Genomic DNA, 72,089 nt, shown 5'->3' with positions numbered 1-72,089 from the left:
CAAGAACGCGCACGAACTAGGTTAAAATTCCGCCCGGGTGTGAAGAAACACAGTCCTAAAGCCTCTTGAAATGAAAGTGCCATTTTTAAAAATAATTACGTTTCCGTCAGATTACTGCCAGTAATACTTTTTACATACAAAAGTATTCAAAATCATCAGAGTTAATGGATAGTCTATAAATGTTAACATCCGAGTTCAACGACAGCACTAGCGGCCGTTTTCGACAGTCTTTTTTTTCCGACCATGCCTATTTTACGGCTAATATACTTTTTAAGGAATAACGTAGAACACGGAAACTTTACACAGGTGTTCCGAAAGGACACATCTTTAAACCAGATGATAAAAGTTTTCACAGGTTGTTCATAAACAAAACAATTTGCGCAAGCCTTTGGATTTTTGCTCGATTTTTTTCAAACTGAAGAAATTGTTAGCAAATATCTCAAAACGTAACGATCGCATTTGGCCCAGAAATTGTAAATGTAAGCCATGGTCATTCCTTGACAAAACTGTCAAGTTGATTTGCAAGAATTGGCTTCGTTTTAATAGAAATAAATGAAAACCTTCACCAACCGATTTACAGCTGGGTTACATTTCCAGCTGGGTTACATTTCCAGCGGGCGTCAGGATAGCCGGTTATCCAGTGTGAAGCTGTTTTTTCTCTTTTTGTCTAATTGCCTATTTATTGTATGTATTTCATGCACGTGATGTTATATTCTTGTATTTATGTGTTGAGACGATGTACTTCGTACACGTCTACAATAAAATACCTGTTCTGTTCTGTCAAATGGTAGATTCGATTTTACATATTTCCCGTTTTCCTTATCGAAACTAGTCTAGTATGGTATTACTGGTCCCGTATTCATCAAAGTTTTAGATCCGAAATTTAGACTTAATACTTCAAAATGCAGAATTTTCTTTTCGCCCCGTATAAATTGTGACTGACGAAACTCTGCACGAATGTGCATTTCGAACCTTCAGATATCACAGCAAACTTTTATCAGTATAAATAAACCATACACAAAGTTATGACAAACTGAATACTTGCCATCCTAAATTTCGAACCTTGAAACGTTGACGCACTGGTCATATAAAGCGTACGACTTTACATGTAGAAAACTTCTCCGTAAGAAAAGACTAGTTTCAACACCGGAATACTCCAGTAGCTAGGGACGAATTTTAGTAGCTCCTGATTCATGTATTATCCTTTTTCGGTCGAATTTGCAAGTTCAGAACAAAAAATAATGTAGCTCACTTTCCTAAAAGTATGCAGCCTTGAAGAATGCCTTAAATTGATAGACGGAGCGGTTATATTATACTGCGTATAACTGTAATAAAAAAAAGCCTTAGAAATGCCTTAGAAAATGTCTCACTCAAATATTTTTGATTCCATTTCCTTGTACATGTGACATAAATATGACACTTCTTTCCTGTACAATCTTATTGCTTTTTCTCATATCTGGCGCGGTTTTGTACATGTCGTTAACATGTCTAACACGTCAATAACATTCTAGGGATTGTTCCATTTCGCTTTCTTGTTGCGATCTTTAAGCAGCGCAATCAACACAATCTAAATCATGATAATATAGTACGTGTCTTATAATGGTGGCTAATTTCTGCAAACTGCGTTCTGTCGCGCGCGCAAAAACATGATATTAAAAACAACAACAACAACAACAAAAGCATAAAAAACAACAACAAAAAAACAACAATAACAACAAGCAAACAAACAAACAAACAAAACAGCACGAAAAGACGATAGAAGTCGTACCGGTGCGTGTGGAAGGCACTAAGCGAAAAGGCGGCAATTGTCGTTTTCGTTCTTTCGCCCGTGACAGAATGAAATGGCGCCGAACGAAATCTGTTGTCTGTTGGTTCTTTCATGGGCAGCTGACCAAAAGAACATATTTGGCAAACATTACCACTATAGTATAAAGACGTCCTTTATAGTCGCCGGTAGGGACCGGCGACTATATTTGATACGCTTTGAGATTTTGCCACTGGTATAGAGAAGTTATTAAAATGTGACAATGAAAAAATGATATTGTAAATAAAAGAAATATAAGGCATTTAGCATAGATCTGTCATGTGATTTTAGCAAAAACAAGAAAATAAGGAAAATAGCTCTACAGAGCAAAAAAACTGAGGACTATTTGTATCCGCTATAATGCGACTACCATTTTTTCGCGCCATTTTTCTATTTAGTGTCTGTATGCCATAATTTGTCTCTTGAGTGGCAGGGGTCAGTTACGCATTTGGGCCGGGTACGTATTTTAAATAAGATAGAAAGATGTACATATAATATTCAACTGGTTATTTATGATGTTTGTAGAACTATGGATTCCTGCTGCGTACGAGTAATTATTGTGTAAAATAAATATGTACTTAAATCGATTTTCCTAGCTCCGTGTAGACGGCCGGGTCTAAAATCTTACCTGAGGTAACGGAAGTCAGACGAAATGGAAACGGTCATCTATCAATCCAGATTCAGCTCAAATTCAAAAAGTAAACGGTTATGAGACACTTTTCTTCACATCATTATTATTTTCTGGTCACATGCTTTAAAAATATACATGTGTTTTAGGTCAGTCATTTGCAGTTAATACGGTACAGGTCGCACAAGGTGTGCATTTTGAGCCATTTTTGCCTCAAAATTTAGTGTCCTGAAATGCGTTTTACTCGTTTTTTTTATCACAGAAACAACAGAATCGACAGGCTGAAAATGTCACTTAATCAAAAAATGCTAAGTATATGCAATACATCCGCTCAACACTTGTAGACCGAGTGCTTAAATTACACTTTTTCACTGCTTGAATACATTTTGCATGAAATGAGATGTTGATGAAATGTTTTCATGTTTAAACACCCCACATGGCAAATGCAGATCGAAACCAAAAGTAAGTGTTTATTGTGCGGACAAGAGCAAATATGCACCATTTTTATGGAAGCAGACCACAGCTGACTGGCATTTCACTAGGAACTATTCAACCCTCTACTTTCTTTTCATTTTTGTCGTTAATTTATGATAGAACTTTCATGAAAAATAGGAGTAGGAAAAAGTGATGTTCTATAAAGTTACGTAAAGACGACCTGAAGTTGTCGTTTTTTATATGAGACAAAATTACTGACCTTCAACCTGTAAGAGAAGTCTATAAATTTCGTGATTCTTTTTTACTTTATTGTCAAACTATGGGCCTTTCATTAGAAGATATATAATATAATTTGTAATCTTTTGCGTTCATTGTTTGAAAATGTTAAAAATATTTGCCGTTCTTATTCGTGAGAATGCTGGCACGTGGGTTTCAGAACGAGGTTTAGCGCGGGTTTTGTAAACGAAGAAAAAAGATTAAGATGGTAAGAGGGTAACGGTTTTAGGGTATATTTCACTGAGGGTGTGACGTTTTTCAGCCTATCAACGGCATGCAATGCACCGCAATAGCAGTTATAGCTTTATTAGCCTTTTTTCCAATCCAAACTTCAAAATATTAGCCGACAGCTTAGTTTAGTTTAATCATATTTTATTGCTCTCTGTTTCAATATTACACACAATATTACATACATTTTTAACACACAACAAAAACAAAAGGGTTGGGCTACGAGTTATTTCAACATCAGCATACAGCCCTTCCCATAGAAAAAGATCTTATAATATTCTATTCAACAGACTAAATGTGAGCAAGTTACTTGAGAGAGAAATAAACAACAGAAAGATTACAATAATCAAGAGAGAGAGAGAGAGAGAGAGAGAGAGAGAGAGAGAGAGAGAGAGAGAGAGAGAGAGAGAAGAAAAACATCAAAGAACATCAAAGAATACATTTCTGTAATGGAGCTATTATTTTGATTCATGAAGCTGCCTCCGCATCCCGACCGTACCCCCCCCCCCCCCCCAAAAAAAAAAACCATGCTTGATACAAATCCATATTTTGTTCAAACAAAGAAAAACATAAATGGACAGTTTCATTCATAACAAAATGTATATAAATTTTCACGTTATTGAATTTATTGTACTTACGTAAACCGATTTGATTGTTGAATAAAAGTTTGTACTGCTAAAAAAATAATAATACCATTTTCTTCTTCAGTTAGTTCTACTTTTCCAAAGTGTAATATATTTGTGTTTAAAGGATGGAATTGTCTTGTTGATTGAAATAAACGAAGTCTTTCCTCAGAGTATCTTTTACATATAAAAAAATAATGTTCTGCATTTTCTTCTCCACACCCACATTCGCAAAAAGGGTCATTTCGTAAGTGATTGTTGTATAGATCGTAGTTAAGAAAGCTACATTTATTTCTTAAGCGAGCATGATAAACTGCATATTCTCTTTCTCCAATAAGATAATACTTTGGTACGGTGTGAGGCTTAAATAATTCTTTCAATTTTGCTTTAAAAATGTTTAAAGAGGATGATTCTCTAACTGAAGGTTCTAGTTCATTCCATAACTTAACTGATGATGGTATTACAGATTTTGAAAATATTTCTGTTCGACGTGCTACAGTCACAAAGTTGTCATTATTGCGAAAACTATATGGCGCTGTTTCGTTAACTAAAGGTGGGATAAGGTCATTTAAGTAGATTGGTAGTGTTCCGTGCCTTCCTTTATACATTAAAATCAGTTTCTGTATTTTACGCCGATCGGATAAAGAGACCCAGCCTATTTCTTTTAATAAATTGTGTATTGAAACTGAGCGAGTTAAACCGGTCACTATTCTGGCCGCCTCATATTGTAGTTTTTCAAGTGTTTCTTGTTCATAATATGTGCAGCTATCCCAAACAACTGATGCATATTCAAGTATTGGTCTCATATAGGAAATGTATATTTGCTGAAGAGTTTTTCTGGTTACTTTAAATTTTAATGCTCTCATTGATCCTAATACTTTAGATGCAGATTTAACAATATTTGATATGTGGGTATGCCACGTTCCGTCTTGACTAAAGGTTACGCCAAGATGCTTGTGGTTTTCAACAATATCTAATGGTACGTCATTAAATACTAACTTAGGAGGGTTATTATTTATCAGTGATAAAAAAAGAACTTCCGTTTTATTGGGATTAAACTGAACCAACCACTGTTTCGCCCAATCGTTTATTGTTTTTAAATCATTGTTAAGGATACTTTCAATTATGTTTACATTACAGTTTGAGACGGCGAGAGAACTATCGTCTGCAAATAACCTTGATACACTTAATAAGTTGTCGGCTATATCATTAACGTAAATAAGAAAAAGTAAAAGACCAAGCACTGACCCTTGAGGTACTCCAGCATTTAGGTATCTAATACTAGAATAAAACGTATTAACAAATACTTTTTGATTTCTGTCTTTAAGGTAATCTGAAAACCAAGCCAACAAAGAACCAGTAATGCCATTTTGTTTAAGTTTAAAAAGAACATCTTTGTGCCAAACTTTATCAAACGCCTTCGAGATGTCACAAAAGACAATACAAGTAGACTGTTTTTCGTCGAATGCTTTACATATTTGATTGTAGATATCTATTAACTGATAAACTGTACTATGTCCAGGTAAAAAACCGGCTTGATTTTTTATATTAACTCATTAAAGTATAAATGATTGTAGACGTGTTTAAAGATTATTCTTTCCATGACCTTTCCAACACAACTGATTAATGAAATAGGTCTGTAGTTTGATGGCAAATCGCGGTCCCCCTTTTTAAAAAGAGGCATAACATTAGCGGTTTTCCAAGAGTTTGGATAAATATTCTCATGAAGTGATCTGTTAAAAATAATAGATAGTGGCATACAAATGGTTTTTGCGGTTCTTTTAAGCATATGATGACTTATACCATCAGGACCGTTGGCCTTTTTGATATCTAGATTAAGAAGAATGTCTGTTATTTCTTGTTCATTTATATCAAAAGTATCTATAGTTTCGTTTGTCTTCATTGTAAAATTAGGTAAATTTGTATTCGAGTCATCTACTGTAGAAACTGAGACAAAGAAATCATTCAAATTATTAGCTTTATCAGAATCAGATATAGCGTAAGTATTATCTTGATTCTTTAATGGAGGTATTTTTTTCTGACGCTACAGTGTTCTCCTTAATTAAAGTTTTAACTATATGCCAGTATTTTCGAGGATTTGAAGCATTTCATGTCACTTAGGTTAAATTCTAAGTTATTATAAAAGATTTCTTTGGCATACTTTTTCATATTATTTACTTTGTTTCTTAATTGTTTGTAGAGGTTCCAGTCGGACGATTTTTTTGAATTTAGAGCAATGCGTTTTTGTCTATCGCGTTGACGGGACTTGTGTCTGATTTCTGAGTTATACCACAGCCTGTCATTTGGACGAATGGTCACTAAACTTGTTGGAATACACCTTTGGGCAAGATCAAGAAAAATACGTGTAAATGTTTCGCTGGCATTACAAACCGTATCATTATAAAGTATGGACCAGTCGTACGTTCGAATAAGATTATTAAGCTGTTCGAAATTTGCGTATTTGTAGTTCCAAACTTTTCGTTTAAAAGGAATGGCAGAATTGATATCAAAGTCTATGTAAATAAATGTGCCAAAGTGGTCACTTATATCAGCCGGGGTTTTGAAAATCCCAGAATCAAAAACTGTAATCCCTTCGGATATTGCTATTGGATCGATAAGTGTTTGAGAATTTTCGGTACGCGAGTAGGTTCGTTTATGACATTATTCATACTATTAAGATACAACAGTTCTTTGAATTTTCTGGCTGATGGATTAAGCTGGTCTTCGTTTACATCACCAATAACGATGAGTTGAGATGCAATTTCGGCTGCCCTTTCTAGGCATATATTTAATCTGTCCCAGAATTCATTTGTATAGTGCGGAGGCCTGTATCCCGTTCATATAAGATATGTTTTTGATTTGTCTCTTACTTCGATCCAAAATGACTCTGGGAGGTAGTCTTCAAGTATTGCTACACGTTTAGAATATAAAGATGATGATACATATACAAGAAATCCACCGGAATGAGCTGTATTATCTTTACGAAAACAATTACTGTACTCTTGTAGCGCTAAGTAACTATTATCAACTACATTAGTAAGGTGAGTTTCAGTAAAGCAAATAATGTCGAAATCAGTAAAATTATTTTTGATATACTCTAGCTTGTTACGAACACTACGGATGTTTTGATGAAATATGGACAGACTTCCGGTCGGACCAGGATTTTTTTCTACGTCGCCAGCTAGTAGGAGCAATTTTAATAAGATAAAGTGAAACTGAATGTTATAAATAAGAGACATGTTAACACTCGCTATACCAGTTGTTGGATAGTGGCTAAAACTGAAGGAATTGAACGTCATTAACGTGATAACTAATGCAAATTGTAGATTCATAAGACTAGTCATGATGAATAAAAATATTGTTCGTAATAAGTAAAAAATGTTGTTTTTACGACACATTAAAATTTTGAGTGCCTTAATAAGCGGGTAACTTATCAAAGAAAAAGACTTCGGTAAGCATTGCTTGACATTATAATAAAGTCCAATTGCCGCCCTCCAAGATATTAGATCATTATCTATTTGGGTATAACATTAGACAAGACTGCGTAGTCATGGCGGTCGGCAATTGAGCTTGATCAATATAAACAAAGGTTTTTGTTCGGGTGCTAAACTTCGGTACTGGACAGCAGCTGGGCAGAAAACATGAAAGCAGAAGAAAAATGAAACATAAATAATAAAAACCTAACATCAGCGAAAACGTGAATTTCCCCGGTTCGGCAGATGTTGAAAATGTAATAAATTAAGAGTTTGAAATAGTACTTTATAATACCAACATAGTTGACTTAGATTTAGGCAATCATAAGTTGCATTTTTCGGCAGCGGAACAGTAGTAGCATACACCTTTCTAAATTAGTATACAGGAAAAAATATAACATTATATACATCTTAATATCTGCAGTAAAAATATACAAAATTCTACACACATATGCAGGGAACGAAACCAACATTATAAACATCTTAATGTCTACATTATAATGAAAAACACACAAATTATCATTTTCTGCAGACAAAGAAAAAAACAATAACAACAACAGGACACAATAGTATATACATCTTAAGATCTGCAGTAGTTATATACAAGTTTCTATACACTTGAGCAGAAAAAAAGTATGTACATGTACATTTAAATGTCTGCATTATAATGAAAACATAGTTAATAGTTTTTCTGCAACACTTAATTAAGCAGAACAAAATGTTATATACATCTAAATGTCTGCATTATAATGAAAAACAAAGTTATAATTTTGCTGCATCACTTAAAATAAGTGTGTTGTGATGTCGGTGCTGAGAAACGAACTGTATTTATTTCACATTGATTTATGTTTAGTGTTATCTGCGACTACGCACCTGTTTCAGTATAAGTAGATGCACGAAAAACACATGCTAATGTTGGTCAAGTGAGCCGTAATACACAAAGCCGTGAAATATTATAAATTAAGAGTGTCTGACCCACAGGCACTTGGTTGCACTGATAGTATTTTTCTTATATTGGCCTGTACCTACTGTTTGTTGGTTTTAATACGTGCACCAGTGCTCCCTGTATTCAAAAACATTATTTACTGTAATTGAATCCCTTTTATTAAAAAAGTTAAAATTTTAGGTTTTGGTATATTATTACATATAAGGTATATATCTGACGAGGCAACGGAAGTGTATGACCGGTGTATGACGGGTAATGAAAAGGTTTTGAACCACTAAATTATTTCCGGCTTTTGAGAGTTGATCAAGACTGTTGTCTTTTTTTTTAAACTATGTAATAAAAATGTTACACAAGGTCAAAAACAAGCTCACAACATTAAATTATAGAAAAAGAACTTATTCACAATGCACATGTCAGATATTTAATTTATAAAAATTGAAAATGTATTTCTGTATGAAAGGTAGGTATATACTTCATAAGTGGCTGCAGGCAGGTATTAAAAATCTCTCTCTCTCTCTCCCCCCCCCCCTCCCTCTCTCTCTCTCTCTCTCTCTCTCTCTCTCTCTCATAATGTCAAGTCATCTCTCGACTGATAGAGACATGGGATACACGTCGACTTGCTAGTTATGTTGAAAAAGAGTTCTAAAAGACTGTTGGGTCCGACATCAGCTAAAATGAAAAGGCTAAAGGAATGTTAGCATGGTAAGTGTGATTAAAAAAGAATAAGCATTAAAAGATAAAAAAACCCATAGCACTCTGGTCTAGTACATATACTTTATGGTTGCTACAACCACTTTGAAAGCTGCAAGGTCAGGGTGGTCAAGATTATTCCACAGTACAGCTGAAACTTTGTGGTCAGGTTATTCTACAAGGTCAAGGTTATTCCATAGTATTACTTAGGGACAAGATGGTATATGCATATTCTAGCTGTGGACGGACAAGTATTTGTATGCTTATGTTTTGACGTTTTCGTTTGTTGTTGCGATGATTATGAAATTAAGCGTTTATTAGCATTTAAAGATATTTAAGTGATATTTTACATCTGTCACACTATTTTGCACTGACAATTAACTATAAAATATAGCCATGGAGTAAATATTTGGTTTTGATGACAGTTTTGATTTTTGTGACATGTAGTGCCTAATTTAGAAGGATTAAACTCCATGTCCCACTTATTTTCCCATTGTTCTAGCTTGTTAAGATTTTCCTGGAGGATTTTGTTTCCATCCACAGAATTGATATCATAATAAGGTATATGTATACTACATTATCGTCGGCAAAATGTCGGATTTGAGACTTGATTGAAAATGGGAGATCGCTAATATAAAATAGAAAATACTGAGGTGTAAGGATGGAACCTTGTGGAAACCCAGATGCCATTGGTACTTCTTTGGAATTTCGCCCTCAAAAACTACAAATTGACTTTCTATCAAGTAGAAATGCATAATACCGCTTGATAACTTGTGGACAGACAACATGATCTTAACAAAAGTCTTACTGAAGTCGAGTACAATTAAGTCAGTTTGTTTAAGACTGGAAGTGCTGTTAATCAGCTCACCTATTAACTCAGTTGGTTGAGTTTTACAATATCTCCTTCAGAAACGCCATGTTGGAGGTCATAAAGAATGTTACGTTTAGAAAGATGGACAGAGACATCGGATGCATAGATGTGTTCTAGTGTTTTACACAGTGAATGATATAACAGATAATTTGCCAAGTCATGTGGGTCCCCCTTCTTGAATAGAGGACAAACAAAATCTTATCTCTATTTTGTGGGAACAGTGCCTGAGAAGAAAAAATGTGGAAGATTACCAGTAGAACATCAACAATTTCATCATTAAGTTCCTGGAGGCAACTGGACAAAAATGGTCTGGTCCTGCAGCTTTGTCTGGTTTTAGGTTAGCTAGCAATTTGAGAATATCCATTTTATCGATGGAAATTTCAGATATTATGGAGGCAATGTTCAGAAGGCTATAGAATTTTAAGTTTTTGAAGTCAGTTTTTTTTTAAGATAAAGTGCTGATTTGTTTAAATACGGATTTATAATTTTAAATTTGAAAATGAAATAGATTATTATTGTGTTTGTGGTCTTAAACCAGTGAAATGTCAAAAAGGTTATTCCATAACCCTACATATTGCTGGTAAGTAAATATTTACACAGACTATCATCATAACTGAGGAGTTACATTTACATGCTCTTCACCAGTGTGGATTATAAGTCCTGCTTTGGTGTAGAAATCTTTCGCTTGAAAAATTTATCCTGGTACATGGAAGGTTGGTGGTTCTACCCAGGTGTCTAATGAAGTTATACCTGCAGGCACACCTTATGTATTCCTCCAACAACATCAGATGTTTGAAAAATACCATGTCAAGAGACAGGAAAAAATAACTGTACAGCAATAGACCAAATCAGTTATTACCATTCATAATTTTATCATGTCCAAAACATTGCGCAATGATAATTATTTCCACTTTGGTGATTATTACATTTCACTCGGACTTTATCGTAGACCCCTTTGTAAAATCTCAAACTTTAAACTAAAATAAAGGTATTAAATCCATATAATATTTGAACAAAATTTCAAAGTTTTGTTGTTTGTAGCATCGTCTGAAGCATGTGCATTGAAAAATCTTAATTTGATATCTAAAATAGTGTGATATTTATTTCTAGTCACTTTATTTTCATTGTAAATATACTTCGTTATACCCAAGTAGAAACTGGCATGTACTCGAAAATGCAGCTCTCTGATTGGTCAGTTAGAATCCCTAACGTACGGTGATGTCATGTTAAATTATAAATTTCTGGAGGTCCATCATGAATTCTGTGAAAAATTGTAATGATAATTCTTGTACAATCTTTGTCGACGTGTCTGTGTTATGGTTCTGGCTCTGTAGGCAAAAATCGACATGTACTCCAGTTCGTTTTACAGTCTTTTCCATTGATCTGTTTTAGTAATACAGAGTTAATATGTAATATTAACGCATGAAATAAGTTAGGTAGTTCTAGTTACCACGCCACGATAAATTAGTGGCTTACTACCGTTTGCAAAACCAGTCGACCGTAGTTCCGTTGCCGATAATGGCCGATAATGGCGGAGTGCAATACCTTATCTTTATATCTATCCTGAGACCAAATTTTTAAGATTCTTTAAAAAGCGAATTTTCAACATACCATCAGTGCAACCAAGTGCCTGTGGTCTGACCTAATAGTAAACAATTGTCAGATCGAAAGTGTGGATTACTATTCATGCTATAAGGTAGGAAGTATCATATTGCAGAATTTATGTTAATTATTTTGGATATGAAAATAATGTATTCAAAAAGCGGGTTATATAATATTTTTTATCAAAAAGAAAAAGAAAATTCTATTGTCATAGAGTATTAAAAAGGAAAAAGAATGCGTGAGCGAGCACTTTTTGACACAGTCTTTAAGGGGCGGAGCCACGTGTGTGTGTGTGTGTGTGCGCGCGCGCGTGCCTGTACAATGTAAATATATTTCTTTTAAATATAAAAGGATTTTACATTCTAAATTTTCTTTATTGAGTAGTTTGTATAAATGAGTATGTTTTATATAAAGGCAAGGAATTTAACCTGGTTGTAAATGTGTAATCTCAGTGAATGCAGCAAAGTTATAACATAATCATTTTAAATGTCACCTGACATGTAACGCAGTACAACTTCATGCATACATTATATTATGTATGATTATCAACACTGCTATGCCAAAAGATTCAGAACATATTCATTTTAAATGTCACTTGACAGGTTACTCAGTACAACTTAATGCATATGTTATATTATGAATGGTTATCATCTATGATATGCCAAAAGTTTCAGAACATATTCATTTTAAATGTCACTTTACAGGTTACTCAGTACAATTTTATGCATATTTTATATTATGAATGATTATCAACTATGCTAAAAGTTTCAGAACATATTCATTTTAAATCTCGCTTTACAGGTTACTCAGTACAGCTTAATGCATGTATTATTTTATAAATGATTATCAACTATGCCAAAAGTTTCAGAAGATGTTCATTTTAAATGTCACTTGACAGGTTACTCAATACAACTTAATGCATATATTATATGATGTATGATTATCAACTATGCCCAGTTTCAGAACATGTTCATTTTAAATGTCACTTGACAGGTTACTCAATACAACTTAATGCATATATTATATGATGTATGATTATCAACTATGCCCAGTTTCAGAACATGTTCATCAAATAAATATTAGGAAATGCTCAGTTATTCATTTCATTGTACAGACTGAAATAAAAGAATTCTGTTGAAGATAACATACACTTTCTGACATTGATAGCAGTTTACAAACTATGTATACATTGCATGTTGATTTACTTTTTGTTCCATGGATTTAGGAGCATTTCATCTGTTGGGTCTGGGAGCATATGTTCAATGTCTTCAATGGATTTGACCATGATTTTGTAACCCCTTTCACTGGTTTTGTAAAATAGTCTACCATCATTTGACCAGAAAGAATGAACTTTTCCAGACCTTTTCAACATGCTGAATTGCTGAACTATAGCCTGCCTCTTCTTAGTCAGGTCCTCAGTTACAAAGACATTGTATGAGTCAGACCTGTGCTGTTTAAAGGTAGCTTTTTGCCTGAAGACCCTATTTTTGGTGTTCCAGGAGTCAAATTTGCATATAATTTGGACTTTTCCTTCCTTGGGTTTACCCATCACATGAGATCTGTCTATATTTCTTTCTGTGATTGGTGGGACCACCTTCAGTTTATCATTGCAAATTTTTAGAATGATAGAGTCAGTGTTTATATTTGCTGCTGTTCCATCCTCCTTTGTATTTATTGGTACATTGTGGAATCGGAGGATTGGGCGTCTACTGTATTGTTCCAATTCATCGAACTGATCTTTCAGGTTTTCTCTATTTTCATTTGCATGAATGAGGCTATCTTTTAATTGCTGGTTCTCCTTTTTAATGTCATTTATTTGTTTATCTTGATCTTGTATTTGGCTATTTAAGATTTTTATCTGGTTATTTTGTACACCAATTTTGTCCAAAAGTGGCTGGAACGTTTTTTTCAATTTGTGCACTCATACATGGTATTAGACTCGACGAAATAGCTTCTATGACTTAGTGCTCATGACTGCTGTTTTCGTCAACTCGACAATATTATATGTCTTGCCTTGGTGAAATAGCATAGCACCTGGGTGTGCAGCTGTAGATGTACCGGACCCAGACGAAGCGACATGAAGATCTGGACATGAGGACTTCCTACGAAGTGGGTGGGGGGAATTTACATGTCGACCCTCCTCGATCTTAGAAGGACTTATTGTTTCTTCTATCGAACGTTTAAACCCCCCCCCCTTCTGGTTCACGAGCTGATACACTACTGTCAGTCATTGCCCTCGATTTAACTGATAAATGTTTGTAAATGTTTGTAAATATTGGTAGACAGGTAAACAGGTCAATCACGAGAAAAATGACGACTGGACAGACAAAGGACTCAATGGCGCGCTCTATTGTTCTACATAAAAGTCAGTATTTATCAATACACAATCAGTGTAATGCGACGATACACATTTCAGAATAAAGCCTAAACACTTTCCTTCTGTCCAGACTACTTTTCAAAACTCTGTCTCTTGAATATTTATATTATTTCAACAATTTCTGTCCGCCGGAAAAAATAGTCTACTTGGCCGCCATTACAGGAAGTTAAATTTATTTTTCCGACAGCTCTTCGGCGACTTCATGCTCTGCATCAAAATTTTACTTGTTTACTTTGAGAAGCTTTTCCGAAGTACATTACTTGTCACAGCATGTTTGAACGTGTTGCCATCATACGAAGTTCAGATCTTACAAGCTTTTGGAGCTTGCGGTCTGATTCTTGTCGAAAATCATCTCAATAGCGGAGCTAAATGTCGAATACTTAAAAAGAACTATTTTGTTTGCGGAGCTTGGTATGGAATTCTTCTTGGTGAACAATATTGTTTGTGGAATGTCGATGGTACTACGACAGTGCCCACACATATTGAAATCAGCAACGTCCAAAGAAGCAGTGTATGTGTGAGCTATAATTCAAAAACTACCGAAGATAATTCCGTGAAGTTTTCAGGACTGTTAAAGGAATATTAGACATTGTTTGATGATAAACTGACAATAAACATTTAAGTAATTTGAAGATTTTGTATTTTATTTGAGGTAGCCTCGCAAAATTTATCCAGTAAATAAAAATAATAATGACATGAAAGTCAACGTTCCCAATTTTGAAAATTCCATTTGATTGCTATCAATATAATTCTCAGTAGATTTAATAAACATTTAAATTCTTATCATCATATTTGAACAATGTATATGTAAAATATTCAACCACATGACGCGTGATATTCTGACGTAAGAAATGATACAACACGCCGCCTGTCGTGCATTTTTGTTTTTGTCGTGTTGAGCGACCTGTGGAGTTTCCACTTTTCCTATTTTATTACACAATAAACTAAATTTAGTACGTCTACTGAAATTTTCAACTTTAAGGCTTGTTTGAAGTTCGACTATGCATAGAAAATATCCAGTATTTCAATCACGTACTATCAGGATTAATTTAACTGTAATTCTTGGTATGGCCACCGTTTGCTTGGATGACCGCCCTGCATCTGCTGTGCACGGACAAGACGTAATTTCGACAAATAACATGAGAAACACGGTTCCACTCCTGAAAGACAACCTGTTGCAGTGGCTTCGGATTTTGTGGAGCTCTTCTTCCGACAGCCTTAGATATGCTCAATCGGATTTAGGTCAGGTGAGCGAAATGGCATTGGCAGAACATTTACCCTATTTGCAGCTAGAACAGCTACTGTGCAACGTACGATGTGGCAAAGTGTCCGATCCTGCCTCAATCGCATGCCCCTGTTATTCCGTAGATGAGGAATACAAACGGAAAGCAATATCCCATTTGTGTACCTGTCAGCATTTGAATTACCGCAACAGCAAATTACCGTAATTTAACTGCTTTCTGGTAGTAACAAATCCTCTGGGTTGGCGTGGTAGGTCACAGACAGAGCCTGTCGTTCTGTATTTACGCAGCAGACGTATAACTGAGGTGCGGTGCGCGTTCAGCATTCTTACAACCTAAAAGAGTACAAAATATACACATTTCTGAAAACAGTCTTTATTAGATATTAAATTTTGAAATATTCAAACAAAAACGAAATAATCATTACCGAGAAAGTAAATGAACACTTAAAACATTGTAACTCGCACAATCTTCAATTAGACCAATCGCTCTTTCCTGGATTGACTTCGCCATTTTATAATATCAAGGAACTTTTCTAATAATTGCTTCAAATGTTCACGAATTTAACCGTTTATATTTTTTATCTTAAAAAATACATGCATTACTTACCAGTCAGCACAAGATTCACGTGCACCGCGCCTTACCTAAAAGCGATTTCTCGGAAAAATAAAGCAATGCTTACATGAGCAATTAAACAGTTATTTATCGGTTTTTGGAAGCGTGCATATAAACTTACATGAAAATATAATAATGACAGCGATTATAAAAAGAAGTCCGAAATTCAATTCATTATAAATTTGCAAGAGTATTTCTAATGAAAATCGTTAACTTTCGCGTTAGCATAATTATTGACTAAATTTGTGACTTTGCAAAACAGGGATTTCGTCGGATTAGTAATTCAATCTGTTATTTTTAGACTTATTTCATTGTTTATTTTGCATCAAACGATGTCTTATATATTGTTCTTTATTTCCTGAAAAAAATATTCAGTTCTTTTTGGTAGTTTTAATGCCATTGCGTAAACGCTACTGGTAGCGTTAGAAAAGTTGTTGTATGAAATGCTGTATTTAAGGCACATCGTTAAACATACAGAAAGCAATTTCGTCTGGAACTTTCCCACATGGCGGACTTGTTTCAGGATATTTTATTTTGGGCAAACCCGAAATATATTGCTATAGGAACAACATGGTCTTCGGATGTTCCGTTCAGACAGGTTTTACTGTTTCTGAATGTTACATTGAAAGAAGTTGGACCTGAAACTGTATATTTGCTGCAAGCATTGTATAACCTTTTATTCAATTTTACTATACTGTATTGAATATATTCTTTATTCTTTTTTTGCTAGCAAATCTGAGGTTATTGAAAGACAATTGACAAACCTTGTAATGAAACTGAAAACGCTTGATTTTCTTGAATTGCATGTCTTACTTGAGATAACTTTGAATTTTGAAGTTCTTTGAAATAGTCATAAAAGGAGGTTCGAAGTGCTTGGTTATCGCCTTTAATAAAGGAATTTATTCATATACTAGATTTATACGACATGCTTGATTCATAATGTTTAATTCATTCTTTTTCATTTCGAAACCTAACCGTAATAATAACTCTCTCTGCAATCGTCTATATTATATTGCCAATACAGAAAAAATATGGACAAGCTAGCCAAGTAAGGCCCGATCGATTGAGCCTGAGTTCATGGCCAGGTCAGCAGATTTGTAAACGGAAAATGTTACGTATTGGGTCAAAAATACAAAGCAACATTTCCCAAAGGAAGAAAATTCAATGAATGAATAACAAGTTCATTGACAAAAATGTACATTGATATGTGCGTGTCATATTGCGGACATTCTTGAGTGACTACATAGTGTTTTTCATTGTAAACTACGAAAAGTTAAAACTTGTCTTTGAAATTGCCTGTAAAGCGGTACCTTTAAACTTTTAATCACTCTCCGGTGTCAAAACTATTGAAGGAAAGTAATCAGATTTTCCAAATTTTTATTAGTTTTGAAATTTTGAAAGCAAGCACAGACATATATAAACATGAGCAAAGACAAAAGAATGTAACTGTAAGTTAACTCATTTCCATAAACTCATTTGTGTTGCGTATTTAAAACACGTCAGTTCGAGCCAAGTGTTCTGAACAATAACAAGTTATTTTTATTTGCCATATTTCTCTATTATTATACATTTCTTTTAGATTGAGTAAATACTTACATTGTTTTACCGCCCTTCAGATTTTACCATGTTCATAGGTTAAAAAGTGGTCATCTAGGCTATAATGAGTGGTTGATAAAAGAAATAAGCTATAGGATTTGATAGTGACCCTTCACAGAAATGTGTGGGTTAGTTTGATAAATATTGGGATTCGGCTAACGCCTCGCCGCCCCATCCCCCCCACCCCCGGCCCCATTTACTATACTGACCCCACATATTTCATCGAAAGGTCACTACCAAACCCTATAATTAATCTTGTTATATCATATGTCAACATTGAATGTTATTGATGTTGTTATATTATGTAGACGTAGCTATTTTTTTTTATTTAATTTGATGTAATAATTCTTCATATGTTTTCACTTTAGTTGCTTCTGTATATTTTTTTCTTTTTCATACAATTTGATAAAAGCAGCCTACATATCTTTTTTTAAAAGTTTTTTACCCCTTTATCCGTCACAAAAGTAAAAATAAAAACACAAGACTTGTTTATATTATTGATTTTGAGGAGAAATTTAACTGCAAAGTAAATTGCAGCATAGTTGTATCCTCAGTGATGAATTAAACATTTTAATCGAATAAGGAAGTAAGAAAATATTCAAATTTTTACCTGGGGCATTTTAAATTGTTACACAAAAACAAAATCCAAGCTGTCTGCATCTATATAATTAAATGTAAATTACTAATTCATGAAAACAATCGAAGCGTCAAGGTCACTTTAAGCGGAGTAGTATCATTTATCTTCGCAAAGTGCAGGACACACGATCGTACCTTTTCGTATAATGCTAGTACTGATTTTTACAAAAAAAAAAAACATCTCGGGAGTGTTTCAGTTTAGCTTCAATTTACAATAGTCTATACTATACTCTGATATTAACACTCTGAGGCAATTGGGAATGTTATTCGTTATAACCAAATATAACCAAATAAAGCGAAAACAAAAAAAACTTGATAATCTCTTGTGCTATCATCTAGCTATAAGGACACAACTACTACAAACTTTTTATAAAAGACTTGTCATTTTTATTTCCCATTATTCTTTTTAGGTTGGTTGATTGCTGTTGTTAAGACAAATATGCCCATCTTTCATTAAAATATTTGAGCCGTGCCATGAGAAAACCAACATAGTGGGTTTGCGACCAGCATGGATCCAGACCAGCCTGCGCATCCGCGCAGTCTGGTCAGGATACATGCTGTTCGCTTTCAAAGCCTATTGTAATTAGAGAAACCGTAAGCGAACAGCATGGATCCTGACCAGACTGCGCGGATGCGCAGGCTGGTCTAGATCCATGCTGGTCGCAAAGCCACTATGTTGGTTTTCCCATGGCACGGCTCATTTTATCTTTAGTTATTCACTTAAAAATTCAAAAATATAGAAAATCCTCATTTAATTTAATTGTATTAAACTTAATTGAATATATAAAGTAATTACGAACATAAAGCTACACCCATAAATAAATGAGCCGCGCCAATATAGTGCGTTTGCGACCAGCATGGATCCAGACCAGCCTGCGCATCTGGGCAGTCTGGTCAGGATCCATGCTGTTCGCTTTCAAAGCCTATTGCAATTAGAGAAACTGTTAGCAAACAGCATGGATCCTGACCAGACTGCACAGATGCGCAGGCTGGTCTGGATCCATGCTGGTCGCAAACGCACTATGTTGGTTTTCTCATGGCGCGACTCAAATGTCATGCAGTGCTAGTCGATTGTTTAAAAACTTCCAGATTTTTTTTTCAGTAGCAGTATCCTGTGAAAATGCTGTGTTTTGCTGTGCATGTATTACGTGTAAATATCTTTTAAAAGTCAAAACCCTATGAAGAGTACTGTAAATACACATGAACATGTTAACTTTTATGTTAATATAAACTATTTGTACACTTGTACATATTTAGAAACATGAACTTTGAGTCTAGAATACCTTAAAAAGTTGTTCGTTCATTATTTTTATCAAACATAACAAAAGTACTGCGCACAATGTTACTAAACGTATTAAAACTGGTCTATTATGTAGATATTGTACAGATCAAATGATAGAATATTGATCACTGACTCCCGTTTAAGATGTTTGAAATATCGTTAATTGAAATTCCTCTAAAGTGTAAAATTATGTTGTCAAAATTGTTGAAGTTTAAAAAATATACTTTTAAAATATTCCTTTTCAGCTGTTATCTTATCAAATGTTTTCTTGTTATGTTTTTGTCTTATTCACCAAACACGAGCAAATATTCCACATCTATTGAGAAGCTACTTGCTCTTTTATCATGGTACGACGGTTTGGTGGAAACCAGCCTCGTGGTTTGTCCAAAAACAACCAATCAGATGCCGGAGTTTTGTCTCTCCAAGTTTTTGCGTATATATTAAGCATGTTGTTTTGGCTAATGGAAAATTCAAAATCAAACGCTTGTCGTTATACAAACAACTATATTTTTGGGAAAATACTGAATGGATATTGCACGTAGGTTAATATTCATTTTCTGGCACGCAGAAGATACGCCGGCGTTATTTAAGGTATGGTGGCCTTACAATAGGTCCTAGCCTAAATTAATGGAACTATAAAATAAACCAGACACTTGGGATGGGGACTGACTCCCAGGTATCTGTGAAAACAACAACAACAACAACAACAACACAAAATACATTCATTCTATAAAGGTCAACAAGCTTCTGTCATTTCAAATATGGGACAAAGTAAATATAAGAAAGTACATTCAGTTAAACATTTATTTTTTTTCATAATTTTATGGCATATTTTCTATCACATCAATTGATTGTATGTATGCATAAGGAATCTTGTCCAACCTTGTGTCATTTACCTGATGTCAGGGTTTTTCCTGAATGGTACTACTTGTTCACATATTTATACTACAAATATACCTTAGAAAATAAAAACGCTTGGTATTTGCAGACATAATCAATTAATTGTAGGTTTTGTTTCCAGTTATGAAGGCCCTGAACCTACTGATTCACTTACTTGAATAATCGGTACAAGAAGAACATGAAAAATTCTGTACGCAAATACAAAATAGTTTTCTACATAGCAGAGTAGTTGAGATTTCATTTCGCTGTAAAACAAAAGTGTCTGTTTAAACCAATTGGCACGTAAATCACGGGCAACGTATGTATACAATGTTTTAAACAGCCAAGATTCAAGACTAGTGAAGTTTCTTACGACATTTAAAAAAAATTTCATTAGAAAGTAAAATCAAAATAATTGTGCGAGTTTTTTTTAGATACACTCACATAGTCTGTAAAATATGTAGGAGTGATATCTTGTGTGTTAGTCTCGCAGTAAAAATTTTGACACCAAAGACTTTAGTTTTTGGTATTTCAAAGCGTTGCTGTCTGTTTAAAGTTTTTGATATCGTGTCAAGCTCCTTTAAACTTTAAGAACATTATGAGCAAATACTATATCAATGTTAATATTTTAAATTTTATGATTTGCAGAAGGACGTCATTCTTTCCAACGTTTTTGGTGATAAATCTTTCATTTTTTCTTGAAAACAAATCCCACAAGTACCCATAATGCTGTGTATTTCATTCTTTCAGAATTCTGCAAAATCCACATGCAAACTATTAAAGGGAAAGACAATGCTGTTCCTATGTTAATTCCGTCTATTGGGGTGTCTCACATCATTTAAAGAGGTGAAAGAAGTTTTCAGAATCGGCTTAAAAATGAGAAGGTTATGAGCATTTGAATATTTGACCAAATGGCGGCCATTTTGTTTCCATGGCAACAAAAAACAAACTGGCAGATTTACTAAATTTCTAGATGCATATTTGAACTGTATTTACTTATTTCTGTAAAATAATTTCTTAACTTATTCTAGCTATAAATGAAAGAAATCACCATTTTTTTACATCTTACACTCAAGAAACATGAAATTAATCTATTTCAAAAGTTATTTTCTAAAGAAAGAATCCAGCAGTCTGTAAATGACTTCATAAACACACTTAAATGGCTGCCTACATGATCAGCTATTTTCTTAAATTTCAAACTGCTATATCTTTTTCAATATTGGTCGGATCTTATAAATTCTCTCCGCGTTTTGAAAGACTTGAGGATGGCTTTCATATAAAATTAACTTATTGTCAGGAATTCCTTGCCCTTTGATATAGATGAATCATTTTTACGTCTCGTTGACCAATCCAAAACAGTTCAACGTTTTCGTAGTATTTTCCGCGAATTTCTGTCTCATTTCGGACATTAAATTGACATGTTTCCAGATGCGTGACACAATATCAAATCTTTATAACAGGTAATAACGGCTCTGGATTATAAATAATTATAAAAGATGACTACTTCAGTTGATATTACATCGGTACAATATAAAGTCCAGCTCTTGGGTCAGAATTTTATTGCGTGACTTACACAGTAAAAATAATTTCCTTACGGCATTATTGACACTAGTCAAGCCAGGCCGTTTGTTCAGCTTTATTGACAATCTGACAGACAGCCGTATATAGTAACGGAGGTGAGTACTCGTAACTCACCGGAAATGATAGGTCAAGGGCGGGACTAACTTAACACAGTCTACACTAGTATTTAAAAAAATATTATCCAGAACTCGCTGAATCATTTTTTTTCCTTTCTACTTTAAATTTACTAAGAAATGAAAGAAATTCTTTACGTATTGTTTGCTATATTAGAATATTTCATTTTTTTTTCAATTTCAAAAATAAAACCGATATTGTTTTTATACTCAAAAAGGGTACTTAACAAATTTTTAACATTTGAAGAAATACGGAAACAATATTCTATTTTTTTATATTTTAGTGCATGTTAGACGTTGCCATTAACATTATGGATTTCTGTAGGTTACAGATAAGAAGTACGTCTAACGTACATAAAGATTTAAATTTTTAAGTAGCAGTGAAATTGAAGTTTGGTAGTAAACTAGAGGAAAAAATGGAAACATAAAACCTTTGAAATAGTTCACAATATATAGTTCTTTTCGAAGCTTTGAAAAAAGTGTTATAATTTTCTCCTTGAAGAACCATAAATATTTTTATTAACTTATTTTCTTTAAAAGTTTACAACCGATTTTCTGTAAATGAAAGCAATAAATTATATTATGACTACAGAAAATCGGTCATATCAAATAATTCTACATCTTTTTGTTTGATTTTCTCATCATGTTTTACGTATAATCTTTTTCTTATTTCTCTTTTCCTAGTGAATTCCATGGCCGCCAATACTGCCTATTCCTGATCCACTGATTCCACTTCCGGTACTTCCGATTTGAGCGCCACCTTGTGCCAATCCACCAGTTGTGAAAACTCGTCTACCATTGTTATCGTCCCATCTGTTGTTGTTGTCCCATCCATTGTTGTTGTCCCATCCGTTGTTGTTATCCCATCCATTGTTGTTATCCCATCCATTGTTATCATCCCATCCATTGTTGTTGTTCCATGCGTTATTGTTATCCCATCCGTTGTTGTCGTCCCATCTGTTGTTATTATCCCATCCGTTATTGTTATCCCAACCGTTATTGTTATCCCATCCGTTGTTGTTATCAAAACTGTAATGATAATCAAATGCAAATGAAAACCATGCTTAGCATAAAAACGAAAACGAAACAATTCAAAATGACTTTGACTTTTACAGGTAGGTACACTTACAATGCTTAGTGAATGTTCAGCATTTTAAAACGAGATGAACTATTCTAACCCATTTTAAGCTGTTTTTCACATATACAGGTACGTATATTGAATAAAATAAACTGGTACAATATTCAGCTTTATTTCAGCCTGTTCAGACCTACAGCACTTTGATTTAAAAAACAACGATAACTCTACAAGTCGGCGGTATCTATTCATCGCTTCTGTATATATCTTGACAGCGAAAGTAAATGTACGATTTTTATTGTTAAGAGAGGACTAAACCATAGCAGTTACTGAATGAAATGGTTCATATTCTGAAAAACTTGTGTTGCATCAAAATAGGTACTTACTTAATGTAGTTGCCATACGGTCCAGCTAGTCCTAAGTCTCCAAACTGACTACCACCGACCCCTCCAAATCCGATTCCTTGTTGCATCCCTCCAAAATGGAAACCATGTCTTCTACATTTGATCATTCCACCTTTTGTAGAAAGAAAAAAAAATAAACATACACATTTTTGTATGACGGGATTGCCGTCTTTAAGTCTTTAATGTAAACAGTCTAAAAAGCAGTTTGAAAACTGTTTGACGCCACCTATATTTTCAATTTATACAAGTAATTTATCATTGTGTAAATTTTATAGCAATGTTTTCAAATTTGAATTTTTTCTGACGCTGAACTATAAAACTTTGAAGTGCATTAAGGAAAACCCCATCCTCTAAATTATCTGTAGGAAATTATATTATAGTGTGCACTTACCCTTCATAGGCATTATGGGTATGGCGCTGGCAAGGGCGACAACTCCAAGTAACAACACTGCTATCGTTTTCATGATTCTGAAGTAAATAGATAAATTACGTCAATCTCAAATAATTGTGTATGAATTTCTACAAACAGACAGAATGGTTTGCATGTATTTCACATTACAAACGAAACAATGCAGTGAATATTTCGAGCAGTCAAAACGAAACAAAATATATCTGATTTGATGTATAGAGAACATTAAACAAACCCTGCAATTTCTTACAAATCTTGGTTTTCAGTTCGAACTATAAACTGAAAATATGCGACATTTTTATAGAACACAGACCGTCAATGCATTTTTTTTAACGGAAAGTGATAAACAGTTCACGTCACAGTAATCATTTTAAACAGTTAAATTACATTTAAGGTTGCAATCAAGTAAACACAATATATAGTATAGACATTTCTACAAATAATAAAAAATTCAAATATTAAAAAATGATTACAACACCGTGCTAAAATATGACATGTGTATATTCTTTCTGATGCATAAAAATAAACTGTTGAAAAATAAACAATTTAACGTTTTATAATTAAAAGTTTCGAAATAATTTATATTAAATAACTTGATAAATTTTGTTAGGTATATCAACAAAACTGTAAGGGTACTCTTCTTGGTGAATAAAAATTGAAATATATATGATTAAATGGTAATAACATGTTTTTCTTTTTTTTTAAATGATAACCCCTTCACAAAAAAAGAAGAAGAAAAAACGGAAGAAAAAAGAACCACACACAGAATTAAAAATTGTACAAATGTTTTTACATTCCTTGGTCCATGCTGCACAAAAATATGACAATGTGCTGACTTTATGTTTACCCTATTTAAAAATGGGAATATCCCTTCATATAAAACTAGCCCAAAATACCAAAATATACGAGTTTAACTGATAACTTACATGTGCTTGATCCAAAGTTCCAAGTGACTACAAGGGTGTTGAAGTATGCCTTAAATAACTGTCGTCTGAAGTAGCCAGTCGCATAAATCATTTATCTACCCGGAAACGTCATCTCCGTTCAGTAACGTATCGGTATAATGTTAGATCACCGTAATTACCGTTACGTAAAATATTTGTCGACTATTGCACTTAATGTGTAATATTTGTTTTAAAGCTATGATCGTGTCTTAAGATATATGTAGCATGAAAAGTCAAAGTAATGAGTAAAGTGTCTGGTCAATTACTTCAATTTCTCCTCTGAAGTGATAATAAAGATGTTATTTGCATTCATATGATATTGTGTGGGGTATCATGCCACGTGTCTACGGCGTGATATTCCAGTGAGGCAGCACTATAAAGTTGGGCATTGTGCTCACTGCTACAAGTAGACACCGTCGTTTATATGACTGAAAAATTGTTGAGAAAGACGTTAAACCCGAACACACACACACATATGATACTGTATACATGTAAGAAATGAATTTTTCCCGGTGTTCATGCGAAATGAACGACGGAATAGGATGGGCAAATCATCATGTTTAAATCTTATTACATGGCTTAGCTTTAATGCATAATGTGACCCCCGTTCAGAGCGTGCTACGGAGTTTTATCATGAGATTTATTTATTTATATATTGTATATATTATTAACTACTTTCTTCATGCGTCCAGCTTGCACCCAAGCCCCATGGTGTAAAACTTTCCACGAAATTTATTTGGACATGTACAAGGTGTAAAACAAGTGTTAATGGCAGTTTGCTACATATTTTATGTGACTGTCTCTAGAGAGAACAGCTGTACAAACGTATGATGTTCAGTTCTTTCGGAATGCATATTCACATCTGTCATGATAAATCCTGAGATGTTTAACATTTGTGAAAAGCTGTAAGTAATGATGGTTTCATCATTTTAAAGGCATCTCACACCTTTAACTTCTTTCAGGTTGAGCCCCGTGTGGTTCTGGGACGATCTGTGTATGAAAAGAATTGGAACCATTGCCTTACCCTTGCATGATCGTAAGAGGCGACTAATAGGGTCTTAACAGTTGGTTTTGCAGTAACTCTGTGTATGCACATTTTGATTCCATACTTATGTTTTTATTTCGATGTAAATGAGATGTGGAACCAAAATTTGTAGTCCTGTTTGGCGCCATATAACCTATACTGTGTTGGTACGCCATAAAACACAAATAAATAAATATATAAAATCTTTCAGGTTGCATTCATGATATGATACCGGATACCTACAGGAACTTGTCGAACATCTTTAGATAAGGATGTCGGCATATCATCTTTTGTTCTTATGTAATACAAGTGACAGGTATATAACGCATACAACCGGTTATGACGCTTTGAAGAATAAAGATTAAAGATTTTTGCATTTCTTTCTGCATTAACGCAACGTATATCTTCATTTTTAAACAATAGCAACAGTAAATTTTTTTTTATATTTATTATGAATTATACGTTATGCGAGATAAGTTTTCAATTGATATATTCATGATGTAGGTATTTTCATTAAGGGGCGGGATTTTGTTGAAATTCCGGAGATTTCTGACGTAAAATTGTGTTAATATGACTAATTTCTAGTTAGTATAGACATCTAAAAATGTTATTTCACAACCTTCTGTGAATACTTATATAAAATTAACTTTTCAATTATATGCCCTTAGGTGGGACAGGTGACAGGTGATATACATCAAGTGTAGTCATATATACACTACATAACCAAATCACAAAAATGTTAATGTATATTTGCGGATTCAAAATATATACATTTTGTAAACTGAAACTGAAACTGAAACTCAATAATTTGATTAAACGCCTATTTTTATACAATGATTTATTCAATGGCGTTGTACATAATAATAATAATAATTATTATAACAATATTAATAATGACAATAATAACAGCCTTATTGTATATAGTTCCCAGGTTATTACTAGTAATGTGATTGACTGAAATATTTTTGTTGCATAAACCATGGCCTACACTTATGTTTTATTCTTATTTAGCGTTGACACTCTTCTCTGAAAACCGTTTAAAAGGGTCAAGGTGCAATGTGTAGCCCTTCGAAGTTTGCCAGTTTTGTATTGAATGGAGAAGACATGATTTTAGTGTGTTAAAACCTGACTGAATCAACGTCCAGTATGTTCTTTTTGCCCAGTTTTCCTAGTAGAAACTACTAGGGCCCCTGCTTACTTGTGAAACTTGTGATTTAATTTTAATGAACATTTAATGGAGACCAAATGCAAGTGGTATTAGAAAACTTATTTTTCCTTGAAAGATCAAATACCCAAAATGTTTATGCCGCTTCTTCAAGCCACGTCCTTTAATAAGCGCATGTACTTATTTCACATCTGCCAAATAAGTAGTGTATCTAATGTGAAACCCCTTATCTAATGCATTGTTATATAAGAAGACTTATAATATTTTCTACATGTTCACAAGCACATACAGTAATTGTGGTCTAAGCTGAAGTAAAACTCTTAAAAAGAAACCTTGAAAAATTAAACAAATCCTTGAAAAACAGTACAAACTATTATCTGATGAATTGTTCTTCCACCGCTATAAACCATTTATCTACCTGGTATTAACAGTTTTTAACCGATATTGCGCTAAGTTCAGTGATTTGAATATTACTTTCTTTTCTTTAAAACAATGCAAAAAAGCACTTACATATCTTAAAGATGATTATCTCTAAGTGAACTGAAAAAATAAGGCAATTAATTTGGATGGCAAGATATGGGAACCACAAAACGTGGTTTGAAATGAAATGGTACGGCCTGAAATACCGTACATAGTTTGACGTGATATGCGTTCTAACTCCAGTTAGACCTCAGACTTTTCTGTTATTTCTCTTTTTTATGTTCTGTTACATTTTTGTATTTTTGGATATTTTGTTTTTTGGTTAGAACACGACAGATACGCTATGTTCATTTATAATACTTTTAAGCAATGAATATAAAAGATAATAGGTAAGGGTAGATTTCTTGGAAGCACAGCACCACAAACACAGCCTCAAAGCCACGCATTTGCAAAGTGGGCCCACAAAAAAAAAGAGAAGCTGTAACGGAAAAAATATTACAGACAGGTTTCTTCAAAAATCCAACAAGTAAAAAATGTTTAATGAGTTTAAATAAAAGTCTACAATATATATTAAAAAATAAATATATTTTTTTAAACACGAATATCATTTAGTGCTGGTTTGTGACGCATTTACAGTTTTGACAAAGCAGTATATACCGTCATATTTTACGCGGATGCCAAACATGTTCAAGCTAATAGAACTGTTTTGAAGCACTTATAAGACATTATTACATCGTCTATTAAAGCAAATCTTTTAACCCTTACACTGCTAAATTTCTATAATGAACTTGTCCATCTTTCAATTAGAACAGTACTATTAACTGTTAAAATGAATGTTTACCAAAAATATACTGGCTGAATGGAGAACAGTGCAGATCATGATTAGACAGCACGAATATGCATGCTGATCATGATCTACACTGGTCGCAAAGGCAGAATTAATCGTGTCCAGCCTTGTACATGGCCGGGCAAGTTTGAGCACTTGAACAAATTTGGACTGTACATTATTTCTCTGAACAATTATTAAGTTATATATAAATATTTATTGGTACATCTCAATATCAAAACTTTCAAAACAGCAACATCTAAATTAAAGATACATGTTTTTCTTCAAAATCATGTAAACTACGTAAATGATGTGAATCATAAGGATATTTTTTCTTATTTTTAACAGAATTCGCTCATCTGACTTTGACTGTTTGACCCTAATTGTGTGTGACACGTTAGATCATAAATGGTTAGATCTGTAGGCTAGTGCCTTTAATACTTTTTCAATAAATGAGCCTGAAACACTGTTAAAACTAAATCGCTTTCTCAAAGGGACTGGACTCCAGATTTTGGCTAAAAATGATTTTCTATTAAAACTGAAGGTTTTGTCATATTACGACTTTTGTAACATGAATGTTTATTTCCATATTTTTTAAATCCACATGATGCTGTATACATTTGATCTTGGTCATGCAGTTTAATTAGGAAATAGAATATGGAAATTCATGTAAATAGTACTCTTTATAATATTATTTTCAGATAATATAGAATATCAAACTCGGGGCTTAATTAGATAATACAAAATGCTTAAGATATATAATAATTTTACTTGACGTTTTCATTTGCCACAATTGTAAACAAACACATCTTTTTGAAATAAATTTCACAATATTGAATTACTAGTAAATAACACAGACTTCCTTTTGTAATAGATTCAAGCTATAACAATACATGTACAAATCAAAATGATCCAGATACAAATACACCACAATAAATCACTATTGTGATGACCTGTTGTCCCATAACTCTACATGGGCCAGGAATTTTACTGCTATAGTGATAAGGTTAATTGCTTCACAAGTAAGCAGGGGCCCTAGTAGTTTCTACTAGGAAAACTGGGCAAAAAGAACATACTGCATAACATTGACAGGAAAATGTGTCATTTGATGATTTTCCAGCCTTTCTGGTACTAGAGGAAGAATCCAGGTGCCCGTCAGGCACGTAGGAAGCAGTTTTAGATTTGGGGCGGCAGGGCGGCACACGTTTTGAAAGTCAGCAGACCTATAACAAACCCAGTTCCATGAAATGTAAAACGGTTTTTTTTTTTTTGATGTTAAAACATCAAAAAGAACTACAAAACTGCAGGGCACAGCTAAAATTGACTCTTGTTGAAAGATTGCTAAGAGAATTAACTTAATTCGTCAAATTATTGGTGCCCCCCCCCCCCCCCCCCACGTTCCCTGTTCCTACGGCCCTGTCCCTCCATGCATGGTACAAGAGGAAAACACAAGATGCCCCTCCATGCATGGTACTAGAGAAACACCTCAGGTGCCCCTCCATGCATGGTACCAGAGGAAGACCCCAGGTGCCCCTCCATGCATGGTACTAAAGGAAGACCACAGGTGCCCCACAATTCATGGTACTAAAAGAAGACCCCAGGTGCCCCTCCATGCATGGTACTAAAGGAAGAACCAAGGTGTCCCTCCATGCATGGTATTTCCATGCATGGTATTAGAGGAAGACCCCAGGTGCCCCTCCATGCATGGTACTAGAGGAAGACCCCAGATGCCTCTGCATGCATGGTATTAAAGGAAGACTCCAGGTGCCCCAACATGCATGGTACTAAAGGAGGACCCCAGGTGCCCCTCCATGCATGGTACCAGAGGAAGACCCCAGGTGCCTCTCCATGCATGGTATTAAAGGAAGACTCCAGGTGCCCCAACATGCATGGTACTAAAGGAGGACCCCAGGTGCCCCTCCATACATGGTTCTAAAGGAAGATCCCAGGTGCCCCTCCATGCATGGTACTAAAGGAAGACCCCAGGTGCCCCTCCATACATGGTTCTAAAGGAAGATCCCAGGTGCCCCTCCATGCATTGTTTCAAGCACAACCATCCAGCTAGATAGCTTCCTCACCCGAGAGTTCTGCACCACAAGCAAGGTTTCCAACCCACAGGGGTGAGTTTAAAATTTAACTCGAAACTCACTTTTCTAACTCGAAACTCACTTTTCTTACTCGAAACTCACTTTTTTAACTCAAAACTCACTACTCAAAAAAAAAAGAAAAAAAAAAAGAAATCCTCAAATTTATTCGAGCCATAGGTAGTTCGAACCAACTGAATTTCAAATATAATTAGGTAAGACTTACTAGAGAAACATGATGTACTGCATATCTTACTAAGCAATTGACTAAAGAAAGTATGGAAATGCTATGAATTACAGTTTTATGCTTATTAAAAAAAAAATCATATTAATTGTATACCGTATGAAGATAGAGGTTTTATAAGGACCATAGGTCAAGAGTATAGCAGGCCGAGTTTGTGCGAATGAAGTTGAATGTACCATTAACCTTTATACCATGCACTCAACGCTTTTTATCCATAAAACCTTTTTTATATTTACTACAGCTATAATTCCAGTAACTTTATGCTGCCTTCAGATAAATTTATGATTTTATGATTACTTTTAAAAACAGTGCTGTGTTCATAAAGAATAAAACAAAATCAAGAACTGTTAAATTCAAGTATTTTTTCATGCATTTGGCTTAACATTCTGTACTCAGACAGATGGAAAACAAAAGTGTATTATTGTTGGAATCTCTCAACCAATGAATAGATAAATTATAAAATCATGTATCTGGTCAGTCTTACTTCTGCAGATAGGATGGCAGCCTGGAAAACCTGGGATGGGCTCATGGGATGGGATGGGATGGGATGGGCTGAAGGTCATGGGATGGTGGGCCCAAGGTCAAAGAAATATATAGTGAGGAACATGAATTAAAAGTTCAACCGGGCAATTAAGAGGTCAGCTAAGGATAACAGGGACACAACCTGTAATTACAATTCCCAGAGTGAGACTGTATTCGCTGCCAAGAAGGGAAACAAAGAAAAAAAATACCAACACTTAGTCCTCTAACTTGTTAGAATGTACTTCTATGGTTCCAAAATAAGTAATGAAAAAATTATGGACTGTATTTTTTATCATAAGTAAGGCAAAAAAGCAATTATTTTGAACAAAATATAATCATTTATTATCCACTTGGTGTTAATGTAAACATCATTTTTTATCATAAGTAAAGCAAAAAAGGGCAATTGTTTTGAACAAAATATAATCATTTATTGTCCACTTGGTGTTAATGTAAACATCTTTTTAATGATAAGTAGAACTAAAAAGCAATTATCTGGAACAAAATATGGTCATTTATTGTCCATTTTGTGTTATTGTAAACATCAAAATTTATTTATTTTATCTATAATCAATAAATTGAAAATTGTCGTATGTTTGAGAATCCACTTTGTCATATGTTATAATATGTCTAATATATTAAATTCATTTCTGTCATCTTTTTATATTGAAATTTGTCAATTAATGTTTTCTTTTTATTTTCAGTAACTTTTTTTCAGAATTAACTATTTTCCATTCCATATTTTCTCTCAAAATTAATTTTCATCTAACAAATTAATGTTGTAGGTTCGTTCTCTGACTTGTTAGAGGTCAACTGCTAAATTCATCATTTTTCTCCATGTGACATATATACATGTAATTCTAACCTTTATCTTCATAATTCTTCATTATCCCGAAATGTTTTGTTTTGATATTCAAATACATTTTTTCCGCTATATAATTTACTTTTATTTCATAAAGGTATCACTTATAAATACATATGAAAGAAGTATATATTTTTTAGTTTTCATAATATTACTTTAAAATTATTACTGTTCTACATGTTTTTATTTTTCATAATTATTATATTACTTTAAAATTATTGCTGTTTTATTAAGTGTACTACTGACTGGATCAAGAGAATTAACAATAATAATGACAACAATAATAAGAAAATGTAGTTACTGTTATTTGCCTATAGAATAAGACATTAACACATTTTGTTACTCTCGACCAGATCTTATTGGCAGTATGGAATGAATTCACAGGAGTACCATTTATTTTATAGAGAACTGTTCACCTTAAGAAACCCTCGAGAATCTGAGAAAAATTTAGGGGCAAATAAGTTCAGCCCATGTCCTTGAGCCCATCCCATCCCATCCCATGAGCCCATCCCAGGTTTTCCAGGATCCCAGATAGGATAGCCATGCAGTGGTTTCTTAAACCATAGTTAGGTGAGGCATTACCACTGATCATATCAATTTGCACCTTGTCTGAATAAACAGCTTTTGATTAACTAATGTCCATTAAACGGTCATAAAATTAAATGCATGGATTAGGGGAAAGCAGAGAAATTATCTGAGATCTGGGCAAAAAGTACAAACTGCGTCTGAATTATGTTTAATCTGAGGAGATCATCAATGAAATAAACAAAATAGCGTCTGTATCTATTTCATGGAACACTAGAGAAGTTAATAACAGAAATTAGAGACATATTTTCTGCATGGCTGTCTGTCTGACTGACTGACTGACTGCCTGCCTGCCTACAAATATGTGCTTTAATGTGGATCTTTCATCAATATTTCATCTGTTTAAGTCCTCACTCGAAAAGATGACTTGATTTCAATTAGTAATTATCCAAGGAAAGATAAAAAACACGACTGGAGAATTTTAAGTACTGTAAATACGTTCCGCTTAAACCGACGCTGATTTGCCTAATTACTTCCCTTTGTCCGATTACTGCTGCCATCCACCGCCACGAGGATTCGTTCTGCTGAAAAAGAAATAACGTCCATTTTGCTTGAACCGTGAAAGGAAAGGCTCCGAAGTAAGATGATGCCGCTTTGTGATAACGATCCAGAGTTACATTTCGACATTTTAGAAAACTTAGGAAAACATATGTATAATTAAGAATTATGAACACCTAAACCTATTTACAATAAAATAAAACATTATACTAGTTGTTCCCTTCATGACTAATATTATGAATCAAAATTTAACAGACGATTAGTTTAACAGCCGGTTAAAGTTTCGAACAACTGGACCGTTAACGAGCCGCTGTTTTGACGACGCTTGTTTACAAATTGAAAAGGAAATTATAATGTTAATAACAGAAATCAGAGATATATTTTATGAATTCATATTAAATGAGTTTATACCTAACTTTAGTGCTTAGTGCAGAAAGATGAGAAACTTTATACCTCACTTAAAGTTTAAGTTTTAGATTTGAGTTGAGACCTTACTTAAGGTTTACTTTTAGATTTGAGTTTAGACCTAATTTTAGATTTGAGTTTATACCTAATTTAAGTTTAGGTGAGGATTTGAGTTTATACCTAACTTTAGTGCTTAGTGCAGAAAGCTGAGCTGACACCTTATTTGAGTTTAGCTTAAGATTTGAGTTTAGACCTAATTTTAGTGCTCAGGGCAGAAAGGTGAAGAGTTATCGCCCGCGGGTGCGTACGTACGTTAGACGGTCGCGCGCGTATCCCACCAGCCATTTACCCCTGCTGCGGCCAACCGAAGCGCTTATACCTAACTTTAGTGCTTAGTGCAGAAAGATGAGAAACTTTATACCTCACTTAAAGTTTAAGTTTTAGATTTGAGTTGAGACCTTACTTAAGGTTTACTTTCAGATTTGAGTTTAGAGCTAATTTTAGATTTGAGTTTATACCTAATTTAAGTTTAGGTGAGGATTTGAGTTTATACCTAACTTTAGTGCTTAGTGCAGAAAGATGAGAAACTTTATACCTCACTTAAAGTTTAAGTTTTAGATTTGTGTTGAGACCTTACTTAAGGTTTACTTTTATATTTGAGTTTAGACCTAATTTTAGATTTTATAACCTCATAACCTCATACGAAATGAGCGACAGGATATGACGTTTGACGCTATGACGTAATAACTAACGTACGTACAGTGAATATGTTGCACAATATTCTTTATTCAACAAGAAAATTAATCGGGTTGTGTTAAAATCGTTCGTTAATTAAGCCGTCAAGCCAACACTGATATGGTCTCATGTCTCCTGATGTCAAGTCTTTGCAAAATGCTAATAAACTTTACACAATTTATAGGACAGATATTATTCATTCTTCAAGACCATATAGAAATTACACCTTGTTTATTCTTTGTTGATTTTGTTTATTACCGGATTTGTTTAAAAAAAAAATGTTGCTTTTCTAGCGTTTTACAGCATTTCCCATAATGTCAAAATGTGTCAAAAAACCCTGTTCTGTTAACCAAATCTGATTAAACAACTCGTGATTGCAGTAATTTAAAGGTACAATAGTACTAAACATAGGTACATAGGTAATCAAGCAGCACTTCCGGGCTAAGATAATGGCGGAAAGAAATAAATCCTCAATTTTTCCCAGTTAAAGTAGTATTTTCATGTTTTATGTAAGCCAGTTCCTGTTTTTATTTCATTGTGGACCTATACTTGACATTTTGGTAGCATTTTCAAGGAGTTTTTTTGCATTTATAGAAATGTAAAACAACCTTATTACTCATGTGTTCATACCCACACTTTAGCTGTCAGTTTGGAAGCTATTCCATAGAGTTGACCTGTCAGACAAAAAAATCTCTCTCAGAAGATAAATGACCTCTACTTTGTTGGTGTTTTTGGTGGTTTATAGGTCATTTAAAAACATAAGTCTAGTAATTCTTTTTAAAATGGGCCTGCACATGTGTTACAGCTGTCAGAAGATTGTTAATTTTATATAAAACATTATAGCAAATTTATTTACTACAGTATAGCCTTAATGTACCGTAAGAGGAAGTAATCGTTGCGAGGAGTTTGGAGGAAAATCTGGCAAAACTAAATTGTACGTTGAAACTGTAAACTGATTCAAATGATAAGGAATTCATATGTACTTTTCATTAAAAAACAAGTTCTTGATTTATATCACGTACTAAAGAAACTCATCTTGTATGTTCGTCATCTTCATGTCTTCATTATCTCCGGTGCATTGATTTTTAATTTTATTATTTTGTGTCTTGTCTTTGATTATTTTAATCAGTCTTACGTTTGACTTACTCCGCTTTTAACCTATAATTCTACAAATGAGCCATGACATGGGAAAACCAACATAGTGGGTTTGCGACCAGCATGGATCCAGACCAGCCTGCGCATCCGCGCAGTCTGGTCAGGCTCCATGCTGTTCGCTAACAGTTTCTCCAATTCCAATAGGCTTTAAAAGCGAACAGCATGGAGCCTGACCAGACTGCGCGGATGCGCAGGCTGGTCTGGATCCATGCTGGTCGCAAACCCACTATGTTGGTTTTCTCATGGCACGGCTCAAATGTTGTTTCATTTTATTGTTTTACAATAGCGACGCGTATTAAATTACATAAGCATTTAGTAAATTTTTTCACAAAATCTACCTTTTTCACAGGATCTAGGCATATTTTAATGGAAGAAAAATCATGTATAAGAAAGAAATTTCACGTGCTGTTAATACATGCTTATCTATTTTTAAAATACTGTGCAAGGGCCGAATATTTACTCTTGCGCAGATGATCATATGGTATAAGATCTATGTCCATTTTTTTTCTTCAAAATACCGTAGTCTGTTTTGTGGCATAAATGTTGCAATCCAATCTATATAGAATGTTTTCTGCATTAGCTACCGGCCCCAACTCAGACAAAGCCGTCCCAGCTATGAGCTTACCCACCCCCCCCCCCCCCACTTACTCTCTTTCGAGTTCGGCGTTAGAAATAAAGAAGAAATTTGCTAATTTGTTGATAACCGTGAATGTATTGAATCGCGCGTTACTTGTGCAATCGAACCATATCAACGATGCTAGGAAGTATTAAGTGGTATGAAATCATAAAGTCTAATTTCTCAAAACATATGCATTAGTAGAAAGTCAGCCCGATGTCGTAATCAAAATAAATCGAAAAAAAAATCATTATTTGTGAAATTGTGGTCCTGTTTACAAAATTTTCAGACGATATGCAAAAGTATCGTTTATGTCGTGGTTGTAATAAAGAGAACTAAAATATCGTTTAAACCATTGGATACTGGCTTTGGAAGTGTCGTTGATTTATTCGCCCGGGTTATGGGTACTTAAATATGCTGACCGTTTTCAAACGAACAACCAAAATTGCAAATAAAAATTGTAATGGAATCGTATAGTCTGCACCTATAAAACGACAGATTTAGTCTTTATGTGGTGTGACGTTTGTATACAAGAATGGCGACATTACTTGTTGTTGTGTGTATTTACGGCTTCAGAAGCCCTTTGGATATGTTGATGACCTCGACCAAAGGTAAATGAAATCATAAAGTCATCACCTATAAAAAGCATACATTTAGTCTTTTAGTCTTTGTGCAATATTTGTATGCCAGAATGGCGACATTACACGACATTGTAATATTGTCATTTTTGCATAAAAACATTACACGTTTGGTTTGTGTAAAGTGATCACCTATAAAAACAATACATTTAGTCCTTTTGTGATATTCTATTAACGAATAGCTGCATTATACGTATGATCAGTGTATTGATGTCTGCAGAATTTCTTGGGAATATGCTGGTGGCCTTGGCCGAAGTCACCGACAAATCCCATGGGCTTTTGCAGACATTTATACGGACACCAAGTGTATCATCCCTGTTTGAATCATCTTCGCTTTGTTGCAGTCAAGTTTATGACAATTGAAACTATATTGTTTTCCAACTTTAGAAGCAAAATAACGAATCCATTAATACACTGGTAAATGTTAAGACTTCATGTGGGGAAGTTGGCAGTTACTTGCGAGAACAGGTTTGTACTGGTACAGAATCCAGGAACACTGGTTAGGTTAACTGCCCGCCGTTACATGACTGAAATACTGTTGAAAAACGGCGTTAAAACCAAAACGAAACGAAAAAATGTTAAGACATTAATTATTAGAATGTGAATAAAAACAGGTATCACAATGTCAGCATTTTGGTTTATGCGCGACAAGAAAATTAGTTTAAAATTACATTCGGATAAACTTTAGTATTTCACGTGCCACGGGTTATCGGACTTCATTAAAACGACATCAAGGTCTTAATAAATATAAACTTTATTACATTTATTCAATGTTTGCATACACGGTATACAAAAGATTTGTATATCAAACCTTATCTATGGTTCAATCTTCGGTCGATATATTTAACGTTACAAAAATCGGAACACATATTCTGAATGAATGACGTTACTGTATGCGGAAACAATACAGTCGTTGTGTACCTGATGTGTATAACTGCCAGAACAACATATGATATGTAATCTTACAAAAACAAAATAATTTAAAAGATATCAATATCACAAAGTATTTTAATTGCATTCAAAATGTGAAGCTACTCTTTAATAATCTTCACCATTTTAATTCTCATTTTTGCAAAGACTTATTTATATAAGTAAGGTTATAAGAAGAAGTAAATTTAACAAGATCTATTAAACTGTATTGAGTAATATGGGTAAGTTCTTTAATAAATTCAAAATTTTGAGTGAACTATTACCAAAACCTAAATTGCATATATAACACTTTTATTATATTTTAACAAAGGTAATTCCAAGTTAACTTTAGAAACCCATTATTCTTTAAAAATATACAACACTGATGAAAAGTGTTGAGAATTTTCATGTAAAAAGTATCAGTCTTGAACAAACAAAGTGCTACTTCTATTGCACTAAATTCATTATGATTTTCTTTTTGTTGTGACTTTTCCACCTGCACTCTTCTTGCCTCCTTGTTTTGTTGAATATCTTCCAGCGGGACTTGGAGATTTTCCTGTCCTTGATTTTGATTTCAGAGGCTTTTGTATTTCTGCAGATCTGATGTTGAAATTTGGAAAGTGGTCATCATATTTTTCCAATAGAGGAATATAGGTATACTGTGGTGGAAGTGGAGTTGAATTAGGGTCGAGGCTGTCTTCCCGCATAATCTCTTTCTGAACGAGAACATACGTGGCGTGTGACGTCAGGTGTTTATTGGCATGATCGAACTTATGGGTGTCAAGCTCCTTCACAAGACCTTCAATTAAAAGTAAAATCTTACTTTAGTTCTTATCGCATAGTGCGGCAATTTTCCTTTGATCTTTGCAGCATGTTATACATAGTAACACACATTATTACTACAAAACTGTGCTGATATCTTACAAAACTGTTGCGATATATATCAACACGGAAATCTCTATGGAGTTTCATAAGAAAAAAAGTGTTCCGATATATATCAGCACAGTAAAACTGTTCCGATATATATCGGAACACTTTTTCTCTAGTGAGGTCCTATCAAGGGAGTATAATTTTTTCCTTTCAAAGAAAAGATGATTTTAGCTCCAATTTACAGTTCACAGAGAAAGAATTGTCACAAACACCTACATTTATAAAGTAAAAGAATAAATAAACTAGAATATTTCAAAAACTTGATAGTTATTGCCAAATTCAGAAATACATGAAATATATGAAATTCTTAGATTTCTCAAATGTTTCTTTTTCTTTGATTTTTTTTTACAAACAAAACAACAAGTTTTACAATATGTCTGGCCAATGAAATTCAAATAGGCCTATTTAAAACCAATGCAGAAATTTGTTGGGTACTTTTATCTGGGGAACACATTTTCTAAAACAGAAGTTTTAGTGTTTCAGTCAGCGAGGCGCAGAAAGGGAATCAAAATAGTAAAAATAATAATAAACAAATTTAAATGAAAATAATATATAAATTTTAATGATAAACTATGCGATAAAACAGTTATAATATGTAGTGCTCGTGTGTTACCAGGATATATCAGAGCTAGGGGTACATCTCGTTATTTTTCTCTTCACATATCTGTCTCGGCCTACCGGCCTCGACGATATGTGCAGAGAAAAATACCCTCGATGTACCCCTAGCTCTGATATATCCTGGTAACACACTCTCACACATACTATAACTATTACTTATCGTACATATTATTACGTCACGAGAATACACGTATAATCTAAAATTAATGATAAAGTCACAAGTGAAAGATATTTATCACATGTTTGGCATTGTAGAAAAGATGGCGTCTTATGACGACATATGCGTTGTTAAGCTATTATACGAAAATGCAGATTATAGAATCTATATCATTGGTTGATGTTGCTACGAAATGAAGTCAGTTAATATTTACTATTATTATGCCGTACATATAATTTTGCTAAATAAAGTTCCTATATTGTAGCGATTAAAAATTCTTAATGTTTCGCATGTAACATCATGGTGGCAAACCCTAAAAATAACACAGAAATCTAAACATAGAGATTCGAAAATGTGACCCCTGTAACATCAGTACGGTGCAATTCTTAACATAGCAAATAACTCTGACATAGATAAATGTTATCATCATGAAGTCACACCCCTTAAAAACAGCACTTGAGTCTAACATTAAATTTGAAGTTTTTTGCTTAACATATTTTTGATTATTATACCTCACTTTTGTCTAAAATGATAAATCCCATTACGCGAGAAAGAGAAATTTTGACTATCAAAAAAATTTCCAACCTTTTTGACACGTGACCAAGTGAAAGTGACTGTCAGGTCATGTGACCGCGCTGATATTTTTGATTATTATACCTCACTTTTATCTACAATGATAAAATCCCATTACCCGAGAAAGAGATATTTTGACTATCAAAACATTTTCCATACCATGAATTCCCAGTCCAATATTACCACTTTATATTTTCGCAGTAGCGAACTGTGACAAGTCTATATCTGCACGTAGTTCTCGTGTGGCTATCGGTGTGTAACATTATCGTATTCGCATTAACCGTTAACTGTATGCTATAGCATTTATTTTTATCCATCGCTATTCAAGGAATAATAACTGTCTTACACTGTAGAAACAAAGTGTGGTCTAAACTTACCTTAATACATGAAGTACTGTACATACTGCTGCATTAATTGAATAATATATTTAGACATTAAATACATTGTTACTGTCAAATTGTAACTAGATACTTCTCCATACAAAAAATGTATACTGAATAACCATCATGGAAATACAAAAGATGGCAGTTATTTTGTGATGTATCTTTAAGGTAACTTGAAAACAGCCACTACTGACCTTGATATTTTATAAGGGAAAATACAAGTATATGTAACTCAAAAAATATACAAAATAAATTATTTTGAACTGAAGCTCAAACAAGAGCTGGCACTATTAGTGAAAAACGCCCCCGAAGTGCGGCCAAGAGTTGTCTGCGCAAAATATGCCAGAATAGTTTAGGTATGCATCATTTTACGACCAGATTAAAAAAGTTCTCCGAAGGTAACCTTGACCTTGGAGCTAGGGTCTGGGTCTTGAGCATGACATAACATCCCATCATAGGGAAGAATTGTGACAAGTATTTTTTTATGAATGGCAGAGTTATTGACCGGACAAGAAACATATATTGTAAACTTTTGACTTCTAAATGTGACTATGACCTTGAAGCTAGGGGCCTTGGGCTTGTGTCTGACACGTCATCTCAATATAGGAACTTTTATGGCATGAAATTTTAAAAACTCTTTATCGATGGAACAGTTTTTGAACGGACAAGAAACACACAGTGTAAACCGATACATCTAAATGTGATCTTGACCTTAGAGCTAGTGGTCTGGTTGTTATGCGTGACACGTTTTCTCGTTATGGAAAATATTTATGCCAAGTAATTTTGAAATTCCTTGATGAATGACAGAGTTACGAACCGGACATGAAACAGACCCTATTAACCTTTGACTTGGCTTCTAAGTGTAAACTTGATCATGGAGCTACAGCTCGTTTAAATGGGTAAGCCGTGTTGATGTACTTATAAAATAGTTATTTACTTATTTATTTTGTTGGGTTTAACGTCGCACCGACACAATTAAAGGTCATATGGCGACTTTCCAGCTTTGATGGTGGAGGAAGACCCCAGGTGCCCCTCCGTGCATTATTTCATCACGAGCGGGCACCTGGGTAGAACCACCGACCTTCCGTAAGCCAGCTGTATGGCTTCCTCACATGAAGAATTCAACGCCCCGAGTGAGGCTTGAACCCACATCGATGAGGGGCAAGTGACTTGAAGTAAGCGACCTTAACCACTCGGCCACGGAGGCCCCACTTATAAAATAGACTTGCCCGGTTTATAGGTTGGTCAGTGCTACGGATTTGTATTGCATATTGCCATCGGAATATTTCTATAAAATGCTTCTTCCCCTTCCGTTTGGATCCGCCCATGGTAACACGTTTGTTTATTTTATGGACTGTAGAGATCTGGGTCTTGCGCGTAACACATTGCCTCATTATGGTAAACATTCATGCCAAGTTGTTTCAAAATCCTTCATGGATAACAAAGTTATATACCGGACACGAAAAAGATCCTATTAACCTATGACATCTAAATATGACCTTGTCCTTGGAGCAAAGGATCTGGGTCTTGCGCATGAAACATTGTCTGATTATGGTTACCACTTATGCCAAGATATTTCAAAATGCCTTCATGGATGGCAGAAATATGGACCTGACACAAATAAAGACCCTGTTAACATTTGAACCTTGGAGCTAGGGGTCTGGGTCTTGCTCATGACACGTCGTCTTTTTAAGACAAATATTGATGCTAAGTAATTTCAAAACCTCTTGATGAATGGCAAAGTTACGAACCGGACACGAAACAGACCCTATTAATGTTTGACTTCTAAGTGTGACCTTGACCTTGTAGCTAGGGGTCTGAGTATTAAACTTGAAACGTCGTCTCATTAAGGTTAATATTTATGCCAAATTATTTCAAATTCCTTCAAGGAGGGCAGAGTTACAACCCAGACAAGAATTGACAAAGTAAGGTCGGATGGACGGACGGACAATGCGATTTAATATGCCCAATTCGGGGCATAAAAATCAAAGAACATACTGTAGTGTAAATAAAAAGTTATTTGCTGAAACATCGTTAAAAAATGTAAGGATATTATTGCTAAAGAAAACCTAAAATTATCAGCTGCTTTTGTAAAATTCTTAAAATAGATATATTCTTAATAACTTAATAAAAACATATTATTATAAATATATTAACAAAATCTGAAAAGTACATCCCTCGGAAGCACCGAGAACAAGGCTAATAGTGAATATTGCAGACTCGACTTCATTGAGACCGCATTAGCCTTAGTTGGTTTAATTTGTACACTAGTCAGCAGTGTACATGTATTTAGATAAATTACAACCATGCATTGCACGGAATTTACGGATCAGAGGGATAGACTGGCTATATTCATCACTACAACCCGGCAAACTGTAGGGAAGCTAAAGTGGTAGTATATTCATGGCATGCAACTTTTTTGACACGTGACCAAGCGAAAGTGACTGTCAGATCAAGTATCCGCGCTGATATTTTGAATGTCAAGTAAGAGCAAATAACTAATTAATTTTTTAGCCAAATAGTAAAATGATTGCCTCCCTGGTGCAAATATAGTAGTGACGTCATTATTCAATGTGTACACATACGATTCAGATGAGAGTAACTTGACGTCACTATTCAATGTGATAGTTTGTTTACCTTGTTTAACTTGTTCACGAGGATTGTTGAATTAAATGAATTATAAACATTTTTTAACTTTTTATGTACTTATTTTTGTTCTGTATAATAAAATAAATATAGTATGGCAGCGTGTGTGAAATTGATATTGTCAACGCTTCGGGTGACACTCTGCCCTCGGTTTGACAATATTAATATCACGCACATTAATATTGTCAAGTATCATACGGCATATTAACCTTAATGAGACGACGTTTCAAGTGTAATACTCAGACCCCTAGCTACAAGGTCAAGGTCACACTTAAAAGTCAAACATTAATAGGGTCTGTTTCGTATCCGGTTCGTAACTTTGCCAGAATGTCACCCGAGGCGAAAGCCGATTGGTGATATTCTGTTTCGAGGGTTGACAATATTAATGTCACACACGCTGCCATATGATATTTATAATATTTTTCCGAACAAAAATAAGTGCATAAAAAGTTTAAAAGGTGTTTTTAATTCATTTAATTCAACAATCCTCCTGAACACGTTAACAAGGTAAACAAAATATCACATTGAATAGTGACGTCACTACTATATGTGTACAAGGGAGGCAGTTATTCATGCGTTGGCTAATATGTTAAAGCAGTTATCTGCCCTTATATGACATTAAAAAAATATCAGCGTGGTCACATGACCGGACAGTCACTTTCACTTGTTCAAATGTCAAAAAGGTTGAAAACGTTTTTGATAGTCAAAATTTATCTTTCTCACGTAATGGGATTTATCATTGTAGACAAAGTGTGGTATAATAATTATATGATATAATTAAAACACTTTTTTAAGTTTTGCCATTGGTATATTTTCCTAATATTGAAACACGTATACCACATCCAGTTGATAGTGTCAGCTTAATTAAGAACCTTTGACAAATGCTGTCTTGCCTTAAATTTCTCGGGTTCATTTCTTGGGTTTAAGAATCTGTCAACATACTCAAATTCATGTGACATTTATATTATACTCTCAAAGATGGTTATACAGAGCAATTGTAAAAATCTAAAGTAAGTACATATTTTTAAAACATTTGTGATAATATAACTACATAAGTTAATTTCTGTAATGATATAAGTTACATTTCTGTAATGATACACCTATTTTTTTCAAAAATCAGAATATTCAAATGAGCTTCAACGTTCGTTAGGAATTATTTAATCACTTAAATTCATAAAGGGAAGTAATTTGATTTAAGATGTCAGTAAAAGAACTCATAATTTAGTACTGATAAATCACCGATCCAGAAATTCCTGAACGTTGATTTAAAGAAATTGAGCTTCCTCCAGTTTTAAAATAGATTCTGATTAACAAAATTTGTTATTGTTTGGTTTGGTTACGGGGGTGTACCCCCACAGAATGTGTGCCGTGATGGAATTCGTGTGTTATTATTTTTTTCTGGTTCCTTGTGAGACCATGGAATCAAAGTCCTTGTGTAATAAGAGTTTCGTTTAAACTCGGGTGTTAGTTTGCGTGAAGGTGTTACATTTGTTAACCCTCAGTCAAACCACTATTTTTCTTGCTTGTATTCTATACTTTCAGAAGATCTTCCTACTGATTTGAAAGTAACAAGAAGAAATATGAAAGGAAAACAAATTAAGATGTCACAATTTACTGATAAGACTAAAATATGCATAGTTTATGTATTATGCAATATGCTATAATTAGACGATGCCTCCTGTGAGGATTTTTCTATGGCAACTTCGCATTGGTCTCCTATCAGATTGAAATAATTTATGTATCTTCAATTTACCCTAAATATAGACGAACAGACAGAAAATAAATGCTTAACCAGTGGTTCTGAGTTACAACAAAGAACATTCGTTTTGAATAAGAGCAGCCATCATTTGCCTTTAAAGGTCAATTACATCTGAGCAACATTTTATGACATTTTTTCCAGTTTTCATATATTCTGTTAGAGATTTTTTCAAAGAATAAAAAGACTTATTACATAGAGTTAGATTCCTATTGGAAATGTATGTCATTACTTTTTATGAAACTTGGTCTATATCTTTCGATTTCAATATAACTTTTAGTTTTACATTTGCATTAGATAAACTTTGGGATATTTCAATTACCTGAAACAAAAGGCATGCCAAGTTTTAAAACAGCGCGTAGCTTCGGAATTCATGTATTTTCTATCTATCTTAGTTGTGCAACCAACACAGATAAAGGAAGGTAATAATAATTTTATAAACTTGCATTTCCAGTTAATGTTGGCAAAATATGTAGAGTAAGTGTACCCGGTTTCGTACAGTTCGCGGGGTCGCACACCAAAGAATTTTCCGTTTCTTCTAATGAAATACTTGCCAAGAGAAATTTAAACTGGTGAAATTAAGGGACCTGTTTTCATTTTGAATGTTCCTATAGTTTTCTAAACGACAAGCAGGCATTCTCTACTGTAAAAATGCAAATTTTTGACAACTTTTATGCAGTATTGCCATTCATATTATTCCTTAGGCAAAATATGTTTATTTAATTTGTACTTATGCGTATACCAGGATAGGAAAATCAAATTTCGAAAATACTTTCAATGAAAATCTGACGAACAATAAGTACTCGGTGAACACAAATAAGTGTAAATGATCAGTTGGTTAAGTTTAGAACAAGTCCATTAGTTGACAAAAATCTGATTAACCACCTTTAATTACAGAATTATCTGAACCTTACAATGGTTGCCGTGGAAAACAATCACTTTGAAGGTTGCAGAAGTTTTTTTTTTTTGTTACAGTTTCTTCGACAGAGAAAAGATGTACAACTACTTATGACTAGTGTTTACCTGTTTCGTCGGCAATGTCAACTATGACGTTTGTATTTTCATACCCCGCCCTTCTTTTAATACTGGTTAACAAGTTAACAACGGCACAGCTAGGATTACACAATAGTGTCTCGTTGTTCCCATATTTTACAAGAATAAACATGGCGTCTATATACTCAATTTCACAAAACTATCCAACTTTACACAAATCTAATTTAAATTCAAATCCTAATTGAAGTTACATAATCCTCGAAAGAATATCACGCTGTATATATTAATGACGCGGTATAGCTATAACTTAAATTAGAATTTAATTCCTATATAACACTTTAAGCTTGATTAATAACACAGTTTTATTCGTTGAAAAGAACGGTCAAAAACGTGTAATCCTATTTTATTTTTCTCGCCTCCCGAAGTCTTAATATCCAGTGATATATAAATACTATGTTTACATTTGAATATATTAGTTCAGTTAATTCACTTTTCTTAAATAACCGCAACTAATTCTCCTTCGAGTCATTCAAAAATGTTCCCCAATACAATTATACAAACTGTCAAAATTCCCGATCGTTTGTTTAGTGACTTTAATGTAACTGGGACTTTAGAAAAATCTATAAAGTCAGCCATCGCTTAAGATTTCCAATAGATAGGTTGAATAAATACTGATATATTTGGGTAAATAAATACTGTCCTTACAACCGCAAAAGATAAGCTTCTGAAATGTTCTCATTTTATCTATTGAATGTCAATAGGACATCAAATGAAGACATTCTTCAATATCCGATATCTTTCAATATCAGAAAGACGGGCTACTTAAAGCTGATCAAAATATGACTTGAAATATTAATTTGAAGCTATTTATAGTTAGTTCATAAGGATTTTAATATTCATTTTAATCTCCCGACATTTTAATTTGGTATTGTTTCAAAATAACACTATAATACCCATACCGTCATCATAAACATTATCGTAATAGCAGTCATTAACATCATTATCATCACCATCATCATCATCATCATCATATTACCAGCAGAATCTTTGACGTCACCATTATCATCATCATCTTAAACCATCATGTAGGCCCAAGCGTTTTTTTTTTCGGTCTTTACTACACTGTCGGCGACGATGTAGAAACATTACTAGGACAACAGTACATGCAACGACGTGAAAAATCTTAAAATCTCTCCGTAAAAAATTGTTGTATTACATAGGACACAGTTTATGGACTAAACGGGTGATAACATAGTTCTGTTACTAGAATTAAATGTTTGCTAAAATAACAATAACATTGTAAAATATAAAAAATCAATCAGTGCAAATACAATATACATTAAAAAATAAACAAAAAAGCTACGATCAATGACACGCGTTCCTGAATTTATAAGACACATACCTGTACATGCATATACGAAATGCACAGGAGGAGATCTTTTTACAAAATGGACATGCCCGTAGGCTTATATTCATTTATGTAAAGAAGATAGCGATGAAGGAAGTGTTTTTTAATTTTCTTCCTTAAAAAACAACAACAACTGATGTCATATTTAAAACTGAAGCCGAAGCCGACGGCTCCAGCCGAGCTCGAACCCAGGACCTCCAGGTTGTGCAGCCGACACTTTAAACTCTGGAAAACTGCGCCTATTATGACACAATATTAAATTTTCATAAGATTATATCAGAAAATGTATTTATGGTTTCAAAATGTCATCTTGATTTTGTCCGGTACTTATGGAGAACAATATGGAGAAATCCGAATCTTTAGAGGAGCGGCCTTCGAATCACTTGCCCTGCATCAGTGTGGTCTCAGGTCACGCCAAGGGTTTGGTTCTCAGTATGTCGGTGGGGTCATTTACAGCGGTGCGTCTTCGGGTTTCCTCTAACATTATACTAGATGGAAAGACACCGCATAGCAACATAGCATAGTCATGCACAAGGATGAAACAACTTTTGATGGCACTGAGATGAACTGACCTATAATTATAGAATAAGTTAATAAAATACTCTCTAGTTACTGATATTTAAGATCACAAACTGAAAGGCAGCTATATATTGATTAGTTCAATTATTGTTTCTGTTTAAAAATCATTAGGTCATGCAAGAATAACAAGTTGTTAGACGGCAGTATCACCGAAGTGTTCAAATGATTGCTAAAACCAATTAACCACGCAAATAGAATGCTAAATACAGTGTAGGCTTAATGGCAGGTCAATGTCGTTCTAATTTTATCCACCTGAGGTAAATTTTAAGCAACGAGTGTTTAATTGTACAACTTCGACGTGAGAGGTTAAGGTTTGATAACCCCCTGGGTGATTTAATATCTTGAATGGTATAACTTAACATTGAAGTAGTTATATGTCGAACAAACTATTTATTGTCTAGTTCACGTATTTTGTAACATAGCCTTTTTTTCTGTACATCTAAACAAAAATATTTTCTTTTTTATGCAGTCGATGCATCCATAACTTTATTTGGTGGATTTTACTATTATAACGATCTCATGAATAATGAAATTACATCCATTAATTTTATTGTTAATATTGAAAAAAAACCATGGATTTTATCGTATTATTTCTTTCTCAATACAGTCCAAATTTCTTGAAAAAAACGGGTAATAGATCATTGATTCGAAGTTGGATACCTTATAACCACTGGGTTACAATGACCCTTATCATAGTAAACTGTACATGTCATTTTAGTATCAAATTTTTTTGTATCTTTTCCTCCCGAATCTTATCGTATCATATTGTATCGTATCATGTCATATTGTATCGTATCGTATCATATTGTATCGTATCGTATCATATTATATCGTACCATGTCATATTGTATAGTACCTTGTCATATTGTATCGTATCTTATCATATTGTATCGGATTCTGTCATATTGTATCGTATCGTATCATATTATATCGTACCGTGTCATATTGTATAGTACCTTGTCATAGTGTATCGTATACTGTCATATTGTATCGTATCGTATCTTGTCATATTGTGTAGTGTCGTATCAAATTGTATCGTATCGTGTCATATTGTATCGTATCGTATCATACAGTATGCACCGTGCCGTATTGTATCGTATCATATCATACCGTATCATATTTCATCGCACCATATCATATCGTATCGTACCGTGTCATATTGTATCGTATCGTATCATATTGTATCGTACTGTATCATATTACAACGTGATATAAATATGTTTATGTTATGTTTGCCTTTATTGCACAGTCCGTATGAACAATAACCTATTTGTTAACAATCACTTGAAGTGATCTTCCATCCCCCTAATATGCGTTTTTATTTCAGTGAAATTTTTTACATTTAGGCTGGATTTATATAGTGTCTGATCTTAAAATGGAAAGGATCGATTGTTTTAAATTTCTGATTTTTTGTGTCATTTAAAAAAAGGTGTAGTTGTTATGAGTAGTAATAACCAACGAAATTTAAAACGTTCTTAATTGAAATATGTAACAATTGTTGCAGTTTTATTGTCATAATCCTCTGTAAACTTATGTGTCAGACATTTATTAAGCAATAATCATTAGCTAAAACGTCGGAACATACTATTATTTAACATAATTTAAATAAAATATCTAACATATCTTAAAATATTTATAGTATTCTTACAGAGACCCACACACCTTAACCTTACTTTACAACGTACTACTTGTACGAAAACGAAAGTGCATTGTTGTTCAGTACACATGTACTGCTAGGTTTAATAATCGTTGTCATCTCAAGGACAAGATACAATTATTTTTAATTTGCATATTGTAAGCTTATGTAAGCTAGAGTATTGAAAGTAAACATGTTACAAAGGATAACTATGGTGGCTGATTTCTGCCATCTCGTTCTGGCGTGTTGGCGCGTTTGCAGAGCGCCAAGACGCCAACACGCCAGGACGACAATTATACGCGCCAAGACGACAAAATCCATATTTGTCGTTTTGGCGCGTTCATTTGTCGTCTTGGCGTGTTGGCGTCTTGGCGCCTCCGCCCCCGCCAACGCGCCAACACGCCAAGACGACAAATGAACGCGCTAAAACGACAAATATGGATTTTGTCGTTTTGGCGCGTTCATTTGTCGTCTTGGCGTGTTGGCGTCTTGGCGCCCCCGCCAACGCGCCAACACGCCAAGACGACAAATGAACGCGCCAAAACGACAAATATGGATTTTGTCGTTTTGGCGCGTTCATTTGTCGTCTTGGCGTGTTGGCGCGTTGGCGGTGGCGGGGGCGCCAAGACGCCAACACGCCAACACGCCAAGACGACAAATGAACGCGCCAAAACGACAAATATGGATTTTGTCGTCTTGGCGCGTATAATTGTCGTCCTGGCGTATTGGCGTCTTGGCGCTCTGCAAACGCGCTAAGACGCCAGAACGCCAGGACGACAACTTCCCAATTTAGCGTGTTGGCGCCCCCGCCAGAACGACAAATGCCTTGTTTGTCGTCTTGGCGCGTATAATTGTCGTCCTGGCGTCTTGGCGTTCTGGCGCCCTGCAAACGCGCCAACACGCCAGAACGAGATGGCAGAAATCAGCCACCATAGATAACACTGTAAAGAAAAAAGAACACCTTTAAACAAGTTTAAGAACTTTATTCAACTCTTAAAAAGTACCCCTGGCAGTATAGCATGAAATCTGCCTCGGTTTTTGATGTATACAAAATCATTTAGGAATAAAGGTAAATATTTTCAAAATATATCTTAATTAAATACACATAATTAGTTCCCTTCAAATGACACCAAAATGATGCCCCGTTACCCTCATACTATCCGCACCTTCAACCAATTTATTCTCATATACATGGCTAGGGGGTCACACGGAGAAATGGTTTGGACAAGCCTTGGTAACGGATTCCTGAGCAAAGTGTCATGGATTTCTGGACGACGTCTGTGTTATTTACCGTTACCGAAAACAAAGGTTGGCATTACATGGAATTGGTATGTCCGTTCAAAATTTAACTGTTTTTGATAATATAATGTTATTTTGCCTAAAAATGTGACTATCATTGAAATGATAAAGTAATTTTAGCAAAATAAACCTAAAATGTCACGAATTTCATGACAGCCCATCTGTCCATGTCACGGATTTCTGTCTACACTAAGAAAAGTTTACATTGTATATCTTAGAGATATAAGTAAAAATCAAGGCGGTCAAACAGTCTTCAAGGCAGTTACCATACAATCAGGCCTGTTGGCCTGTTGTTGCAGCAACAAAGAAACCCATTGCTGCCGTTAGGGTTACAGTAGAAGAAGATGGACGATACACTTATTTAAAAATAGCTCAAATACCGTCCATCATATTCTGACTGACCGTTTTGAAATTTACCTTTAGCCTGCTAGCTTCAAGTGATTCTGCCTTTGCGACCAGTGCAGACCAAGGTCAGCCTTCACAGACATGCAGGCTGATCTTGGACTACACTGTTCGCTATTCAGTCAGTAAATTTTCAGTATAACAAGTGGTACTGCCCAAACTGAATGATGATGCAGTCTATTTTAGAAATTTAGCAGGGTAAAGGTTAAATAAGGTATGTGCTAGAGTGTTTTCCCATTTTGTTGGCACCAGGCCAAATGTCCCAGTGTTTAGATTGAGTAGAAAACACACGCACACACACACACACACACACACACACACACACACGCACAGGCACGCACGCACGCACACACACACCACCACCACACTACACCATAATACATCACACCACACCACACTACACTACATCCACAACACACACACGCACGCACGCACGCACGCACGCACACACACACACACACCTTATCACACCACACCACACTATATCACACCATACCACACCCATACAACATGCACACACAAACACACGTGCACGGACATGAAACACTCTTAGTCTTACATCATAAAAATATATTATTTGCCAATTTTTTTTTTATAATAGCTTTACTGTGATTTATCAATATTTTTATTTAAACATAGAAAGTTAAGTGTGTAATATTGTATGGTATGAGACGTATGTAGTCTCTTGTAATTCTATATAGAATGGCCATTTACCTGTATGATATGTGTTATTTTATATTTGTATGTTTGTATAAAATGTAAATGGATGAGACTATAATAAATGATCTAATCTACAAAATATCTTAATCAAATACCACAATGTTGGAATATTTATCTCTTTTTACTTGACGACTTACAAATGCAAACTGTTTACTACCGTCTTCTCCGCAGGATGTGGTTTCTGGTGTGACGAAAGTCGTGGTGATGAAAGGGGAAATTTGTCGGCAGGTCAGTAAGGAAGGTACCTGATATATTGTAATCATTTTCGATCAATAGCTATGTAATTGCCTAATAAATAAAAGTGCATGATCGTTATCGCAAAGTGTCACATGAAATATTTAAATGGCAATTGTAAAAAACGCGTATATGTCTGACATCATCTCATAAGGATTAACCTGGACCTCCAACTAGTTTCCTTTTTCAGTTTATTCTCCAGTACACATTTTGCAATACAAACTTCCTATCTAAATATACTTAAATTATAGAAGCTGTGAAAAATAAATATACTCAAATGTTTTTATACTTAAACAAACATTTAAACTCGTATTATACTCACATCAGATACGAGGAAAAGTGATAAGATATCGATTATAGGAATTACCCTCCATAAAAAATCCATTTCTTCAGGCTTTGGTCAGAGACACGTGGAAGTCAGAAAATTACCCCGTTCCCTCCTCCGCCCCTAACAACTCCCAGCCAATGTCTTTAGTCTATTGAAACTGAGCACAGGTCGTGATAATAAAACGTGTTTTGTTACAATTTCAACACGTTTTAAATAAAACGTTCCTGTTTACTATCAATGTAATTTAAATGTGCACCATAAGGAAACTAATTATTGCATGTATAAGTGAATGTTTTTTTTTTTATTGTTTTTGGACATAATGCGTATTCATAGAATGTTATTATAAACTGATATTCATCCGCTGATTCCGGAGGACCTTTACAGTAATGTTCTGACAGATATCACTCTTATTCATGACTACACTTGAGTATTTAATCACAAGGATCACACCTGGCAACGTATCTGAGATGTTTCGTACTTCCACTTTTGTTTATATATAACTTTTGTAAATTGTCGAATATTTTCTCTGTGGGTTTCTTGTCCGGCTTCCACCCGATGCATTCTATAATTAAACTATGAATATTGTGTGACGTTCTGAATACTGTCTCCAAATCAATGCAAGCATCCCTATGAACTTGTTAATGACAAGTTGATTAGTTTCATTCACTGTTTCATCTAGCCTAGATTACATGCCCCAGTTTTTATGGTTATGGATAAAAAGCTGGAAACCAAACTAGTGTTTCATCTAGCCTGGATTATCCATCCCTGTTGCTATGGCTTTGGATAGTAAGCTGCTAACCAGAAGTGTTTCAGGTCACACACGCCTTGTATAGGAATAAGGTCAGTAATTCGGTCGAAAATGTGCTTTCGTGATGTAGTCGAAAGATGTCCATAATGAATAGATTCTAACTTTCCCATTTTCTTTGCGCAAATTTATGTAGAACCCTTCACTGTAAAAAATGGGAACATGTAACACGTTTTGCCGGTGTTCGAAAACAAAACATCTCCGTTTTTAATCTAAACACATCTGTTCTACTCAAAACACTATGTGTTTTACATATGTTTAGTCGCTGAACGTAAAACGGCAGTGTTTTAATTGAAAACGGTTCGTTTTCTTTTCATAAATCATTGGTGTTATTGAAATGTCGTAGTATGATAGGCAGCAGATTGAAACTGTCATAAACGAAACAAAACACCAAAACAATCAGAAAAAAACAAATTTTCAAGCTGATTTTCGAGGAAGTGCAAAACACTTAAACGCCAACTGTTTTACTGGTGTGAGTGTAGTGTGCAAATCGAGTACACCAAATAATCTCTAAAATGTTTTGACGTCATAGAAAGTTTAGTTACAAGAAAATGGTGAATAATGCTATAAACTATTTTTCTTATATAAAATATTTCATAAATATAATATAAAGTTTAAGTATCTATGCGATAATTTACTGTAGGTAAGCGGTTGATTTTGATTCAGAGATTCACATTTTTGGCGGTTCATGAACGACGAGTGCAGTGCTCGGGCTATTTTTATATTTTGGAAAATCTCATCGCATGTATAGTTTCTACTATAATGTGCTTCATATTTAACGGTATATCCATAAGTGTTGTGTCGTGTTCGGAGACAATGTAGATCTAACTTTTCAGGGTTAGTCGTCAATACGTTTAAATAATTTGTTTTAAAGTTTAGCTACCTCCCCCACCCACTTTATGGTATAGTTAGGTACCGACTACACCGGCCTTTCGTCAGGGAGCAGGAAAAACTTCAGATTACCCCCCTCGTTGATATTAAATGAACCTCTCAATGCACGGCGAATGTTTTATGGTAAAGAATGATAACTAGATCTATGTTCATGTTGTAAAACGTTCCATGTTTAGAATTAAAACACATGAGGTGTTTTCGGAAGGTGTTTGGTGTTTTAAAAGTGCCACAAAGAAGTGTTTTGAAATGAAACGTGTTACGTGTTTTGAAATAAAACGTGTGACGCGTTTGATTGGTGTTTAATAGGGTAGCACTAGCGTTTTCCTATGGAAACAATAGTGTTTTACACCAAAACACGTAACATGTTTAAGCGAGTGCTTTAATCACATTATTTTCACTGCTAGAATCCATTCTGCATGAAATGAGACGATTTTTATGTTTATACACCCCACATGGCAAGCTTTGCAGATCGAAACTGGGTGTAGGTGTTAATTGTGCGGACAAGAGCAAATATGCGCCATTTTAGGGTATAGCAGACCAAAAGTAACTGGCATTTCCCTAGGAATTATTCAACCCGTATTTTCTTTTCATTTTTTCGTTAAGTTATCATATGAATAGGTTTAGGAAAAAGTGATGTTCTAAAACGATATGTAGAGACGACCTGAAGTTGTCGTTTTCATATGAAACAAAGAAGGATTTGAATTTCTGTCCTTCAACCTATATCCTACAATGTATATAAAACGGAAACTTTACAAAGAGCTGCCAAACATAGCTAGACCATTTCAGAGAACAAATTCTTACCTAATTTGAAAGAATTATGATAGAACTGAAATTAAATGAAGACAAAAGTAATGGTCATTTGTCCGCTAAGAGTGATTTCTCTTGTTACATTTGCTTAATGTAAAATCACATCAAAATCACACTGCTGTGACCAAGTAGTACTACTCATACTAAAACTGACTTTCTTTTCACCAGATACAAAGATGTCAAAAATACATTCACATTGAAATCTTTACCACCACCACCACCACCACCACCACAACAACAAAATAAATAAATAAAAAACAGCTTTAACTTAATCTGCGGCCATGTCAAGTGAAAAATTAGTGTTCAAAAACCTGTCCGTCATTACGCGACTGGACCAGATGGCTCCCACGCTAATTCCTTTAGGCTAGTCAGGCCTTTACCTAGCTTAAGCCGAAGCTCAACCAATGCCATGTTCTTTTATTTCATAATGGGTTTCTTAAAATGCGTTAATTCACTTACGTTTAGATTACCTTTCTTTTTAGATATAAAAATACATCTGTGCACAGGAAATGAAATAGTCTTTTGAAACAGATGGTCAACCAGCATGCAAATATTGGGCCAGAATTGCTTTGACTATCAGCCCAGTTGACCATTATCGATCAGACTGATAGCGGTTAGCTAATGATTTCTGATATCGGCTACATGTCACCAATATTTTAAACAGATATTGGTACAAATATAATAATAAAATAAACTGTCATTGTACGCAAAAACGGATGTTGTTATAGCTACAACATTAAGTGAATACATGTGACAGTTTCCGGCAATTATCACTTTGAATGAAGAGCAGTATAATATCCATACCACAATTGAATTTTAAATCATGAGAAGTTTTTAGGAAGAGCCTCTTTGGCTTATCGTATTCTCAGCAGGTCGCTAACTTTAGCTAGATTTTTATAACTTTTTTTTATTTGAGGAAATCATCATCCGGGGGCTCAGTGTTTTTTATTAACTGGAGCTTAACAGTCACCGTATGGAATCACAGGTCTGGTTTACGAGCTCCCGTTTCTCATATTTCAGTAATTACTATTCGTCCGGATAAGAACCCCGCAGTTTATTGGTGAGATGAAAGAACTAGGGAAGCCTTTTGAGTTTTAGCCTCCCTCGAGCCTCCCTTGTATCGTGCAGTATTACTCTAACGGTAATCTTGGTGTGTAGGTCAGGGACAGGATCGTCCATAAAGGTAAATGTGTCGAATAAATATAACAAACTCTTACATACACGCAAATAGGCACATACACCCACAAGAGAAAACTCGAGCCGGTCTTGTATGATTCGCATGTGTTAAAATAGTGGACTTAAACTTTTTTTTTCGTTAGAATTGGTCCACTTTTTCTAGGCTAGTTTAGAAGATGGTCCAGATTCCAGATTTCTGTCCATCTGTTTGTTGAAACTACATGCATCATTTGCTTGTGAACATCGAATGTTTTCACTTGTTGTCGCTTTTTTCCTTGAAATATTACAAAATACTTACGTTTGTCTGTAAATGACGTGAACCTCCGTGCTAAATGTCACTTTCCACGAAACTGCAATCTTATATGTTTTATTTACGGCTTGAAGCTATGCAAAACCTCTTATTTTGTCATTTATTTTTTATTAAGTACCGAAACCTGTTTTAGAACGTAAAATCGAAAGCATTTTCGTCGTTTTCCGTTACGTTATAAACCCGGATGTAAACAATTAACAATGGCGACCGCAAGGTTTCGGTAAGATAATTTGACCGTTACTTGTATGCTTTGGTTTACGAAGTCCGTCTGTGTTCTGCTTTCTTATGACACTGTTTAAATCTGGAAATAGATGTCTGATTACTGCTAAGTGTCGTGGACGTCAGTTAGTGGTTTCGTGTTTTGTTTTTCCATCGATGTCTTTGAAAGTACGCTGAATTCAACAAATTTTAATATTTCAATACAGTCAAACCTGTGTTAAAGAAAACCTCTGAATAGAGACCACCTGGCTCTAAAGACCACATGTTTTGTTTCCCATTTTAACATTTACAGTGTATTTTAACATGTGAATAAAGACCACCTCCCAATAAAGACCACATTTTGGCTCTCCCAAGGGTGGTCTTTATAGACAGGTTTGACTGTATTTAAAACAAAAATCATTTGACAACGTACAAGCAGATTTCTTTTCTTTAGAAAATTAGATTGTTTTATGGAAAGAAGCTTTTAATGAAATAATGCATGTAATTAATCATCAAAGCAAACCACGCCTTTTTGTCTCTTAATGCCCAAAGTCCGTTCACTATATCTACAGTATTTTGTATTAGAAGTAGATGAACTAGTCTATTAAGTTTGGTTAGAATGAATTCATGTTCCTTCGGTTACTATTTCCGTGTTTTGGGTTGCCCGCCACGTGACCTTTTTCAGTTGTTATCTGTGTCCGTTTCGTCAATGTATTGACGTAGTAGTTAGGTATTTTCCCGATGATAAATATATAGAGGATACTACATGAGTGTCTTTTCATATTGAATTTATTAAACCAATAGAATAAAATAATAAAATGCGAGGCTCCGCCGAGCATTTTATCAATTTTATCAATTTTATTCAACGAGTTTAACAAATTCAATGTGGAAAATCACAAATGTAATATTCTTTTTATCACATGTTTGTCTTTACCGTCAAAACACCAAAAATTCTTCTTTCATTTACTTTATAAACAAGTCAATTTGACCAACGTCTTCTATACTATAACCAACGTCGACGTCAAAGCTTTATTACACTAGCGTATTATAATCTTTATTTAATGGCTTTATTACACTCCCGCGACGTCAAACATTATCTGCACGCGAAAAAAAAACAACACAAATCACACAGTAGTTTGTAACGGAGCAAGAGTATATGGAAATCTTTGGTCGTTCAAACGGCTCTTTTTGACGATGTCTAAAAGTTCAGAAGTTGCCTTAGATGTCAGACCTAGACATTTCAGGAATATTTTCAAAAAGACTTCTGTTTGATAAATATTGATTATACGGAAGTATGAATGGGCCACCCCATCCCCTATTTGATCCGTCAAGGTTAAGTGTAACTTACAGAACCAAATGCCAACGACGAAAAACGGCTAACAGTGACACTGGTGAATTGTCAAAATTTTCTACCTTAAATAACTTCCTTAATTCGAAAGACAGGAAGCTAAAACATACAACCGAGTTAAATGATACATGCAAAAATACCTTAATTAAATACTCAAAATAAAATAGGAATCCATTAATATGATATTAAAGTTAGTTTTTTTTTGTTAGTTTTCGTTTCCCGTTGTGTTAGATTTTCTTTTCGGCTAGACAATTTTCACAGCTGAATAAAATCAAATTTGGACAACGGTAGAAATTTAGAGATATTTTCCAGGTTTAGTAAGACATAAGCTGATTTAATAAAACGATAGTGTTGACGTGTAAAAATCAGGATATACAGTATATTCCAGAAATTTGGAATATTTTACAAGTGTCTGATTGAATGCACGACTCAGTGACTCACTGTAAAAGTAGGTGTCAGTGAGCATTTGTCCTTAACCTTTAGCCTGCTGGAGGCAAATGATTCTGCCTTTGCGACCAGTGCAGACCAAGATCAGCCTGCGTATCCGTGCAGGCTGATTATGGTCTGCACTGTTCGCTATTCAGTCAGTAAATTTTCAGTAAACACCCCTTCAAATTATAAATGGTATTGCCCAAATTGAATGATAGACCAGTCCATTAAAATTTTTTAGCAGGGTGAGGGTTAATATGCCACTCAACAAACGGGGTAGTTTTGTTAGAAGAGATATTGTAAAATATTGGATCTGTTGAACCTATATAAAATTACTAGTTTTTGTTTCGTGTATGGCATTTTATCGTATTAAAATGTCACATTTTTATTGCCATCTCTCAGACAGAGTCATTTCTTACAAAGAAAGCCAAAAGAAAAATCAATGGCAGTGCCTTTCCTAAATTCATTATGTTATGTGGGAAAGCGGTGCTAATGTAACCTATGTGCCAATTTATTATTCTATAAAAAAAGCGGTACTAATGCAACCTATGTGCTGTTTTATCATTCTATGAGAAAAAAGCGGTGCTGATGCAACCAGAGCGTCAGTTTAATTTTCTAAGAGAAAAATAAGTACTAATGTAACCAGTGTGCTAGTTTATTATTAAATGAGAAAATGCTGTACTAAAGCAATCTATGTGCAAGTTTAATATTCTATGAGAAAAAGCGGTGCTTATGCAACCAGTGTGCCGGTTTAATAATCTAAGAGAAAAATAGGTACTAATGTAACCAGTGTGCTAGTTTATTATTCAATGAGAAAAAGCGGTACTTAAGCAATCTATGTGCAAGTTTAAAATTCAATGAGAAAAAGCGGTGCTGATGCAACCAGTGTGCCAGTTAAGTATGCTAAGAAAATCAAAGTACTGAAAGTACAGAAAGGCTGGCTACCACAAAACACTGGTACATTATTACGGGTACGTCAAATTTCCTAACCATCGTATAGGGAAGGAACGTGACTAATCAATAATCATTAACAGTCCGGTTTATAGCCGGGTTTGAGCCCAAAATTTCCCTCATACCGACAAGAAAATCGCCGCATCTGATCAGTGTTCATACATTCATACATGATGTGTGTGTGTGTGTGTGTGTGTGTGTGTGTGTGTGTGTGTGTGTGTGGTTGGGATTGCATATCGAAATATAGATGCGGAGTTTATTACCTTTATATTTTATCTGATATAATGTCCCTCAATGTTTATTATCGCTTCTTTAGAAACATATATAAACGGTTATGGCACGGCAATTGTTCAATAATAACGTGAACACAGGTTCACGGTTGAAAAACTAGGATTAACAATAGATAAACTAGGGTTTTCGAATGTAAAACTAGGTTTTTCTACTACCACATACCCATATTTTCGAGCGAAAACACGCCCGTGAACCCATGTTTCAACTAGGTTTTTCAATAGAACTTTGAATTTCGGCCGTTATTCTAAGTTCACGAGCGTTGACCTATGTTTACGGGAGTAAACCAGGGTTCACGAGTGTAAACCATAGTTTACGAACGTGAACATATGTTAACGATCGAGAACTTACGTTTACGACCGTGAACATGGGTTTACGACCATAAACATAGGTTTACGCTCGTGAACATAGGATAATGACCAAAAGTCATAGTTTTGTTCGAGAAACCAAGTTTTTCGAACGTAAACCTAGGTTCAAGTTCGTAAACTATGGTTCACGCTCGTAAACCCAAGTTCATGCCCGTAAACATAGGTTCACGTCCGTAAACAATGGTTCTCGGCAATCAAATTATCAAATAATTACATTCTTGGTCGAAAAACTAGGATTATCGAATACTAACATAAATTTTCGAGCGAACACACAGGATAACGGGCGTAAACTATAGTTTACTCTCTTGAACCCATGTTTACGTCCGATAAACTAGGTTTCTAGATTGAACTTTTACTTTGATGCACAAGTTAATCAAGATGGTTCATCTCAACAATACTCTATGTTCGCCTACGTTTGATATGGAAAACCCATAATATCTAAAATTTTGCAAACATCTTTCCCGCACAATTTTCATTCAGTGTTTTGTGGTAGCCAGCCTTGCTGTACTTTCAGTTCTTTGATTCGATCATGAATCTGGGTTCACATTATAATTGGGCAACTGGCGTGCCATAACTTTTTATATATGTTTATAAAGAAGCAATAATAAACATTGAGGGTCATTATATCAGATAAAGTATAAAGATAGCAAACACAACATCTATACTTCGATATGCAACCCCCTCCCCACCCACACACATACATAAACACATTTATGAATGTATGAACACTGATCAGATGGGGTGATTTTCTTGTCGGTATGAGGGAATACCACTATAAACCGGACTATTAATGATTATGGTCTAGTCCTGTTCCTTCCCTAATACGATAATTAGGAAAATTGCCGGACCCGTAATAGTGTTCCTCCATTTTTTGAAAAGTATTCCATTCCTACCAAAGGCTGCTTTAACTAATTTTTCAGGAAGGCGTAGGTTCAAGCCCCACTAGGACCAATCTTTGTTCATTATATTTCTTCTTTCAAGTAAGAAAAAGTGTTTTTTTACAATACTTATTATCATTGATTTGTCGTACAAAAGCGGACATTTTTCATTTGATTAGCCATTTCTTGCTGTTTAAATTGAATTTAACCTGAAGGATGAATGTTTAGACATCTTTGAAAATACATTGTTACATTTTGCATAAGTTCTTGATTTTGCATCTATTCTTTAGTTTACAAAGTTTGGAAGAAATGTAGGTAGGTCTTACTTCTGCCCTGTGGTTCTTTTTGAATGTAGAGAGCAAGGCTATAATTCTTAAGAGTTGGAGCTTAATTTCTGTCCGATTAAATTCTCTTACTCGAGGCTCCCAAGAAAAATTGTTATCGACAATTTTATTTTGTGTTTTATAATTGTTACGCAATACTATGAGGTTTCTTTTAGAAAAATATGAGGTAAAATGACTTCTCTGCGATCGTTTTGCGCAAAGCCTATCACTCTGAAACTTGTCTCTGTTTCAGCTGGAGGAAAAAACATAATTTATACAAGATTTACAAATAAAAAAAAACAATCAAACAACAACGACACAGTAAAAGTCGTTTAAAGATGCAACACAGTGCGAAACAGTGTTAACTTCAGGACTGTTTAAAATAATGCATTTGTTAAACTTTACCGTTACGGGTCCACTATCTTAAAATAACCTGAAATACAGCTGAAAACGTGTGTTTAAACAAAAATCGCTTACATCTACGCCCTTTAAACAAAATGGTGACAAGGCACTTTTTGCAATATATCTTTCAGCATTCGCCAGAATGTTTCTAAAATGAATTTAATATAGAAATAGCAAAAAAGAAAAAAAGAAAGAAAGAAAAAAAGAATATAAAGCATGGTCACTCTTTTGACATACAACTCGTAGAAAGTGGTCATTTGTTTCTTCTCACGTTACTGTGGCAATTCCACGCAGCGATTACGTCCCTTAGTACCTATAGCAAATGATCGGAAAGAATAGATTCTTACAACTTTAGCCCTAAATATAAGACCTGACATAACTTGTATCACTATAAGTTCATTTTAATTGATATTTCATATTTCTCATTTTCCATGTTATGTCAGGTCGTCGAATAATGCGCAGTGTAACTCAAATCGACAATTGTTTCTTGGAACCAGCGTTTGTTTAATTAGCTATTTACAGACCGGGTCATAATCTATAACGAAACGGTCAACAGTCTTGAGTTATGAAAAAGTTCCATTCATACAGACATTTCATTCATAGGGGCGAATTAATTTACCATCATTATGTAATATATTCTAATATTATCTTTCTAGTATTTACCGTTAGAAAAATAAAACATTAATATAACATGTTAAAGCAAATAGATTTACTGAAACAGGTAAGTTTAACAATCTTTATACAACTCTGTGGCAAAACTGATAAACGTGGCGAACTATTTGAATTGCGCATGAAATGGTTTTGTGTTGTCAGTCTCAGCACCTTTGAACTTTTGTTGAACTTTGCAGAATTTCGATTTATGGTTATAATAGTCTGGCGAATAAATTCGCCAGCCTAAAAACCGGTGCTAATGTAACCAGTTTACTAGTTTATTGTTTCATGAGAAAATGTGGTGCTAAAGCAACCTATGTGCCAGTTTATTATTCTATAAGAAAAAAAAAACGGTACTAAAGCAACCTATGTGCCAGTTTATTTATCTATGAGAAAAAGGGGTGCTAACGCAACCTATGTCCCAGTTTATTATTCTTTGAGAAAAGGCGGTGCTAAAGCAACCTATGTGCAAGTTAATATTCTATGAGAAAAGCGATGCTGAAGATACCTATTTGCCAGATTATTTTTCTATAACGAAAAGCGGTGCTAAAGCAACATATGTGTCAGTTTATTATTCTATGAGCAAAAGCGGTGCTAAAACAACCCTATGTTCAAGTTTATTATTCTTTGAGAAAAAGCGGTGCTGAAGCAACATATGTGCCAGTTTATTATTCTATGAGAAAATGCGCTGCTAGAGCAACCTATATGCAAGTTAACTATTCTATGAGAAAAAGCGGTGCTAAAGCAACCTATGTGCCAGTTTATTATTCTATGAGCAAAAGCGGTGCTACAGCAACGTATGTGCCATTTTATTATTCTATGAAAAAAGCGGTGCTAACGTATACTATGTACAAGTTTATTATTCTATGAGCAAAAGCGGTGCTAAAGCAACCTTTGTGCCAGTTTATTATTCTATGGAAAAAAAAAACAACGGTGCTAACGTAAACTATGTACAAGTTTATTATTCTATGAGCAAAAGCGGTGCTAAAACAACCCTATGCCCAAATTTATTATTCTTTGAGAAAAAGCGGTGCTGACACAACCTTTGTACCAATTTATTATTATGAGAAAAAGTGGTGCTTATGCAGCCAGTGTGCCAATAGCGGTGTTAATTCAACCTGTGTGGAAATATTTACATTATGTGGACGACGCACAGGAAACAAATGTGACAATAAGTAAATGTAGCAAGTGATGCGACTTTACATTTCAGGATATAAGTGGAGATAAGATCTGTCAAAATATTTTGAACATTGTCAAGAGCTACTTGAACATCATTATTAATTTACGAGCCGGTTTAAGTTAATACATTTACTTATGTTCACTGGACTGAAGACTCCGCACAACAGAAACGGTATAGTGGTTTCTACTTCCTGGTTTAACAATCTTAAGTGTTTCGAAATGTTGGATGGATTAATCAACATTCATTATTGAATGCTTATTTTGTGGTTTACCGTCAATAAATAAACAATGAATATTTTGTGGATATTTTACCTTTGTACAATACTTTGTCATTGGAACTTTGTTTCGGGTAAGTAATAAAAATATTGTTTGACATTTTTGAGTGATCAGATACGCTGATAATAGATATATTGTCGTGACTGTACAGAGAGAAGTGTAATAATTTATGTAATTGTTTTATTTTAACATTTAGAATACAAGCCAAACGGTACCTGCGACCGTAGTGACTACATTTGAACAATGATGCCCCTGGATACCTACATAGATGTTTGTTCAAAGTGTGTTTGTGTGCGTATTTGTATGTTCGGGGTTAGCTTCTTTAGAACAATTTTTAAGTCATATAAACGGCGGCGTCTTGTTGTAACAGCAAATCTAACTATATAGTACTGTCTCAGTGGAATATCACATCGTAGATACGTGAAATGATACCCCGTCCAGACACAAAATACAGACACCAGCCTGACCTCCCGCCTGACCACTCCTATATCTATCCTCCTAATACTGAGCTACTGGTACTGTTCGCGTCCTACCACTAGGCTGTCGAGGAAGTAGCAATGTACTGAACATTGAACACACTATTATCTCGTCATCGCATTATTTATACAATTTTATAAAACAGGAACAAAACCTAGAGTTTATCAGAGTTTTTCTATCTTTCACATTTTGTACTTGTACACTTCCTTTGTGTGTAAAAAAAAGTCTTACGGTGATAAGGTCGTGTGCGAAATAATCTGTCGTGTACACGGCACGATATCTCGTGTGCCAGATACACTTTCTCGTGCGCATGTGGATTTACACTCAACATTGGTACAATTACTGTAAAATAGTTATTGCGTACACCTGTTGTGAGTCTCTTTATTTCCCCCGCTGTTGTAAACTTATGTTTTTAATCCTTAATTATGTGGATATAAGTCAACTGTTGAGCCCTGCATCTGCAGGGCAGACCATGGATTCAGCTACGCTACCATTATGATGCATGTCATGCATTAAAGAACATTCTTTTAAAATAAATCGATATAATGTTTAAATGTGGTCATCATTCCATGTTAGATTTAACAGTACACTTATCAAGAAATTTCTAGAAATGATAATATAATGAACTCTTCATGCGGAGAATGTGATATTTGATGGTTCTCTCTCCATTTATCACCATATTTAAGGAAAATAGTTGAATACAAATAGGTTTTATATAATTGTTGCATTTGTTGATTCAACCTAAATTTTCAATTGCAAGTGTGTTTACACTAGGTTACTTTGGTCATTGTCATGGATTGCTGCGTCTGGTCAGTATAAACACTCTTTAAAGCAATATCGTGTGCATTTTTTTTTCTTATGTCACCTTTTTGCTTTCGGATGAGTATGACCTTTCTTATATAAATAACGGGTATATCGGGAAGAAAAATTTACAACGCTAGTAGGTCGCGACTAGGTTAATCTACAACAGGCCAAATATCCTCACGCGGTGAATCTCAATTTATCTTTTATTAACAAACAGAAAATGTACTAAGACCTAAAAATAGGTCCACGGGTTCACGTTACCTTTTTTAGATTTCTAATTTCAGTTCACCTGAACACGCTGTTTAAGTTGAGCTGTTACGGTCGTCAACAAATTATCTGTTTATCCCTTACCCTGCTAAATTTTTACAATAAACTTGTCCATCTTTCTGTTGGACGGTACCATTAACTGTTAAAAGGGGTGCATACCACAAAGTTACTAAATGGCAAACAGAGCAGATCATGATCAGACTGCACGGATGTGCAGGCTGATCATGATCTGCACTGGTCGCAAATGCAGAATCAATCGTGTTCAGCTTGGCAAGGGTTAACAGTCAATGTCCATTTAAGTCCAATCTTAATGAACCTTAGTGAGAATGATACCCTCAATAAAATCTCCGACGAGTTTATTAACCTGTTATCTGGAGTCACTTGGTGATTTAAACCTAGACTAATTTTATAACTTTTTTTATATGAGATGAAAAACTAGGTCACTAGGTTAATTCATAGAAAAAGCCTGGTTAGCTCCAGAGAGACCACTTATTCCAATTAACCTTCATACGCTTCCTGTAAATCTTTGTCTCTATAAAATTAAGGCCAAGTTTAAAGTTGGTTATATGAGGCCAAAAACTCACTAGGTCTGCTAACATCAGAATCTAAATAAATCTTAAGACTAGGTCACATGAGGTTAAAAACTAGGTCACTAGATCAAACTTTGTTAACACTGTAGAGATCACATTTTCCATTAGAACTTCATAAACAATGTCAGAATGTTCTTCTCTATGAATTCCAGGTCTAAGTTAAAAACTGGGTTACCTGAGGTCTAACTAAGACACTTGGTAAAATCACAGAAAAAAACCTTATTAAAGGTGGTCAATCACATTTGAGCAAGATTTTATGACATTTCAGTTTTCATATATTCTGTCCCAGATTTATGTAAGGAACAAAAAGACCCAATTACATAAGGTCAGATTCCTGTTGGAAATGTATATTTTATTAATTTTTATTATGCCCCCACTTTTGGAGGGGGGGGGGGGGGATATAGATTTGCCGTTCCCCGTCCGTCCGTCCTTCCGTCCGTCCTTCCGAGAATGTTGTGTCGCGCCTAGCTCCAAAAGTATTTGACCTAGAGTCACAAAACTTTACAGGAATGTTGGTCAGCATGTGTAGTTGTGCATCTGGGGTTTTGCGTCCGGATTCATTCAGTCGTGTAGGAGTTATGGCCCCTGACTTTGTAAAAATTGGTCATTTTAATGTTGTGTCGCGCCTAGCTCCAAAAGTATTTGACCTAGAGTCACAAAACCTTACAGGAATGTTGGTCAGCATGTGTAGTTGTGCACCTGGGATTTCGCGTCCGGGTTCATTCAGTCATGTAGGAGTTATGGCCCCTGACTTTGTAAAAATTGGTCATTTTAATGTTGTGTCGCGCCTAGCTCCAAAAGTATTTGACCTAGAGTCACAAAACTTTACAGGAATGTTGGTCAGCATGTGTAGTTGTTCACCTGGGGATTTGCGTCCGGATTCATTCAGTTGTGTAGTAGTTATGGCCCCTGACTTAGTAAAAATTGGTCATTTTAATGTTGTGTCGCGCGTAGCTCCAAAAGTATTTGACATAGAGTCACCAAAGTTTACAGGAAAGTTGGTCAGCATGTGCAGTTGTGCACCTGGGGTTTCGCGTCCGGATTCATTCAGGTGTGTAGGAGTTATGGCCCCTGACTTAGTTAAAAATTGATCATTTTAATGTTGTGTCGCGCGTAGCTCCAAAAGTATTTGACCAAGAGTCACCAAAGTTTACAGGAATGTTGGTCAGCATGTGCAGTTGTGCACCTGGGATTTCGCGTCCGGATTCATTCAGTCATGTAGGAGTTATGGCCCCTGACTTAGTTAAAAATTGGTCATTTTAATGTTGTGTCGCGCTTAGCTCCAAAAGTATTTGACCTAGAGTCACCAAAGTTTAAAGGAATGTTGGTCAGCATGTGCAGTTGTGCACCTTTGGTTTCGCGTCCCGATTCATTCAGTATTGTAGGAGTTATGGCCCCTGACCTAAGAAAATATTTGTGCCCTTTGTCATGTAGTGGGGGCATCTGTGTCCCATGGACACATTTCTAGTTAAATGTTATAATTACCTCCCTTTATTATATTGTAAAATTATCAAAAAAGTTGACTATTTCTTTTGACTTCAGTATAATTTCTAGATTTACATTTGATAAATATTGGAATATTTCAACTTCAAGAAACAAAAGGCAAAATTAAAAAAAAAAAGCATGTAGCTTCAGAATTCCTCTATGTTCAACTTATATTCGTTGCACAACCAGACAAAGGGAGGTAATAATTATTTTGCAAACTTGTATTTCTTTTGAGTTTTGACAACATATATACTTGTCAAGACAAACTTTTGAAAACTTTTATACAATAGAGCTTATGTTCTTATCATTCCTTTACTGAATTTATACTTATGCTAAGTTATCGCTGTCTTGGTTGAGCAACCAAGTAAAAATACTTCCTGTGAAAATCTGTAATGTGTTTAGTACACAGTGATCCAAGTAAGTATAAATGATCAGTTGGTCAATTTTCGAAAAAAAATATCCATCAGTTGACCAAAATTTGATTAACCACCTTTAACACTAGATACCACATTTTCTATTTAATCATTATTTATAAATCTTTGCTCTATGAAGTGTAGTCCAAATTAAAAGCTGGTATATCCGAGATGTTGAAGTAGTTGAGTAGATTAAACCCAAAACAAACAAACAAACAAACAAACAAAGATTAAGTCCTGTAAACGCCCTGTTAACTCTCAGGAAACAACATTTCCTTCTTAGTCCTTATAAAAGTTTGTCAGAATGTCCAACACTAGGTAACTGGTTAACCCGAGGTCTTACACTAGGTCACAGCTCAAATGGTAGGAAACCCTTGCAAATATTGCAGCTCACCATTACCCCTTGTCAGAATGGCTTTCTCATGGTCAAGTTTAAAGATAACTGAGATTAAAAACTATGTCACTAGGTTAAATCAAAGAAAACCTAGAGCAACGATTTCTATCTGATCTTCATAAAATCATGTCAGCACATCTGTCTCTATGAAATTTGTGACAAGAATGAAACAAGGTCTAATCATAGAAACCCCATGTTAAAACTTTAGAGGCCACATTTTATGCCTTATCTTCATAAGACCTGGCCGGCACGTTTGTTTGTTTAATATTTTTTTTTTCTGATTTATATTCATCAACCATTTTCCTTGAATAAAATAATGAGTTTGAATACAAACTAGTCTAACAACAGATAAAGTGAGAATTTATTTTTACGGATATTAACCTCTTCGCAACAAGCATATCAGAATCTACCCAGTGAAACACTGCAACATCCGTATATTGAACACTTCAACCTCCGAATACTGAACACTTCAACCTCCGTATACTGAACACTTCAATCTCAGGATACTGAACACTTCAACATCCGTATAACTAAACATTGTAACATCCGTACATCGAAAAATTCAACCTACAAATACGGAACACCGCAACCTCCGTATGCTAAACACTGCAACCTCCGTATGCTTAACACTGCAACCTCCGTACACTGAACAGTGGAGTCTTCGTATACTGAACACTGCAACTTCCGTCTACTGAACATTGCATTATCCGTATACTGAACATTTTAACTTCCGTACATTGAACAATTCAACCTCTATATTGAACTTTGCAGCCTCCGTATACTGAACACTGCAACATCCGAATACTGAACACTTCAACTTTTGTATACTGAGCATTGCAAACTCAGTATACTGAACATTGCATTATCCGTACACTGAACATTTTACCTTCCGTACATTGAACAATTCAACCTCTATATTGAACTTTCAGCCTCAGTATACTGAACACTGCAGCCTCCGAATACTGAACACTTCAACTTCTGTAAACTGAGCACTGCAAACTCAGTATACTGAACATTGCAACATCTGTATACTAAACACTGGGTTGTCTGTATACGGAACACTGTAACCTCCGTATAGTGAACAATGCAACCTCCGTATACTGAACTCTGCAACCTCTGTTTACTGAACTCTGCAATCTCTGTATACGGAACATTGCGACCTCTGTACATTGAACAACTCAACCTCTGTATACTGAACACTGCAACATCCGTTAACTAAACACTATGACCTCTGTATACTGAACGCTGCAACCTGTGTATACTGAACACTGCAACATCCGTTAACTAAACACTGTGACCTCTGTATACTGAACGCTGCAACCTGTGTATACTGAACACTGCAACATCCGTTAACTAAACACTGTGACCTTTGGATACTGAAAAGTGGAACCTCTGTGTATTGAACACTGTTACCTCTGTACTGAACAGCGAAACCTCCATATACTGAGCACCTCTATAGCCCGAGCTTTTGCGTCGCCTTTAGACCGAACAATACTACCCTCTGGACCGAACACCACTGGAAAGATTCAGATATGTTTGTTGTGAAGAGTTTAATTACAAGCAACATGGCATATGACCTATTAAGAAGAGCATTTGTACCTTTATAGAGAGGTGTTTGCTGGATATGTCATCAACAGGGGTTCTACTGTATTCCATTCACATGACAAATCACCTTTTATTCTCATGTAAAATTAAACAGTAGCTCTGAAAAGTTTAATATCATAAATGATATTGACACATTAGTGCAAATACACGGTGGGGAAACCACGTGACTAACTTGGATAACGTGCACGCAAAAGTGCTAAAAATAGGCCCGCTTCAGGTATGTTTTTTTACTATAACTTTTTTGATCCGCAATTGTTTTAAACGAGATAACGTGCATAAACCCCGCAATAAAAAGCTCTTTCAGCGCATATAGTAACTTGATGAAACTCCCTCCCGTTTTTACGTAATCATTGCCCAACCGATTCGAAAGATGCAAAATATTTTGGTAACGAACACGTCTGTTCACAAGTTACGCACCTAGCACAGATTCTGCAGAGAATTTTCGCTGGAATTTAGGTTTAAAATAAAGCTTGTCATTGTCCAAAGTCCTGTACCAAATATTTAACATGACTATTCAGGAATATTAAAGATATCGTAAGACAAAGGGTGCGGTAACGTACACGTTGCGGTTTTTCAGGGGGTGACGTACACGTCATTTTTCCCCAGAGGGTAACGTACACGTCAAAGACTATTTATCATGCATGTAGAACATCTTTGTCTTTAAATGACTGAACTGTAAACATTTTGATATTGTTAAAAAAATGCAGATGCTGGGAATAGGCTGTTTTTCTTTCGGTAGGTTAGTATATACAGAGATGCTACAGTGAAAATGAATAGCAGTTGGAATTTTATTGTCTAAACGTGTATGTTATTTTGACAAGTAGACATTGTTAGCAGTTGCCATTTTAATTGTTAACTTTTTTTTCCAAATATCAAAAGTTAATTAGGTTTCTGGGAATAAACCATGTAGTTCTGTCTGTCAGCAGGGTTTAATCAAATCCATATGTTCAAATCTTCTTGATGACCCGTTGAAACATTTTTTATATTGTTAAAAAGATGCTGGAATTAGTATGAATTCAGAACGATAGCATGTTTGATAACCATGATTTTTCTTCATTAAAACGTTAGAATACAGAAATTTTTTTTTGTTTAATATGACAGCATGCACCTTATTTGTATCATTGACAAACTTTTTAGTTCTATCATGCATGGGACCATAACAATCAACCAATAATATAAACACGTTGTCGTTAAAATTATCGTGCGGGAGTAATATGTTATTCTTTCTGTAGGTTAGTGACAGTTTGTTGGTCAGCTAGTTATTCATTTAGACCTCCTTACTGAAACAACATATCAGTATTGACCTAAATTTCGCATATCTAAGGACATAGTCATTCCATGGTTGATTAAATTATAAATGCTGACATATTCTGATAATATAGATCTATAAATGCGTTAATTACATCCAAAAGCTTTAAAGTAACAGCCTCGGTTAAGTTTAGGTTGTTCATTCACAAAATCAAATACCTTATATATTTTGATAATGATTTCATTATTATATAATTTATTGTACAGGTTTAAGCAGTAACGAGATTATAATTAACTATTAAACTAAACTAAGCTATATTGGATCGCAAAAAAAAAGTTAGAAAATGTCGCAAAAAATCTGAGTTTTTTTTTTAAACAAGTACAGTTGACTTAGACAGTTTTTGTGTCGCCTACTACAAAGAAGCTGCGACATATAGGGATCACTTTTCCGTCGTCTGTCCGTCTGGCGACCAGCTGGCGTCCGTCAAGCTTCTTGTCCGGAGCATAACTCAAGATGTAATAAAGGTGCTAATTTGTTACTTCACACAATGATCGAACACAGTGAGAGAATGTGCAGTATCAAAGAACCATAACTCTAGGTGGTCCCATTTTTCAATTATCTCCCCTTATCCTTATAAAAAAGACTTGTCCAGAGCCCAAGTCAAAAACTATTAGAAGAATTGACTCGATACTTTACACATTGACAGAAGAGTGCAGTGTGATGGTCACATTTTTAAATAACCTCCCCTTATCGTTATATAGAAAGCTTGTCTGAAGCCCAAGTCGAAATTATATAAAGGATTGACTTGATACTTTGCACATAAATAAATAGAGGTCCAATGAAAGGAAGTACAGTGTCCAAGAACCATAACTCTAACTCACCTTATTTTTGAATAACCTCCCTTTATCTATCAAAAAACTTGTCTGGAGCCAATGTCAAAACCATACAAAGGATTGTCTTGATACTTGATACATTGATAGAGGTCAGTGAAGCAAAGTGCAGTGTCAAAGAACCTTTACTTCAGCTGACCCCATTTTTGAATCACCTCCCTTTATGCATGAAAAGGAAAAGCAAGAAGCTTGACTGAAGCCCAAGCCAAAAACTATGAAGGATTGATTTGCTACTTTGCACATTAATACAGGTCAGTGAAAGAAAGTGCAGTGATAAGGAGTCATAACTCTTACTGACTCCAATTTTAATTACCTCCCTGTATGTATAAGAAACCTGTCTGGAATCCAAGTAAAAACAATATAAAGGATTGACTTGATACTTCGCACATTAGTAGAGGTCATTCTTCTTCTCTTATGTGTACTACTCTAGCATTCGTCCCCAGCAGGCGACACGTGCGATCTTATTATTCATATTGAAGCGTAATAATTTTTGGACAATAAATTTACACTGCGACTATAAGATCTATTATACTGACTTTTATTTGACCTGATATACAAAA

General features: G+C 34.7%; 3 protein-coding genes across 4 annotated transcripts in view; 1 reads left to right on the top strand and 2 right to left on the bottom strand.

Moving 5' to 3' along the window:
* Positions 1-20,136: 20,136 nt before the first annotated feature.
* LOC123545689 (bifunctional endo-1,4-beta-xylanase XylA-like) lies at positions 20,137-23,895 on the bottom strand. Its single transcript, XM_045332003.2, has 3 exons — positions 23,767-23,895; positions 23,358-23,487; positions 20,137-22,925 (listed from the first exon to the last, which is right to left on the bottom strand). The coding sequence occupies exons 1-3, from the start codon at positions 23,837-23,839 to the stop codon at positions 22,577-22,579; spliced, it is 552 nt and encodes a 183-aa protein (XP_045187938.1). The 5' UTR covers positions 23,840-23,895; the 3' UTR covers positions 20,137-22,576.
* A 13,345-nt stretch (positions 23,896-37,240) lies between these two features.
* Positions 37,241-46,150, bottom strand: LOC123542425 (uncharacterized protein CXorf65-like). The gene is made up of 2 exons (XM_045328293.2): positions 45,500-46,150; positions 37,241-38,212 (listed from the first exon to the last, which is right to left on the bottom strand). The coding sequence occupies exons 1-2, from the start codon at positions 45,639-45,641 to the stop codon at positions 37,878-37,880; spliced, it is 477 nt and encodes a 158-aa protein (XP_045184228.1). The 5' UTR covers positions 45,642-46,150; the 3' UTR covers positions 37,241-37,877.
* Positions 46,151-63,140: 16,990 nt separating this feature from the next.
* LOC123542433 (carcinoembryonic antigen-related cell adhesion molecule 5-like) overlaps positions 63,141-72,089 on the top strand; it is a 22,049-nt gene continuing 13,100 nt past the window's right edge. Inside the window, exon 1 of one of the 2 annotated variants that reach the window (XM_053544091.1) lies at positions 63,141-63,251. In XM_053544091.1, the coding sequence (XP_053400066.1) occupies positions 63,215-63,251 (37 nt within the window). In that variant the 5' untranslated portion in view covers positions 63,141-63,214. Of the gene's footprint in view, positions 63,429-72,089 lie in introns of both variants that reach the window. The other variant, XM_053544088.1, reaches the window with a different exon arrangement.

The sequence above is a fragment of the Mercenaria mercenaria genome, chromosome 1 (genome assembly GCF_021730395.1).
Source record: "Mercenaria mercenaria strain notata chromosome 1, MADL_Memer_1, whole genome shotgun sequence".
In the NCBI taxonomy this organism is placed as follows: Eukaryota; Metazoa; Mollusca; class Bivalvia; order Venerida; family Veneridae; genus Mercenaria; species Mercenaria mercenaria.
This window is presented reverse-complemented; position numbering and strand designations above follow the sequence as displayed.

Coding starts and splice junctions, on each gene's coding strand:
- LOC123545689 (XM_045332003.2), bottom strand. CDS start 23,839: ATGAAAACGATAGCAGTGTTGTTACTTGGAGTTGTCGCCCTTGCCAGC. Junction 23,488..23,766: donor ACCCATAATGCCTATGAAGG/GTAAGTGCACAC, acceptor TTTCTACAAAAG/GTGGAATGATCAAATGTAGA. Junction 22,926..23,357: donor CCGTATGGCAACTACATTAA/GTAAGTACCTAT, acceptor TTATCATTACAG/TTTTGATAACAACAACGGAT.
- LOC123542425 (XM_045328293.2), bottom strand. CDS start 45,641: ATGTTTATTCTTGTAAAATATGGGAACAACGAGACACTATTGTGTAAT. Junction 38,213..45,499: donor TGACATTGCCGACGAAACAG/GTAAACACTAGT, acceptor TTTTAATTGAAG/GTCTTGTGAAGGAGCTTGAC.